Source organism: Ornithorhynchus anatinus, chromosome 20 (assembly GCF_004115215.2).
Source record: "Ornithorhynchus anatinus isolate Pmale09 chromosome 20, mOrnAna1.pri.v4, whole genome shotgun sequence".
NCBI lineage: Eukaryota > Metazoa > Chordata > Mammalia > Monotremata > Ornithorhynchidae > Ornithorhynchus > Ornithorhynchus anatinus.
In genome coordinates this window covers 27,238,341-27,299,288 of record NC_041747.1, presented here as the reverse complement: position 1 = coordinate 27,299,288, position 60,948 = coordinate 27,238,341, and the positions used below count along the sequence as shown (strand labels likewise).

Sequence of the window (60,948 nt, the reverse complement as noted above, 5' to 3'; positions counted from 1 at the left end):
GTACATTGGCTTATAGTCTAGATGGGGAGATGGGCATTAATAAAAAGAAATAAATTACAGATATGAACATAAGTCCTGTGGAACTGGGGGGGGGGAATAAAGGGAGCAAGTCAGGGTGACTCAGAGAGTTGAAGGAAACCAAAAGAGGGTCTTGGGGGAGATGGGCCTTCGATAAGGCTTTGAAGGGGAGCAGGGTAATTTTTTTGTCCAATGTGAGGAGGGAGGGCTTTTCAGGCCAGAGGTAGGACGTGGGCGAGAGGTTGGCGGTGAAATAGACAAAATCGAGGTACAGTGAGAAGGTTGGCATTAGAGGAGAGAAGTGTGGGGGCTGGGTTGGAGTAGGAGAATAGCCAGGCGCGGTAAGAGATGGCAAAGGGATTGAGTGCTTTAAAGGGGTTGGTGTTGTTGATGCTGTTTAAAGACTTGCATTTGGGGAAAGGTGCGCACGTTGCCCGTTTAGTCACCCCTGCTGCTGAAGTTTCCTCAGAAACTAAAGTTTTCTGTTCTAGTACTTGTATCTCTCTCCCTTCTCCATCTGCTCTTGTCACCTTGAAATGCAGTGAATGAAATTGCAGAGGAAAGTTGAGCGGCAAATCAGGATGCTTGTCAGAGAGCTTGACGAGCCAGGATTCTACCCTGCCTACATTTAACTTTTAGACAGAAGCACAAGAATATTCAGGAGCGGCTAATCGTTTCCTAGGAGAAAGGGAGGTGCTTGAGGAGAGGAAGTTTAATTTGCTTTTATGCTCTGGTACTGGGATAGATAGCAAGATATTCTGACGTGACAGTCGCTGCTCGAGATGGGGCTCAAAATCTAAGCAATATGGTACTTTGTCCCCATTTGACAAAGAAGGAAATTGAAGCTCAGAGAGATTAAGTGACTTGTCCAAAGACCCACAGCAGGCCAGTAGTAGAACCAGAGTAGAACCTGGGGGATCGGACTCTCAGGCCCATGCTCTTTTGCCAGTAAGTCGCACTACCTTCCTTTCATTTTTAGGGGTCTTCTTCGTATCCTAAATTCACCCCCATTTCACCTTTGATTTAACCTCTCCAGATGGTGAGGGATTAATGATATTTGTTCAGGGTTTACCAAGTACCAAGCAGCACTACACTAAGCTCTTGGGTAGATACATGATCATCAGGTTGGACCCAGTCCTTGCCCCACATAGGACTCACAGTTTAAATCGGAGGGAGTTGGATTTAATCCCCATTTTACAGCTGAGGTAACTGAGTCATAGAGAAGTTAAGTGACTTGCCCAAGATCACCCAGTAGACAGAAGACAATTGACAGAACCGGGATTTCAACTCTGTTCCTCTGACTCTGAGGCCTGTGCTCTTTCCAGCCGGTCACACTGCTGCTGCTGCTGTTTTTTAAACATTCCTTGTCAGAGGGTTTAGCTTCGCCGTTTCCGTCTCTGAGCTACCGGAACAAACACCGATACCATCTGATCAAAGCCGGTACTGCCTTGAGCAACTCTTTTTTGAGGCAGGCGGCCTTACCGTGGCTTACATCTTATAAGAGGAACTAACGCTCTGGCTGAACATCTGGGAAATAAATTGCAGCAATTCTCCCAAGGTTTCCTTTCCTCATCCCAGCTGGCTAACCTCAGAGGTAAGCGATTTTGCAGGACTTGCTACTACAAGCAAGAAACACCCTTGGCCCAGGAAACCAGTAATAAATTCTTTCTGCTCTGAATAGTTCGGGAAGTTGCCACTGTCTTTCTTAGGGATTGCCAATCTCCCCGCCAGCTTCTTTTCCCTTTCCCGGGCAGTTCGAATAGGAACAGATCTCATGGGGTGTCCTGGAAAAAAAATTCTCTCTCTGATGCCTTTCAGTGATAACTAAGTGAAATAACATGGTGTAGTGGAGAGAGCACGGGCCTGGGAATCAGAAGGACCTGGATTGTCACCCCTGCTTTACCACTTGTCTGTCGTGTGACCGTGGATATGTCATTTCACTGTGCCTCAGTTTCCTCATCTGTAAAATGGGAGTTAAATCCTACTCCCTCCTATTTAGGACCGTGAGCCCCCTGAGGGACAGGGATTGTGTCCAACCTGATTAACTTGTGCCTAGCCCAGTGCTTACTTAGTACACTGCTTGGCACATAGTAAGCACTTAGCAAGTACCATATTATCATTATCACCACTGGTGAGGTGATCATCTGTATTTTGGAGAACAGAGTAGGTCGGATAGGTTGAACGAGCAGCGGTTAAGGAGTTTGGTTCTCCCCTTCCGGTCTGGTTGGGGAGGGGATGATACAGGAAACCTTCAAATCCTAATCTTTTCAGTCCATCGGCAGGAAGGGGCCTGGAGTTTTCTGGCCAGAGACGGCTCTCGTATCCTCTCCCTGCTGAAATAACCGTGTCAGGCGATCTTTGCCTTCTGAGGGACATTGGCAGATTCCAATTTCCTAAAGAGAGGGGACAGGAATCACTTTTACTTGAGGATAAAATTAGGAAATACTTTTGATGAGATTGCATTATAGGGAGATGTGGAAATCTGAACTGAGTTTCTGAAACCTTTTGAAGAGCAATTTAGGAAGGGTGTTCTTTCCCCACCCTGGCTCCCAGTTTCCTAAATCAATTAATCGTATTTATTGAGCGGTTACAGTGTGCAGAGTTCTGTCCCATACGCTTGGGAGAGCGCGATATAACAGAGTTGTTAGATACGTCACCTGCCTACAAGGAGTTTACAATCCAGAGTGTGGGAGACATTTAAGTAAATGACAGATATGTGCATAAACGCTGTGGGATTGAGGGGCTGAATAAAAGGTACAAATCCAAATGTGAGAGTGAGAGAAGGGGAAATGGCCAGGAGCTGGATGAAATCTGTGTACAGTGGCTCCAAGATTCTGTCATGTTCAGTCCAGATTTCCCAGGAAAAGGATTGAAGAATTGGCGCATTCTTTAAGAAAACTTTTTGTGAAAATATGTGGGTCTTTGATCCAGACGTTTCTGTCCTAAGCCTGTTTCAGAATCTTTTCACAATTCAGAGGGATACAAGATGTGGGTTGATGCTATTAGAAGAAAGCAGCTCCCTCCTATGGGTTAGACCCTGGCACTGAACTTTGCTTTTATAGCCTCACTCACTTCAAATGGCACCTTCTTTTTCTCCTTTTTAAAGTTGTGTCAACTGTCTCTCGGGGCCACCATCCTCCAGAGAGAGGCTCACTTCTGAAGAGAGCTTCACCTTACTCGGTCCCTCAGAGAGGACTGTAAAGCAGCCAATCAGTCACTCAGTCGTGCTTTGCACAAAATAAGTGCTCATTAAATACGATTGAATGAATGAATAATAATAATTAATAATGATGGTATTTGTTAAACGCTTACTACGTGCCACTGGGACATAGTGCTGGGATGGATACCAGCAATTTGGGTTGGACACAGTCCCTGTCCCGTGTGGGGCTCACAGTCTCAATTCCTATCTTACAGATGAGGAAACTGAGGCACAGAGAAGTAAAGTGACTTGCCCAAGGGATCCAGGAATAGAACCCATGACCTGCTGACTCCCAGGCTCGTGCTCTATCCACTATGCCAGGTACTGAGCACTTATTGTGTGCATAGCACTGTAAGAAATGCTTGGGAGCGTCCAATATTCATTCATTCATCAATTCAATCGTATTTATTAAGCGTTTACTGTTTGCAATGCACTGTACTAAACTCTTGGGAGAGCACAATATAACAACAAGCAGACACATTCCTGCCCACTACAGGCTCACAATCTAGAGGGGGAGACAGACATTAATATAAATAAATTACAGTTATAATAAATAAATTACAGATGTACAATATAATGATAGACACATTCCCTGTCCACAATGAGCTTCTAGTGTAGCGATGAGTTTACACTGTGGACAGGGAATGTATCTGTAATATTGTTATATTGTACTTCCCCCAAGCGCTTAGTACAGTGCTCTGCAGGCAGTAGGCGCTCAATAAATGCTCAATAAATATGACTGACTCAGAGAGGAGTTTTGGCCTGGACTGCAAATCATGTAGAGAAGCAGCGTGGCTCAGTGGAAGGAGGCCGGGCTTGGGAGTCAGAGGACGTGGGTTCTAATCCCGGCTCCGCCATCTGTCTGCTGTGTGACCTTGGGCAAGACTCTCACTTCTCTTGCCTCAGTTACCTCATCTGTAAAATGGGGATAAAGACTGAGAACCCCATGTGGGATTACCTTGTATCTACCCCAGAGGTTAGCACAGTGCTTGGCACATAGTAAGTGCTTAGCAAATACCATTATTATTATTATTATGATACAAATCAGTGGTACATTCCCCATGATGATTCGGTTTTGTAAAATACCCTCCCTTGCCAGCCCCCAAACCAAGAAAAGGACAGTTTCCTAATGCTCCAAGTAGATTGACTTTTGACCTCGTATGGCTACATTTTCAATTACCTTGGGAGGAATAATGGGAAATTAAGGCACCCATCCCAGAATATCTGTTCAAAGCAAATGTTTAATTGGAAAGAAAAAAAAAAGAAATTTACCGAGCCATCCAACCTCAGGTTCCCTTTAGAAGAACATCAATTGAAAACGAGGACAAAAGATAAGAACAAAGTGATAAAAGATTCCATTTTAATTACTCTCGTTTACTCATTTTAAACAGGGTTTTAAGGAAAAACACTTTATTTGATTTACTTCCATTTATTTCTTTTGTTTAGAAAGAATACACGGTCCACAGAATAAAAATTAACATTTTTTAATCTCAGACCTTCTAAGGATGAATCTTTGCAAAATTGTTTTGTCACTGAAAAGGGCTGGAACAAAAAGAAAAGTCATTGCTCAAAAAGTTACCGGTCTAAAAATAAATTCTGTTATTCTGTTCCTGTCTGAGCGGGGGAAAAAATTGAGATTTTTGGACTTTGACTTCATCATGAAATCCTACAAGAAAAATAGTGAAAGGATTGCAATCTTGTGCTTAAGAGCTGGAGGCTTCTTGGAGTTACTTCTTGTTAAATCCCGCTGTCTGTGTTAATAATAATAATAATAAATAATGGTATCTGTGAAAAGCTTACTATGTGTCAAGCACCGTTCTAAATGCTGGGCACTGTTCCTGCATATTCGATCATTCCTTCAATCATATTTATGGAGCGCTTAATGTGGGCAAAGCACTAAGCCAATGGGGGAGTGCATTCTAACAGTAAACGGACGCCTTCCCTGCCTACAATGAGCTTACAGTCTAGAGGGAGAGATAGGCATTAATATAAATAAATGTGTGGTTTACACCTCCCCATTTTGCACTTTCCACCCCCCTCCAACAGCTCTCCCACCTTCCATCACCACCCCCTCCGGCTGTTCCACCAGCCTGAGACTCCCTTTCCATCTAATGTGACAGACCGTCATTCTCTCCACCTTCAAAACCCTCCCGAATCCCTCCTCCTACAGCTTTGTCATTCTGCAAGAGATTTGGCAACGTGAGAAATGAGCCAGCTGCGGTGTTTGGAACTTCCTTCTTGGGATTAAAGGGAGAGAAGTTGCCAAAGACAATTAAGATGTTAAATTCTTCCTCTGAGCAATTGAATTCTCTCAAGGGTGTGTCCTTCTTTATGATTGTTATTATTATTATTACTGTTGTATATGTTAAACGCTTACTATATGTCAAATACTGTCCTAAGCAGTGGGGTAAGTACAAATTAATCGGGTTGGACACAGTCTCTATTTCACGTGAGGCTCACAGTCTGAATCAGAGGCAGGATGATTGAATCCCCATTTTACAGATGAGAAAACCGAGGCACGGAGAAGTCCTCCCACTCCCAGTCCTTTGTTCTTTCCAGTAGGCCAAGTTGCTGCTCTGCTTTGCCGTGGGGTGAACCTGGAGACCGCAGCAGGGCCCAAAATTTTGGCCTGGCGATCTGGAAGCATCAGTGTCTCCCCCCAACACACACACACACACACACACACACACACACACATACACACAGCACACACTGAACCTGACTGCTGAGGGAATAATCTCAACCACTGGGGATCATCTCCATGGGAAATCATTCCCGGATAAGCCCTGTGCCATTCCCTCGGTGGACTCTTTGGATTGTTTTTATCTGCTCTCTCGCAGAACCCGGGGGGAGAGTAAATTGGCTGCTGCATATCCTTTGCTCCTAACCCGCTGGCTCTCTCCCCAGGTCTGGTCTGTACCTCGACCTACACTCCCTCAAATTCCCAGAGAGACATATTAATGCCTGCCCTGCTTTTTCCAAACCATAATGGCTTGGCTATTTTGCAGCCCTACTCTCTCCGCCAATTTTGAGAAACGAAGTCCAGAATTCCCCCTCCAAGACAGGGGTTTTCTGTCTTTTATTAAAACCCGCCACAAAGCACCTGCACGCTAATACTCAGTGCTTCCCCATCCACCTCCAACTGCCTCCACCAGTTCATCACCAAACATCCTCCCCGTGTACGGATCTTGCCTGCCAATTAAGTCCTGAAAAAAGCCATCACCCAGCACCACCTCAGCTCTTCCTTATTGGCTCCATTTGAACTCAGCCACAAGAAAAATCAAGCTGGCAAAACGAACAAGATTAATAAACAGAAAGCTCAGTTCATGGAAAACGTCTATTTCAGGACCCGCAAGGAGAGGTGGGCATGGGTGTCTATCCATCAGTCACAACTATAAAGCATTCTCAGTGGGTGAAGCAGGTCCTTAAGGAGCTGGGAAAAATGAACAGACATAGATTTTTTTAATGGTATTTGTTAAAAGCATTCTATGTGTCAAGCTCTGTTCTAACCGCTGCGGCAGATACAAGTTAATCAGATCAGACGTAGTCCCATATGGGGCTCACAGTCTAAGTAGGAGGAAGAACATGAATTGAATCTCCATTTTACAGATGAGGAAACTGAAGAACAGAAAGATTAAGTGTTTTGCCCAAGGTCACACAGCAAGCAGGATTAGAAGCCAGGTCCTCTGACTCCAAGGCCCTTGTTCTTTCCACTAGGCTATGCTGCTTCTCCAGTCCAGGTTACGTCCCTGGGTACAGATCCTGAGAGAATTTGGGAGGGTAATATTTTTCTTCTCAGATCGGACATCAGGTCTGCAATGAGTTCTTTCCAATACCATGAGGTTCATTCACGTCCAAGCACCAGGACTCTGTCTTACTTTTCTTGAGCCTCCAAGATGGCAGTCCAGGGCCTCTGCCTTCTAGGGCTGGAATTCTACTTTGGGATATATCTCTGAGCATTTCTGTCCCCAGAGTTTTCTACGAGGAGGCTTAGGGGATCAATCAATCAGTCATATTTATTGAGCGCTTACTGCGAGCAGAGCACTGTAGTGAGCCCTTGGGAGAGTACAATATAGGGATATAATAGAGTTGGTAGACATATTTCCTGCCCACACAATGCGTTTACAGTCTAAAGGATGTGCTTCTTTCCTCTCAGGAGGTGCTCAGTAAATGCCATTACTACTAAAACCAATGGGAAGAATAATAATTGTATTTGTTAAACAATTACTATGTGCTAAGCACTGTACTATGTAATGGGGTGGATAAAATACAATTAGATCAGACACAGGCCCTGTTTATACTCCCTACCTCCTTTCCTCTAAAAGACTACGAAGTCTTTTGCTTGTCCAAACCTGACAAATAACCCGAAAAGTGAGTGAGATTCCAGATCATTTCCTCCTTAGTTCCCTATGGCCTGAATGATTGAAATCAATCAATCAATAGTATTTATTGAGCACTTACTGGCTTTAGGCCTAGGGGAAGTGCAATAGAATTAGTAGACATGGGGAAGCAGCGTGGCTCAGTGGGAAGAGCCTGGGCTTGGGAGTCAGAGGTCATGGGTTTGAATCCCGGCTCTGCCACTTGTCAGCTGTGTGGTTGTGGGCAAGTCACTTCACTTCTCTGGGCCTCAGTTACTTCATCTGTAAAATGGGGATTAAGACTGTGAGCCTCACAGTGGACAACCTGATTACCCTGTATCTACCCCAGCGCTTAGAACAATGCTCTGCACATAGTAAGTGCTTAAATACCAACATTATTATTATTATTATTATTAAGGATCTTAAAATCTAGCTGGGAAGACAGACATCTTAGCAGGGAATTAAAATGGCAGCAGCTCCCATCAAAGGAGAAGAGGATCTCCTATCTTCACTCTACTACTTATTACTAGTACTACTACTAATAATTAAAAATTATAATGATAGCAATTGAGGTATTTGTTAAGTGCTTATTATGTGCTGAGCACTGAACTGAATGCAAGAAAATGAGGTTGGATACAGTTCAACCGTTTCAGTGTCTAACTGTTAATCCAAAACAGGCTGGGACTTTTTCAAATCTTTCATTGACTCTGCCTCTTCCACCTCAGTTGCCCCAAGGTTTATGGGTGAGATAATGTCCGATCTTGTGACTGAAGGAAACCATCCAGCTGCTAAACTTTTTCCATGAGTCAAGTGATGATTTCAGCTAGAGGGAAATGAAGGTTGGCAAAGATGGAGGAGGTGGTTGTTATGAAGGGAGAGTCCAGGTAAGATTCTGAAATATATTTTGGGACTAGTGAGCAGTGTCACTGAGAAGGGGGAGATCAAAGATGGACTAGCAGCCAAGGAAATGAGCCCCCAGGAGATCTGGATTCCTATATTTCGACAAGAATGTAATCTCTTGGGTGGTTTTGTTTTTTGTCTGAACTGTGTGGTTTGGCTGCCAAAAGGGACTGAACTGTTGCTTAAGTTATTCTGTTTCATTAAAGGCAAAATAAGGAGTCCAGTAAAACACCAGTAGGTGGGATGAGGGGAAGTTTTATGGATTAACGTCTACGAGAAATGACAACAGAGAGATGTTTTCATTACCCCATGTGACAAAATGACTGGGAGGTGAAATCAGGGTAAAAACCAGGAAAAGAATCAAGAGGGGAAATCAGAGAGCTATAAAAATACCTGAAAAAAGGAGCCAGTGAATGAAGGTGACTTGGGGAACTCATTCTAAGTCCTATTGAAACCAATGGGGATTGTAATAATTGTGTTTATTAAGCAATTACTTTTGTTATTAAGCAATTGCAATTACTATTAAGCAGCGGGGTAGATAACGTGCAATCAGATATGGCCCCTGTCCCAAATGGGACTTAAAATATTACAGATGAACAAACTGAGGCCCAGAGAAGTTAAGTGACTTGTTAGAGGTCACAAAGCAGCAAACTGGGATTAGAACCCAGGTCCTAAATGTTACTAAATGGAGAATGTTCGGGTTGCTCCTGGGGAACTTAAGCATCCTCATTTACACCCTCTTTCAATCTCCATCATCCCATTAAGATCAACATAGTTAAGTGAGATAGAACAGTTTTCATGGCCCTGGATGAAAAGGTCTGTGTATGTAAAAAGCACTATCATCATGGCTTTCTGATGCTATCTCTAAAAGCACTTACAACTTCATTCATTATTATCCCTTAATATTTCCCAGGCCCTTTATCATAAAGATTGCCAGGCTCTAAACTCAGTTCCCTTAGAGGTGGGGTAGGCAATCCATGAGGCTTTATAGCATGGTGTAGTGGATAGAGCTCGGGTCTGGGAGTCAGAAGTGGATGGATTTGGGCACCAGGGCCTTGAAATGAATTCAGGAAAAGCAATTCCTCCCTGGATATGGAACTTGCTGAAGGATTTTTCCGGGGGGGTGGGGAAGGCTGATAAACTAAATAGACTCAAATGTGTTCTGCTGACGAATGTAGCTGATGTCATAACTCATCCAGGTTAATTCACAGCACTTATGCGTATATCTGGAATTTATTTATATTAATGTCTGCCTCCCCCTCTAGACTGTAATAATAAATACCACTCAGCAAATATCACTGACTGATACAGCGCTATATCCTCTTAGAGACTCCCTGCTTAGAGTAATTTCCTCTTACAGTTCTGCCCTGCGTGAATCAGAACTGCCCAAAGGACGATCACTAATGATTCCAATTTATTCCGATCTTTTTAGGCTTTTGTAATTCCTATAGTTTTTCCTTTTTCAGTGTAGAATTTCATTTGGCCGCTCATTTTCCCCTAAGCTTTATCTCTTGCTTTCTCTAATCGCCAATTTGCTAGTTCCCCCATGTTGTCTGTCTGCTTTCTGGCAGGCCCATCTGCTGCTTATCTGTTCTCAACTCTAACGGTAGCCATTTTCTTGGGGAGGCTTTTGTATGGCCGTCCACACCATTTGTTCCGTCAACTCTTGAATAATCCAGGTAGAATAAACCGTGCCCTCCCTCCTGCTGCCTCTCTCTCTGCCATTTTCAAGCGGGTTTGTTTGTCCTTTAGAGAATGGGCGAGGGAAGGGAGAGGAAATGAATGTATCTAGACTGTTGCTGGTGATATCTCTGGTGAAGATTGTAGAGGGATGTGAAATGTAAGGTTCTTGTGGGCAGGGATCATTTCTTCCAAGTCCACTGTACTGTTCTCTCCCAAGTGCTTAGTACAATGCTCTGCACACAGAGTCCTCAATAAATACCACTGATTGATGGTACAGATGTCATATTCCCTTGGGCCTATCACTTTATGGCAGCTGGATGTGTGGATCATAGTTTCATAAAGGAATTGGATTTTCTTAATATTATTATTAGTAGTAGTAGTAATGATGATGTATTTGTTAAAGGCTCATGTGCCTAGGAGAGATCATAATACAATCATATAATTTATTCAGTCATTCAATTGTATTTATTGAGTGTTTACTGTGTACAGAGCCCTGAACTAAAAACCTGGGAGAGTACAGTATAACAATAAACAGACATTCCCTGCCCACAACAAGCTCAGTCACAGTCCCTGTCCCAGATGGGGTTTAGTACAGTCCTTTGCACACAGTAAGCGCTCAATAATTCGATTGAATGAATCAACGTGAGGTTAACAGTTTAAGGGAGAAAGAGAACACTTTATTGTAAACTCCTTGAGGACAGGGATAAAGCCTAGCAATTCTATTGCACTGCACTCTCCCAAGGGTTAAGCACAATGCTCTGCACGCAGTAAGCACTCAATATATCCAACAAATTGATTGAATCGCTATTTTACAGATGAGGAATCTAAGGCACAGAGTGCCCAAGGTCAGGCAGCAGGGCCAGAATTAGAACCCAGGGCTCCTGACCCTTAGTTGCGTGTTCTTTCCACTGAGCTGTGCTGCTTCTCATTCATTCATTCAATAGTATTTATTGAGCGCTTACTATGTGCAGAGCACTGTACTAAGCGCTTGGAATCTACAAATCGGTAACAGATAGAGACAGTCCCTGCCCTTTGACGGGCTTACAGTCTAATCTTCTCAATATGGTCTTGTTGGCCTCTGAGCTATGAGGTTTATAAACTTTTCCTCTAGCTATGGTATCCTGTAACTTTCATTCTTTACATGTTATTGTTCTGCTCTTTCCATTTTGTTTTTTGTATTTCACCTATTCTTATGTGTCTGAGGCCAACTCCTTCCCCTCGCTTATTTTTAAGTTTACCTATTACCCTATTTATTTTGTTAATAAATTGTACATCGCCTTGATTCTATTTAGTTGCCATTGTTTCTACGAGATGTTCTTCCCCTTGACTCTATTTATTGCCATTGTTCTTGTCTGTCCGCCTCCCCCGATTAGACTGTAAGCCCGTCAAAGGGCAGGGACTGTCTCTATCTGTTGCCGACTTGTTCATTCCAAGCGCTTAGTACAGTGCTCTGCACATAGTAAGCGCTCAATAAATACTATTGAATGAATGAATGAAAGGTTTTTGAGCCCACTGGGGTCTGGGAATCATTTCTAACTCTTACCAGCTTATTTCCCCCCAGCATTTATGGCAGGGCTTTGAATAGAGTAAGTGCCTCATGAATACCACTGTCATTCTGCTTAGCAGCCTGACTTAAGGGGGCTTAGCATTAGACTTTCTCACCCACTGGGAAAAGCAGAAAAACAGGCCCATATGGAAATTCCTCCCATATGGCTCCCATTTGAAATTGAAAAAGGAATTTCTCCATAATGACACAACTGGGGTTTGCACTTGATTGTTTTACTAGTTCCCCGAGGAAACTAAATGGATACCTGCAAAAGTAGACGGGATACTAATCGACTCTCTACCTGGGCATCTTTAGGAGGCTTTGCTCTTTCTGGTTTTTCTAATTGGGATTGTAATATAAAGTAAATCAGCGAGATGCACGCAGTATCTGAGTATCCAGTAGTATCGAGGATAAATCTGGCTTCTGTAGAGTTCTAGGCAAAAAGTGTAGGAGCCACCCAAAGTAGGAAATGTAATAATAATAATGTTGGTATTTGTTAAACGCTTACTATGTGCCGAGCACTGTTCTACTAATGCACCTTGGCTTTAAAGTATTGCATTCATTTTTCGTTATTTCTACTGCTTCTTTCCACCCTGTAATCAGTCACCCAAACAGGCCCCATGTTGAAAAGCAGCATAGACTAGTGAGTAGAGCATGGACCTGGGAAACCAAGGACCTGGGATCTAATCCCGGATCTGTTACCTGTCTATTGTGAGACCTTGGGCAAGTCGCTTCACTTCTCGGTGCCTCAGTTACCTCATCTGTAAAATGGCGAGTAAGACTGTGAGCCTCATGTGGGACAGGGACTGTGTCCAACCTGATTACCTTGATTCTACCCCAGTACTTAGAACAGTGCTTGACACATAGTGAATGATTAACATATACCATCATTATTATTATAAACGGGCCTTTTCCTTTTCTCTTTAGAATGTATTTCTAGGTTTTGGTCTTGCTTACCAAGGGACAAGAGAATGGCAATTAAAATGAAATCATAATATATATGGGGACATTCACAGCTCTTGGAGAAACTCATTAAGTTGCTCTTCTACTTCCTTTTTATCAGATAAAATAATTTCAGCTCCTTTAACCTTTTTTCATAAATCCTATTCCCATTCTATCCTTTCAAATTTCCGCCCATCTCTCTGATAACATGGAGGCTCAAATGCAATTCAGTGCTCAATTGCAGTCCTTTACAGGAGATGAATTACTTCCAAATCCTGCTTGCTTTAATGTACGACGAAGATGGCTTTTTTTAATAATAGTGCTGCATTTCTGATTTGTTTTCAACCTGGGGTCCACTAGGGTCCTATGATCCTTTTCCACCATACCTAAACGTAGCTAGCATTTCCCAAGTTGAATTAGAATGATCAATCTTAGTGAAGAACGGTCTCCTTTTTTTTGACTCTTTATTCACTGGGCAGTAGTTTTTGTCCTCCCTGGATGATTCTCTGAAAAGCATCCCTTCCTATTTGCTCATATTCAGGATGGGGATGAGAGGGTTGGAAAGACAATTACTCTGGCAGTATAAAACTCTATGAATAATGAAATTCTGTCACTTTATCATAGTATCAATAACATACTTTACATCTGGCACAGAGCCTCAACTGGAATTTTCAAAAGGTTGCGCTCATTTGATAGCATAAGATGCTTTGCTAATTAAAGTACATAATAACACTTCTTTGGAGTATAACATTTTTTAAAAAATCAAGCATTTGCAAAAGGCTTCTCTCCAGCCATTGGAAAGAAGGTTCAGTTTTAATAGCAAAGATAATCTGTTCCATCTGAAAGAACTAAAAACCAAGTGCTTTGTTTCCGTTATTACGGATTCCCTGTGTGTGCTGCAAGGATTAAAATGCTGCTTGAGCCCGATGACTCAAAAAAAGAAATAAACTTACACAGGCTAGGAGAGAATTTTCCCGTAAATGTGCAAAAACTCAGGATAAGAAGATTTGAATCTTCCTCAGCCATAGAACTGCCATTTCAGAACTTCTCAACACCTAAGCGCTTGTTACCCACAGTCTCCTGGAGTACTTGTGTATTTTTCTTATATAGCTTATTACTGAAACACTAACTCATGTATTTATTGAGCACTTACTGTGTACAGAGAACTGTAATAAGCGCTTGGGTTTTCCTTCTATTAGTAGTTCATTTTAGTGTCTGTCTCTTTTGATAGATTGGAAGCAATTTGAGGGCAGGGATCATGTACAAATAAAAATTAGAGTATTTTAAAGTGCTTACTATGTGCCAAACCCTCTACTAAGTACTGGGGTAGATATAAGAAAACTGGACCAGACACAGTTCCTTTCCCATGTGGGGCTCTCATTCGAGAAGGAGGAGAGAACAGGTATTTAAATCCCATTTTATAGAGGAGGAAACTAAGGCACAGAGCAGTTAAGTGACTCGTCCAAGGTCACACCGTGGATGAATGGCAGAGCTGCTTTTCTAATGTCTTCTAATTTTACTCTATGCGCCCAAGCGCTTCGTACAGTGCTCTTACACCTAGTATGCACTCAATCAATCATTGGTATTTATTGAGTGCCTACTAGGAGCAAAGCACTGTATTAAGCAGAATTTGCAGACACATTCCCTGCCCATAATGAGTTTACAATGTACTCTTGATTGATTTTTCTTTGGTTTGAGGATGTCACTGTCAATGGTGGCTTGCCCAAGGTCTCACAGCAAATGGCAGAACGAAGATTAAAACCATTTTGACTCCCAGGCCTGTGCTCTATCCACTAGGCCGAGCTGTTTTCTGATTGTTTTTTTAGTACTTGGGAAAGTAGAATACAAAAGTGTTGTTGGATGTGATTTCTGCTCTCAAGGAGCTTGCAGTTTAGTGGATTGTAAATTCTCTTTTGCTCTCTTGTTTCTGTTTTCCTGTGGAGAAAAGCAATTCTGAAAAGCAAATAAAGCCTAGGGGTCAAATCACCTTCCCTGCTCTAATATGTTGGCCCACACCCTAAGTTCCCTAATAAATCTCTCTCTCTGGACCAGTCTGGTTGGCAGTGACCAACCACGCTATTTCCAACAGGACAGATGACTTCTCTTGTGTTTTATTCTCTAGTTGCATCCGTTTCTCCTTCAAGAGGCATGAGAGGATTTTCCCTTTTAAATTTAAGGAGAACAGGGCCCTCCCTCAGGACTCCCATCAGTGCAAACGGCAGCTCTTCCGGGGACTGACTGAACTCTGAGTAGAAGGTGTGGGATTTTCTCAGGATTTTCCACCGCTCCTTTTTAACTCAAACTCCGGCAACGTCTCTTGGAATGGCAGCTTCGGGCAGAGAGCGCTGTCTCCATCCATCCCATCCGGTGACCCCTTCCGGAACCGTGCGGGGGACACAGAACCCACTTCCTCAAATGTTTTATTTTTCAGTTCGGAAACGTGTGCCCTGTTTGTTACAAGAGAATACAAAGCGGCAGCTTTAATTAGACGGAGCTGGTGGAAAGACACCAAGGGGAGGTCAGTTGGTACGGTGGGGTTTTGGTTTCACAAACATTTCGAAAGCCAAAGCAACAAGGGGTGAGTAAAGGGACTGACCAGAGCAGCATTTATCAGCCCCAGATGATTCTGAACACATTTTGGGAAAGCCAGCTGGAACTCCCAGCAGGAGTTGTAGCTAACTCACAGCTCAGGGGTCTAAGGGTAGTGATACAATTTAATCTGACAGACCCAATAAATAGTTTGAGCCTTCCCGAACCATTCTTTCACGTGAACAGAATGTGGCTTAGTGGACAGAGCACGGACCTGGAAGCCAAAAGGATCTAGGTTCTAATCCCAGTTCTGCCTCTCTTCTGCTGTGTGACCTCGGGTAAGTCCCTTCACTTCTCTGTGCCTCAGTTACCTCATCTGTAAAATGGGGATTAAGACTGTGATCCGCACATGGGACACAGACTGTGCAACCTGATTACCTTGTATCTATCCCAGTGCTTAGTAAGGTACCTTGCACATAGTAAGCGCTCAACAAATACCATTAACAACAAGAGCCAAGCAAGGGTCTCCTGTCCTGGGCTTTCATCATGATAATTGCTGGGGCTCTGTTTGTAGCAGGATATTAAAATGGAAGAGATTACCCAAAAAACAAGGTCCTTCTTCCCTTCTCCTTAGCCCAGCACGATACGGATGTCTGCTCAGTGCCTGATTCTACTTGGGGGTGCCTTGGCGATTAGAGCAGGACAAGGGGTTTTTAGAAGAGACTAAACAATAGGAAAACTGTAAACACTGGGCTGGTAGATTTACAATGTTTAACAAAATAGGAAGATTCTTTGGTTTCTCTCTTTCAGGACTCTCTGTGTAAATCCCATTTCCCGTCACCCAGAAGGAATGACCAATATCCTATCCCAAGTCTTGGATCAGTGAGATCTGCGGAGGTCCCCGGATCTAGGATTTGGAGCAGTTGGAACAGCCGATCACTTTGGGAGGCGTCAAGTGTGGTCGTACGACATCCGTCTCTACCGACTGCATTAGGTCGCTCTCGTTGGCGATGATGTGTTTCACTAGGCATCTGGAAGCTTCATCAATATTTATATTTTCCTGGAGAGAGAAAAAGAAACTCACGTTTGCGCAAGTATACTGAAATGGCTATTGGAGCTCAATCCTGAAGGAGGGTGAGGATGTTTGAGGTGTCAAAACTCCCATCCTCCAAATTCCTTTTCTAGACAGATTTCACAGTATTAACAGGCAGCATTTATTGTATTTCTAAAGGTGCAGAACAGTGTGCTGAGCATCATATTGTGGGCAGAGTACTGTACTGAGTACCTACTGAGTGCAGAGCACTATATCTGCTTTTTTTCTGTTTTGGGGGATTTTTTTTTTAAGCCCCCTGCACAGCTTGGTAGAACTGATTTTTTTTTTTTAATGTGGTATTTGTTAAGTGTGCAGTATGTGCCAGGCACTGTTATATGCTTTGGGCCAGGGACTGTGTCCAACCTGAATACCTTATATACCCCAGCACAGTGCTCGACAAATAGAAAGCACTTAATAAATACCATCATTATTATTATTATTATTAGGTTAGACACACTCTATTGCATTGTACTCTCCCAAGCACTTAGTACAGCAGCCTGTACACAATAAAATCTCAATAAATACCATTGATTGTACTCTCCCTAGCACTTACTGTGTTCTTTACACAGTACGTGCTCAGTAAATAGCATCAATTAACTGTTTGTACTCTCCCAAGCACTTAGTTGAAAAGGCACCTCCATCTAGGCCTGACTGATTTCATTTCCGACCTCGGGCCCTACAACCTACGAGAAGCAGTGTGTCTCAGTGGAAAGAGCACGGGCTTTGGAGTCAGAGGTCACGGGTTCGAATCCCACTCTGCCACTTGTCAGCTGTGTGACTGTGGGTGAGTCACTTAACTTCTCGGTGCCTCAGTTATCTCATCTGTAAAATGGGGATTAAGACTGTGAGCCCCACGTGGGACAACCTGATTCCCCTGTGTCTACTCCAGCGCTCAGAACAGTGCTCTGCACACAGTAAGCGCTTAACAAATACCAACATTATTAACCTAACATTCCCTTGCCCGAAACATTCACGTTCCACGTGTGCTGGTCCTGCTCCTCGTTTAGCTCCCCTAGTAAAAGCCAACACCCTACTCATCCCCATGCAGGTTTTGAGAGGGGTATACAACATTCCTCAAAAGCATCAAGACTTTTTCAGGGACCCGTGAAATGCAATTAGGACGGATCACTGGCTAGAAGCCATCCCGTGGCGAGAAGTCAAGCAGAGAGCAACAGCTCCTTCCAAAAACGAACTTCAACCCATCTGTCTGAGCCCCTACCCTGTTGCAGAGCACTGTACTAAGCGCTTGGAGAGTAAAATAGAATTAGTAGACATGATTAAGGGGCTTATCATTAAGCAGGGAAGATAGACACTAAAATAAATGGCCGGTTTAGCTAAACTGGGTAAAATCTCTCGTTTTAAAGATCCAACAAAGGAATGCTTTCATCTTGCCTCCATTCTGAAGCCCATTAATTTGAATGCTTTTGCCCTGACATCACTGAATAGGTTAGCGTTCAACTCCCGATCAAGGAAATGTCCTTGGAAATATTCTCCATTTTTCTTCGGGGTCAGGAGTGGAAGGAGAAAGTCACAGGTAAAGCAACACCTTCCTCAGTCAAACTCAGTGGTCCAAAATAGAATTCTAAAAATAATAATGATAATAATAATAATAATGATAATGATACTCTGGTGATGTTAACATGGTCACACTTTACCTCTGAGATACTTCAGAATCCTGTGCACCGTTATCCTTCTTTTGCAGCACTTACTCTTCTACACTTCCATTATTCCTTTCGTCTGTCCGTAAATTATCTTGCGTCTTCCTCTCCTGCTAGACTCTAAACCCTTTGAGGACGGGGATAGTGCCTTCTGACTCTATTTCACCCCCCGAAACAATCAGCAAGGAGCCCTAAACTGAGCAGAGTGTCCCAGGAAATCCTATTATACAATTAAAAAAATTGCACTGCCGAGTTCGAACTGAAAACTGTACAGAAAATCTGCTGAACAGCTCTGTCTCAGCCTGCAAAGATAGAGCGAAAACCCTAAAGGATAGAGCAAGGGCCTGGGCATCAGAATGACCTGGACCTGAGTTCTAATTCCGGCTCCTTCACTTGCCTGCTGTGTGACCTTGAGCAAGTCACTTCACTTCTCCGTGCCTCATCTACCTCATCTGTTAAAATTTATATGAACCCCCTCCTCTCTCTCTTTCTTTTTCAGACTTCGGGACAGGGAATGTGTCTAATTAGAAAATCCTGTATCTACTGCAGCATTTAGCACAATGTACATAGTAAGCACTTAAAAAATACCATTACTATTATACAGTTGTTATATTACCATATTAACAAATGATAATTATATGATAATAGTATTTAAGTGCTTTTGCATCATAATAAAGTAATAATTGATTCTATTAATGTTAATAATCATCATCATCATCAGGAAGAGATCATGAAACACCAACAAATCAACTCTGAAAGAGTTTGGGGATCGAGAAAAAGTGGAAACTAATGATTCAATTAAGGTTTTGGGATTATCTATGATTTTAATTTTGCAGTTGGCTTCCAACTGCTGAATCCTCCACATCTACCATTGGCTGTGTTGATATCTTTCCTTAGCAGAGAAAGAATCTGAATGTCCTGTGCAAAGTTCACATCAGTCCACGATAAAAGGGTACTGACAGAATTGGGAGGACAAGAGATTTTTCACTGGGGACGCCATCAAGGCAAACAGACTTTGACAGCAAACACATCCTCACAACATGTCTCAGGCCGACGTACTCTACTTAATTCAATGAGAGGGACTCACAGCTCCTTATTTTTCGTCATTTCTTGTTCAGCAGCAGAATTCCGGGCTTAGGTACAGACAAAGTAATTACTCTAAAATACCCTTGAACTCTTTCTCCGGTCTAACCCAATCTCTGGACACTGACCTAGCCTGTTAGGCTGCCGGACAGATCTTTGATGAATTGCTGCTCCCGCTACTCTGTTATGTCTAATGGGATATTGATTTTGTCCCCCAAGTCTGTGCCTCAAGGAAATCAATAGAGCACTCAACAACAGAGCAGATGTAGACGAAAACGAGGAAGGGGATTCTCTAAATCAGGGTCGTCATCCACAGTTGGCCAGGCCCGGAAAACAGACGACAAGATGCCCCGAGGAAGGAGGAGAATTACACTGGGGGGAGGAAGGGAAGCGAGAAAGGAAATCGATAGAGAAGATGAGCAAAAAGCAAGGGAGAAATCAACTAACTTGTCTTGATGATGACCGGCTTTCAAAACAAGGAATCCATTCTCCGAACAACAGAGACAAGATTCATTGACCCTGACGGGAAATGAACGTGGGTCTGAAAACTAGATCGTTACCACGGCAACATGGTTGCCACCGAAACTGGTTGTACAGAGGTTCCCTGCCTTCATCAAGCTCAAAATCTAAAAGGGGAAAAAGATAAAAATGACTTACAGATAGTGAAAGAGGAAGGAAGAACAAGGTCCAAGAAATGATATCCATAATTATTTATCTTAATGACACTCTTCCCCATCTGGACTGTAAACTCACTGTGAGCAGGGAATGTGTCTAACAACTCTGTTATATTGTATGTTCACAAGCACAACATCAGAATCCCTGGGGCGATCTTAGATTGAGTGGCCACCAATCCAATTTTATACTGGGCAGGCCAGTTTTTAGCTTTTTTTTTTTTTTACACATATATGTATAAATATTTTTGTGGGTCAAGGTGATGGTGGTGGGGAATTTAGAAGTGGGTGTCCTGGATTCCTGAATAACCACTATGCCCCCTCCCCCACGCCGATATTGAATAAGAACTAGCGTAGTGCTGATTCTGAAAGGTCTTGTCTCTATAGCCAAACCCCACTAATTTCACATAGGTGTGTCACATGCCATTACCTTCCTCTGGGCCAAGTCCCTGGATTCCATCCTTAATTCTCCTTCTTAGCCCTAAAGCCTAAAAACTTTGCCAGAACAAGAAAATCATCAAGCAAGCACCTGCAGCTGGGAATACAGTGGATTTAAAGACAGGGCAGAGCTGCTTGAATCCACAGCCACAAGTTTCAGAATTAAATAGCAGATTCTAAGCACACACCCAAAATCCTCTGGAGAGTTCATTAGGCCAGGATATAAAAGAAATAAATTATTACTTATTTGAACTGCTCGACCCGCTAGCTATCATGGATTTTCCGTCTGTATTTTTTGATTTCAATAAGCAGTCTCCGTTTCGGGGCAGGCCGGGGGATGTTTATGTCTCCCATCTGAATTATTCAAGTTCCTCAAAGACCAAAAAGGTGCTGCAGACAGACTAATAATGTGAGAAATGATTTCAAATGTCAGTCTAGCTCCTTTTGTAAATGATACCCCAGATACAAGTTCAACTCTAAGAACAAGCAAAGCAGAAATTCAAAAGCCAAGAACGAGACACTCCGGCGAGAATGCCGGTGAGGAATTAGGGACCATCCTTCCCATACTATGCATCTCTCTGGAGAGAACGTGGCATGGTGTAGGAAGGCAGGGCGGTGCGTACTGTGACTCGCAATTTCCTAAAGATAGGCCAGGGATGTAACACCAGAGGCTGAGGAGAACTGAGTGTATGTTCAAGTTTGATCGATTGTGATCAAGAGAAAGCAAGGCAAGAACTCACGATATCTCCTGAGGTCTAGTGAGGCTTGGTGAGGTCTGGTGGCATCAGGCTGCTTGGAGTATTTGGGGCTGAACTGTACTTTCCAAGCGCTTAGTACAGTGCTCTGCACACAGTAAGCGCTCAATAAATACTTTTGAATGAATGAATGGAGGAACTGTGAGGTGCTTGCCCTCCTGGAAATCCATCCTAATGCTTAGGGAAAGGACCAGCCAACACTCAAAAAACTTCCCCCGCAGTAATCTATTCTGGACTTTCTGTCTGTGAATTTCTCAAAAACCCTCTTGAACCTACTGATACTTTCTGCCTGCACAACTTCCTCTGAGGACAGTGATCTCGTCTACCCGCTCTATCTTATTACGCTCCCCTGATCACTTAGCCTAACTATCTACATGCAATAAGTGCTCAATAAATGCCACTGATTGATTGAATTTTCAAACAAAATAATACAGAAGGGTCAGGAAATACTTGACTGATTTGATATATACAGAATAAGGATTAAGATAATGATCAAGTACCACTCACCACAGGGGAAAAAGAAACTCCATTAGGTTTTTTGCTCGTTGCATAAAACAACAGAGTGGAAATGCTACTCGCATTCACACACAATACCTAAGGGACATTTTTCCCCAAATTAGTGATGCTTTCCCAGTTTGCATGAATTCATTAGCTTTTCTTACTGCTGGCAAATGGAAAGAAATTGTTGTGATAATGCTCTTTAAGGGGTTTGCAGCTAGCCAGGTGGTCCTTTCTTCCCGTACATTATTCATGCATTCCTGTCCGGTTTAATACCTCAAAATGTTCATTTTCCTAAGGAATTCTAGGAAAAAAGAGGCTTTTCACCTAGATGGATTTGTGCGCGGTCAGGGAATTTCAGGAGATCGGAAGGAAACCCTCTTGGGTCTTTGTTTTTTAATAAATTTTTAAATTCATTTTTGATAAATGCTATGCATTTATTAAACACTTACTGGATGTCAAGTATTCATTCAGTGCGAATGCTTTCTCTACACGTTTTGACTCGAACCCCACAGTAGAACAAGGGGAGAGGGTCGTTTCCTAGGTTGTAACCAATGTTCCCTGACCACCGGGAGCTTACGGTCTAGAAGGGAAGCTTTCACATTCCTGTTTTGGGCCTGGCCCCAGGATTAGTGAAATGTTTTTCTGTTAAAGGCTTCAGTTGTTGTTCAGTACCCACACACCTCCATAATTCCTTAACCATCTGGGGTGAGGTTTTCCAAGTTTGAGGTTTTCCAAGGAAGGTGGCCTTCCCATTCTGCTATATCGTACTCTCCCAAGTGCTGAGTACAGTGCTTTGCCTAGAGTAAGCACCCATTAAAGAGAAGCAACATGGCTTAGTGGATAAAGCACGGGCTTGGGAGTCAGAAGGAGCTGGATCCTAACTCTGGCCCTGCCACATGTCTGCTGTGTGACTTTACTTCTCTAGACTTCCCTAAAATGGAGTTTAAGAGTGTGAACCCCATGTCGGACAGGGACTGTGTCCAAGCTGATTAACTTGTATCTACCCCAGAGCTCAGAATAGCGCTTGGCACATAGTAAGCACTTAACAAGTATTATTATTATTAGTAGTAGTAGGAAATATTACTTATTACCACAAGAACCTTATTGTAGGGCGGCCGTGTATAAGCTTCCCCTTCTAGACTGTTAGCTCCTTGTGGGCAGGGAAGATTAAACCAAATTTCTTATATTGTACTCTCCCAATCGCTTAGTAAATCAATTTAAAAGTCGGGGCCTGGGAGATTTGAGTTCAGGTCCCTGCTTGGCCTGCTGTGTGGCCTTGGACAAGTCACTTAACCTCTCTGGTCTCGGTTTCCTCATCCATAAAGGGGGTGAATTTATTCTGTACCTCCAAGGGATGTTGTAAGGATGAAAAATAAGGTCAGTAACGTGAAATCAATCAATGGTATTTATTGAGTGCTTAGTGTGTGCAGAGTACTGTTCTAAGTGCTTGCGAAAGCACTTTGGAAAATCAAAGCACTATATGCAATTCAAGTTATTACTTATCATTATTAATCCCATGGAATCTTAGCACTTTTCAAGTGGCAGTAACTTTCAATCGATCAATCAAATTCAATGAGCGCTTACTGTGTGCAGAACACTGTACTAAACATTTGGAAAAGTACAATATAATAAAGTTGGCAGATATGATTCTTATTCACAAGGAGCGCACAGTCTCAATCACACCCGATCACAACACCACACCTCGTCACCGTTGTCATGAGCACTGATCGACCATTAATGGCGAGCAGAGGACGGTCCCAGGCTTTGGAAACACACAACAGAGACGTGTCATGACCTAGTGGCCTAGTGGAAAGAGCACGGGTCTGGAAGTCAGAAGACCTGGATTTGAATCCCGGCTCGCCACCGGCCTGCTGAGTGACCTTGGGCAACTCATTTAACTTTTCTGTGCCTCAGTTACCTCGTCTATAAAATGGGAACGGAAAATGAGGATGATAATGGCATTTGTAAAGTGCTTACAGACTCAAGTGGAACAGTGACTGTGTCCAATCTGATTATCTCGTATCTACCCAAGCACCGAAGACAATGCCTGGCACATAGTAAGCGCTTAATGAATACCATAAAAAAAATACAATCCTTGGTCCCTGCCTTCAAGGAACTCACCCGGGAAACAGGGGAATGAAAGTTGTCATTTATATCAACTAGCGCGTATGAGGAAGGAATTTCATGGTAAATCTGCCTTGTTTGTGAAACATTTGATGAGTTGAGACCCCACGACATTCTGAGGCACCTTACATTTGGGATAATGTCTGCAATCACTGCTTACAAATCCATCACTCTGTGTGACCCTGAGACCCTTCGCTTTTATTATAATGATTTATCTATAAGTGCACTCTAAATTTCCATGAAATTGCTAGCTTCTAAAAAGGCATCTGAAACCACAGTCGGCTTATTAGTTTCCTTCCCTCTGGTGCTGAACTTCGGCTATCTTTTTTTCCGGGGGAAATTACCTTCGCTGACGTTTCGAACCAGCCCACAAAGCCGTTCTCCTTGCAGAACTGATCCATCTTGAGGCCGTTGTTAACGAGCACATCTCTCCCCTGGTCACATTTGTTGGCCAACAGGACCGCGGACACCGGTTTGCCACTGGGAAGAGTCAACTTTGAGTCCAAGTCACTTTTCCACTTGGTCACCGCGTCGAACGTCGCCGGCCTGGTCACGTCGAAGACGATGAATGCCCCCAGGGCTTCGCGGTAATAGACCCTCGTCATGTTCCCAAATCTTTCCTGTCCTGGAACAACAAAGAGGAAAAGCACCTGCTTCTAGCATCACTGTAAACATCGCTCCCTAGATGAAGGAGGATTCCAAAGCAGCGTCGCCTAATGGAAAAAGCACAGGCCTGGAAGTCAGATGACCTGGGTTCTAATCCGGGCTCTGTCACTTGTCTGCTGTATGACGTTGGGCAAGTCACTTCACTTATCTGTGCCTCAGTTTCTTCATCTGTAAAATAAGGCTAAGATACCTGTTCTCCCTCTCCCTTAGATTTTTAGCCCCCTGGGCGACAGGGTTGTGTCCTATATGCTTTATTGTATCTATCTGTTTATTGTTGTTTTGTATTCTCCCAAGCAATCAGTACAGTGCTCTGCACATAGTAAGTGCTCGATAAATACCGTTGAATGAATATGTCACTGTTTGGCATACACAAGTGCTTAACAGATACTATCTGTTACTGCTACTTACATCCCCTGGATTCTATTTATCGCTATTGTTTTTATCTGTCCGTCTCCCCCGATTAGACTGTAAGCCCGTCAATGGGCAGGGATTGTCTCTATCTGTTGCCGAATTGTACATTCCAAGCGCTTAGTACAGTGCTCTGCACATAGTAAGCGCTCAATAAATACTATTGAATGAATGAATGTTGTTATTACTATTTCACGCTCCAGGAGGATTTCAATGGGAGTTTCACGGGAAATAAATTAACATGATGGTGATAATGAATTTGTTAAGCACTTACTATGTCCCAAGCACTGTCCTGAGTGCTGGGGTAGATAAAAGATTATCAGGTCGGGCACAGACCCCATCCCAGAAGGAGTTCACAGTTTAAGGGGGAGAGAGAATAGGTATTTAATCCCCATTTTACAGTTGAGAAAACTGAAGCACAGAACAGTTAAGTGACTTGGCCAAGATCACCCAGCAGACAAGTGGCAGAGCTAGGATTAGCAGTACATTTGATCCTCCGAGAGACCATTTTAACAGACTGAAATAGTACTCGGTGCTTCTTGCCAATTCCATACTCAGCTCTCTAATAATTATATTTGTTAAAGATTTACTATGCGGTGAGCACTGTTCTAAGCCCTGGGGTTGATACGAGGTAATCAGGTTGGACACAGCCCGTCTCCCATGTGGGGCTCACAGTCTTCAACCCCAATTTACAGCTGAGGTAACTGAGGCACAGAGAAATAAGCGACTTGCCCGAGGTCACACATTGTGAGACAGCTGCTAAGAACTGGTTCAGTCTGTGGTCAAAGGACTAAATATCTCTGAGATCTCAGCAGCAATAGACTACGCTCCTGTGCCCTCACCCTCTCGATAAGCCATCTCGGCATAAGATAGAGTGGCTTAGTAAGAGTTGGGAGGATTAATAATTGAACTTTTTCAATAACCATATGGTAAGGGAGTAAAATGCTTTTAAAGTTTAACCACAATTTTTCAAGAGCAAAGAAAGGGTCTGATTATAATTTGGGATGTGGAACCCAACAAAATGCTAATCCAAAAGTCCCCTCATCTGATTACAATTTGAACTTTGGGAGAAGTTAGAGTTTTCAATAATGGACACATATGAGATTCCAGAAAATACTCACGCCGTGATCTGCCGCCCAGAAACCTTTTCCTGCCATTCTACTTAGGAGGAAACCATTCAGGGTTAGAAGGAGAAAAAAAAATCACATGACCCAAAACCTCATGGGTGAACTTCCATCCTTCCCAAATTCGACTTGGTTTTTTTCTACCTGAAGCAAACACTACTGCTCTTTGATAGAATCTCAGGGAGGAGCTGGCATTTCTGGAAAATGCTACAATCATTCACAACTGCCTCCGCTCCTAGGCTTGATAATACTGTCTTATGATCTGTTTCGGGGAACTAATCAGACGAAGGGCTAAATCATGTGTTTTTCAATACTTGCCTTGTTTGAGTTTTCCTTACATAGTGAGTTGCCCTTCAAAAAAAAAAAAACGACTTCGCTTTTGTTACCTATGGCACAGGTCCAGCCTTAAGGTTGTACAAATAAACCACTGACACACGTATACGAGTACGTGCATGTATGTTATATGTGACTGTGTGTGTTGTTTTGGGAGATTAAGTTATATTAGGAGTCTAGACAAGGAGTCCTGAGAAAAACAAGACCAGTGATATAGGAGGGGAAGGGGCAGCCCTTCACCTGAAAGGTAAAATTAAAATGGTGACTCTGGTGTCTTCTGAGGTTGGTTGTAAAGTCTCTGGGATGCCCTGACAGCCATTTTCGTTTAAGCTTTCCTAGTCTGGCATTCAATGTGGGTGGAATCCAAAGTTCCCTCCTTGGATTATATAGCGGGGCCTTCAAGCAAGCAATCAATCAATCGAATGCATTTATTGAGTGCTTACTGTGCGCAGATCACTATATTAAGTGCTTGGGAGAGTACAATACAGTAGAGTTGGTTGGGAATTCTATCGGTCGGGCCTGATTTGCTACCCACAATAATAATAACTGTGATATTAAGTGCTTACTATGTGCCAAACACTTTGCTAAGCACTGAAGTACATCCAAGACAATTAGCTTGGATCAGAAAAAGTCACTTTTTTGGCCAGATTCAGGCTGCGGTGGTGGTGTTGGAAGAGGTCTGTGAAGAGGTCTGTGAGATATTTTGTGTGAAGGCCCACAAACTCAGCAGCGTGGCCTAGTGGAACGTTCAGGCCCGGAGTCGGACAGTCTAGGTCCTAATTCTGGCACCACTATTGATCTGCCGCGTGATCTTGGGCAAGTCACTTAATTTTTCTGTGTCTCAGTTTCCTCATCTGTAAAATAAGGCGTTAAATCCTACTCTCTCTTACTTAGACTGTGAGCCTCATGTGGGACAGGGACTTTGCCCAATCTGATGATCTTGTATCAACCCCAGTGCTTGGCACATAGTGAGGACTTAACAAGTTCCATAAAAAAGGCCCAGGATTAATACCAATCAACCCAGTGAACTGTGGTACCTCCACCACCTTAAAAGTCAAGACCAACGTCGCCTTAAACCTAAAACTGCCTTCTGAGATGCCCATGCCAGGATTGGACTGGCAATTTTCCAACAATGCAGACTCTACTCTGAAGAGAGAGACTGGTCCTGTCCCACTTCATCCCAGAGCGGCAGTGTGGCCTAGTGGAAAGATCTCAGGCCCAATCACAGTTCTGCCAGTGCGGTATTGAAAACTCTGATCATATAAAAGGCCCTGAGTTCACCGGGGTCTGCATATCTGCTGTTTGATAAACTCACTGGCAATCGGAAGTCCCTATATTTTCACTTTAGCACAAACTCACTTAGGAGCTAAGTGCTTCCAGGTGCGTGACGGAACTTTCCCATTGAATGTAACCTCCTTCTGGAGACCCGAGGATGGGGAAGTTGTGGGAAGGAATGGATTTTGGCACCAGGGCCTAGAATGGTTCCAGAAGGGAGAACTCTGTCACTGGCCTGCTGACAAACCTTGAACAAAGAACTTAATCTCTCTGGGCCTCATTTTCCTCACCTGTATAACAGGGATAAGACATCTGCTCTCCCTGTTTCTTAGATGGTGAGTCCCGTGTGGGACAGCGACTATGTATCTACATATCTCGTGTCTACCACAGCGCTTGGCAAATAGTAGGTACCTAATAAACACCATCATTATCATTAATGATGGCAGAATGGCTTTAAACTCTACTTCTGATAATAATAATAATAACTGTGGTGTTTCTAAACATTGGGATGGAGCTGTGGATTCTGCCAGTGTTGGTGAAATGTTAATATCCAGGAACTCGTACATCATGTCCTAGGTTGCCCTTTGCTCTGTTCAAATTTATCACGCAGACTTGTCGTCTGGATCAATCTATCAATCATATTTAATGAGCACTTACTGTGTGCAGAGCCCTGTACTAAGCTCTTGTACACTATAATACTAAACATACTATACACAATACACTATTCATATTTAGTAGACGTGTTCCCTGCCCGGAAGGGGCTGGCAGTCTAGAAGGGGCTACTGGAGAAGCAGCGTGGCTCAGTGGAAAGAGCATGGGCTTTGGAGTCAGGGCTTATGAGTTCGAATCCCAGCTCTGCCACTTGTCGGCTGTGTGACTGTGGACAAGTCACTTCACTTCTCTGTGCCTCAGTTCTCTCATCTGTAAAATGGGGATTAAGACTGTGAGCCCCACGTGGGACAACCTGATTCCCCTATGTCTACCCCAGCGCTTAGAACAGTGCTCGGCACATAGTAAGTGCTTAACAAATACCAACATTATTATTATTATTATTATTATTACTGTTTATTTAGACATAGGGTATTACTGCTCTTTCTTCTGAAAATCGCCCTTGCTAAACTAGTACTTTTATGAAAGAACTGAAAGGGAGAAGGAGGTGGAAGAAGGTCAGGGGATGAGGATGAGACAGGAGGGAGAAAAAAGTGAACGCATTACTCTATTCAAGATTAAACTACATGGCTGCGTAAGTGTTCTTAAGGGAAGTGGGTGGTTGATCCCTGGCTTATCATTGATAGTAATAATAATAATTGTGGTATTTGTTAAGCACTATTTGCTAAGCATTCTATTAAGCATTAGGGTTGGTACTAGATAATCAGGTTGGGGACAGTCCCTGACCCATATGGGGTTCACAGTCTAAGTAGGAGGGAGCACTGGTATTGAAGCCCCATTTTAAGGATGAGGCACAGGGAAGGCAAATGACTTGTCCGAGACCATACAGCAGGCAAGTAGAGGAGCTGGGATTAAAACCCCGATTTTCTGACTCCCAGGCCCACGGTCTTTCCGCTAGGCTATGCCGCTCATAATAGTTACAACTTCTTTCTCTAAATCCTGAAGTGAGGGGTTTTAACTAAGAGGGGTGTAGATTTAAATTTCTGTTCTTTCCTTTCACCTGATATCCACCCAGGGAAAACTTCTGAAGTCTAGCCTGGGAATCGACCCAAAATCAATCATATTTACTGAGTGCTTACCGAGCACAGAGCACCAAACTCTGTGCCTGGGAGAGTATAACAATATAACAGACATATTTCCTGCCCACAACAAACTTACAGTCTGGAGGGGGAGACAGATATCAAATAAATAAATTACAGATATGTACATAAGTGCTGTGGTGCTAGGATGAGGGATGAATGAAGGGAGCATGTCAGGGCAACACAAAAGGGAGAGAGAGAAGAAGAAATGAGGGCTTAGTCAGTGAAGGCCTCTTGGAGGGGCCTTTGAAGTGGGAGAGAGTAGTTTTCTGTTGGATTTGAGGAGGGAGGGCATCCGGGCCAGAGGCAGGACGTGGGCGAGAGGCCGGCGGATTTCCAACTAAAAGTCAGAAGAGAAACTTGAATAGAGTATGGGCCTGGGAATCAAAAGGTCATGGATTCTAATCCCGGCTGCTGTATGACCTTGGGGAAGTCACTTCACTTCTCTGTGTCTCAGGTACCTCAACTGTAAAATGTGGATTGAGACTATGAGTCCCACATGTGACTGTGTCCAACCCTATTTGTTTGTATCCACCCCAGTGCTTGGCCCATAGTAAACACTTGACAAATACCATTATCATTATTATATCAGAGAGGTGGAACTGAACAGCGAGGGCCCTACTCACATTTCAGCTGGAAATAGAGTTTGAAGGGAGCGTGAGCGACGAGACACAGCTTAAACACTTATCTGATCGATCAGGCCAATTTCAAATCTGCTTCCCGCTGACTGCAACTAAGCTGGACTCCTTCCTGTCACGGTAACTGCTAGGGTAAGAGCTGTGGGCACAGATGCCTGCCGATCAAGTCTCTGCCTGCAAAAGCTTTATCGTGTGATCTGCTAGCACATGACCAACGCCTTTCTGAATTGGAAATTCCTCTACTAACCCCTCCCGGGCCTCAACAAAAACCAAAAAAAGTCGGGAGACTTGCTTTTGTAATAAGCCATGTTTAAGTGTTTCAAATGTAAATTTACTCATACTCGATGTGCTGACTTTTCTAAACTGAGGGCTGGTTCTGGGTAAACAGGCCCGAACATTCCAATTTTACCCTCGCGATGGCCCACATCGGGTCAGATCAAAGAAACACACAATTTAAACTGGTGTGGTGTGCTACTTTTTAAAACCCCCTACCAGACTCAACCTACTGCTTGCAGTTCCTCCCTCACTGTGCAAGACCAAAGGCCCACAACAAAGACTCCGAGACCTGCGTCGCATCTCTAAGGAATGAAAAGAATCTGATTCCTTTTCTGATCTCTGAACGTGAGGCTCGGGCTAAGTTAATAAAACCACACTGAGGCCGTCAGGGGCTCTGCCCGGACCTGCACTTCTGGGCACTGTTGGGATTCTTGTAAACTACTCCGCTCCCTGGTGCCAACGAGAAGCAGCGTGGCTCAGTGGAAAGAGCCTGGGCTTGGGAGTCAGAGGTCGCGGGTTCTAATCCCGGCTCTGCCACTTATCAGCTGTGTGACTTTGGGCCAGTCACTTCACTTCTCTGTGCCTCAGTTACCTCACCTGGAAAATAGGGATTAAGACTGTGAGCCCTACGTGGGACAACCTAACTACCTCGTATCTACCCAGCACTTAGAACAGTGCTTGGCTCATAGTAAGCCCTTAACAAATACCAAATTATCATTAATACCCAAGGGCGCTCGAGGCCGTAAGAGAAGAAAATTTGCTCCCTTGCCCTGCTCCCAGGGAAATGTCATGGGGCAATCCTGGGAATGAGCACTGTGGCCTTTGGAAAGCCCTCTGGAGAAACAGCGGGGGGCTAGCGGATAGAGCACAGGCCCGGGAGTCAGAAGGACATGGGTTCTAATCCCAGCTCTGCCATTTGTCCACTGTGGGACCTCGAGCACGGCACTTTACTTCTCTGTGCCACGGTTTTCACATCCGTAAAATGAGGATTATGACCGTGAGCCCTACGTGGGACAGGGACTGTGTCCAACCTGATTTTCTTGTATCTACCCCAGCAGTTAGTACAGTACCTGGCACACAGTAAGCACTTAAACGCCATTAAAAAGAATGAAGGTGATTGAAATGATCCTAAAGATACAGATGGGGAAAAGAAAGGCAGGGGCTTTTATCATCACTGTGCAAAAGATAAGCAAAGGTGTTTGACCTGAAGCTCAGGATGTACAATAATGTGGGACTCTGCCCCCCAGCAAGGGGGAAGGAGGAGGTAGAAAGCCTAGGGAAACAAAGAGGGAATGGGATCTGGAATTGGGAAGGGATGAGGGGCAGGGAGATCAAGAGGGAAGTGGTGTGTGGGGGCGGGGGAGAGAGCTGAGGGAGAAGGGGAGAGAATTGAAGGAAATACAGTGGAGAGAGAGAACTGGGGGAGAATTACATTAATGTCTGTCTTCCTCTCTAGACTGTAAGCTCGTTGTGGGCAGGGAATGTGTCCCTTATATTGTACTCTCCCAACAGCTTAGTAGAGTGCTCTGCACATGGTAAGTGCCCAATACATGGATGACTGATTGATCGATTGATTGATTGGAGAGAGAGAGCGCTCTGGGAGGAGGGGAGAAAGCTGGGGGAGGAAGGGGGAGAGAGACGAAGGGGATACGGTGGAGAAAGAGAGCTGGGGGAGAGGAGAGAGAGAGAGAAAGAGAGAGCCAGCCCTGGGGGAGGAGGGGAGAGAGAGCTGGGGGAGGATTCATTCATACAATCGTATTTATTGAGCGCTTACTGTGTGCAGAGCACTGTACTAAGCGCTTAGAAGACGATAAGAAGGGGAGAGAGAACTGGGGGGAGGATTCATTCGGTCATATTTATTGAGCGCTTTCTGTGTGCACACTGTACTAAGCGCTTAGGAGAGGACGCTATGAAGGGGAGGGAGCTGGGGGAGGATTCATTCAGTCGTATTTATTGAGCGCTTACTGTGTGCAGAGCACTGTACTAAGCGCTCGGGAGGGGACGATATGCAGGGGAGAGACCTGAGGGAGGATTCATTCAGTCGTCTTTTATTTATTGAGCGCTTACTGTGCGCGGAGCACTGTCCTAAGCGCTTGGGAGAGGACGCTAGGAAGGGGAGGGAGGGCTGGGGGAGGAGAGGGCGGCACTACGAGAGGCGGAAAGGGCTGGAGGGCGGGGAGAAGCACGCATTTTCAAGCAACGGTTCCAGAAAGTTGGCCGCAACGAGCGCAGAAAAGCCCAGGGCAAGTCCAAGAGGGGGTGGGAAACTCAGGGGCCAGATCTGCCCCATCCAAAGCCCGGAGAGGAAGCCCCAAATTTCCGTGCGCCCTCGTCCCCTTCCCCGGATCCCTCGGCATCCCCCCGGCCTCTCACCTGCAATATCCCAGAGCTGCAGCCGCACCACCGTCTCGGCATCCCAGTGCAGGACTTTCAGCGCAAAGTCCACCCCGATGGTGGCGCGGTAATGCGAGGAAAAGTTCTGGTGGACATAGCGCTTGATGATGCTCGTCTTGCCTACGCCCAGGTCCCCGATGACCAGCAGCTTGTAGAGATGCTCCTTCTGCGGGCTCTGCATCTTCGGAGCCCTGCTCCCTGCCCTCCGATGCTCCTCGGCCACCAAGGAGAGGAGGGAGAAGAGGAGCCGGAGAGGAGAGGTAAAGGGGCCCCGCCTCCTCCAGCTCGGCCCTGCAGCCCCTCCCCGAAGGGGTTGACCCCTCTGCTACACGTATGACCCGCCCCTTTGGGGCAGAAGTTCATTCATCCGTTTATTCAGTGGTATTTATTGAGCGCTCGTACGTGCTCGGGGCACCGTACCAAGCGCTTGGGTGAGGACGAGGTACCGGTAAAAAGTTACATTCCCTACCCACAGAGAGATTCATTCGGTAGTATTTATTGAGCGCTCACTGTGTGCAGAGCACCGTACTAAGCGCTTGGAATGGACAAATCGGCAACAGACACAGTCCCTGCCCTTTGACGGGCTCACAGTCCAATCGGGGGAGACGGGCGGACAAGGACAATGGCAATAAATGGAGTCGAGGGGAAGAACGGCTCACGAAAACAGTGGCAAATAAATAGAATCAGGGTGATGCCCATCTCATTAAACGAAATAGATAGGGTCATGAAGATCTATACGGTCGAGCGGACGAGTACGGTGCCGAGGGGGTGGGACGGGAGAGGGGGAGGAGGAGAGGGAAAGGGGGGAGAAGAGGGTTTGGGTGCGGAGAGGTGAAGTCGGGGGGGTAGAGGGAGCAGAGGGAAAAAAGTCAGTCGAGGTAGGGAGATGAACTTTCCATTCAGTCCCTTCACCCCCATCTTCCCTATTTGGGGGCCTCCCAGAAGCCAGGGAAGGGTGGGGTTCAAAGAGGGTGGGCAGATCCAAGGGGTGGGGGTGGGGGGCATCAACCACAAGCAGGCCCTGACGGCCCGTTTCCCATCACCGTACCAGGGGGGGTGTTGGGGGAGTCATTCGTTACTGATGGGGGCCCTCAGAGGCAGGCGGTTCCACCTCCAGCGGGCTTCAGGGAGTCTCTGCGGGACCCCTGCCTGGAAAACCAGAGGAAATCGACTCCCATTTAGGGAGACTTCAAGAAGCTGAGGATACCCGATCCTCTCAGAGCAGGTCTGGCCCCCGGGGTTAGAGGGCGGACGGGGAGAAGAAGATAATAATGTTGGTATTTGTTAAGCGCTTACTATGTGCCGAGCACTGTTCTAAGCGCTGGGGGAGATACAGGGTCATCAGGTCGTCCCACGTGAGGCTCACGGTTAATCCCCATTTGACAGATGAGGTAACCGAGGCACGGAGAAGTTAAGGGACCCGCCCACAGTCACACAGCTGACAAGTGGCAGAGCCGGGAGTCGAACCCATGACCTCTGACTCCGAAGCCCGGGCTCTTTCCACGGAGAAGATTCTAGGCCCGTGCCCAGATTCGAACTCTGGGACAGGGCAGAGGTGGCACTAGACTCAAGGGGGTCTAGCACCGGATGGCAAGGAGCGGAACCACTGCGCCGTCACTCCCGGAGTTGGAATTCCAGGCCGGAGGGTCTGTTTGCAAAGGGTCCTATTGCAAAAGGCAAAGCAGCCGCTGGTGGCAGGGGAAAATGTCACCATGATGAGTGGGTGAAGAATGGCCCGAAAAAATAGCTCAAGTAGGCACTAAGATGAATAACTCCTTTACCTTTTGGAGGCGAAGAAGGCCAAGCAGATTAAGCGTATCAGTAAACTCTGATAGGATGCCCCTCTTCCACCCTCCAAGACTAGAAAGGAGTGGATGATCTTTGGACTTGCTAAGCACAGGGATTTCGTGCTGAAGGAGAATGGGCTTGGTGAAAACCCCCTCTTCCCAGGAGGAAGCCATCCCTCCCCTCCTTCCCCCACCTCCGAGGATCAGAGTCTAGGTCTGCAAACCCACCCGAGGTTGCACGTTCTAATCCTGCCCCATCTGGTTCCCTCGGGCCCAAGCAGTCACTGCACCCATAAAATGGAGTCGACGCTCCGACCTATTTTACGGGTCGGTTCTCAGCATTGATGTCAGAAGAGAGCTGGGGGAATCAACAGGATCAAAACGAGTTTCGGAGGAAGCAGGGCTTTTCATCTCTAGGAGCAGACCGGGTGGTGCTCTGGGCCCCTAATGGGGCAGGTTAAAAGCACAGAAATAATGATGCACAGTAAGCGCTAAGCACTTACTATGTGCAAATGCTCTATTAACCACTGGGTAGATACAAGATAATCAAGCCAGTCTCAGTTCCTGTCCCACCTGGGGATCACAGAGTCTAAGATGGAGGGAGAACAGGTATTTCATGCTCATTTTATAGACGAGGAAACTGAGGCAAAGGAAAGTTAAGTGACTTACCCAAGGTCACACAGCAGGCGAGTGGCAGAACCCAGGGCTTCTGATTCCCAGACCACGCTCTTTCCACTGGGCCGTGTCACCTGCCTTATAAAGTGAGAACTTGTTGGCTGTCGACAGTCAGTGGCAGTAGGGCGAACACTTAGGCTAGGGAGAAAGTCAGAAAGCTTGTTTTTGGAGCTCTACCTTGGTCCTGCACCCAACAAATTGAGCTCTTCAGCATCCCTAGTTCCTGCCTCAGTAAAAACAGTTTTCATTGGAGCCTTCTGGGTTCAGAGCACTTGAATGGGTGCCATCCCTGTCCCCAGGGAGCTTACAGTCTAATGAGGGACTCCCAAATCCTCTGATACTGATCTTAAAAGACTCAGACCGAGAGACTGACGGTTCTGGAATCTTTTCTGGCAGGAAAATTGGAGTAAAAATAGTGATAGCATTAGCAGAGGCAGGAGAACTAGCAGAAGTCTTTACTGAGTACCCACTGGTTGTACCAAGCACTTGAAAAGGTAAAACAAAGAGGAAGAGACACGCTCCGCTCCCACAAGGAGTTTACACTCTAACGGGGAAGACAGACATAAAAGTATTTACAGAGTATTAGGCACGCGGAACACAGCGGGGTAGTGCCTAGGCCCAAAATACGGGCTTTAGCCTTGCCTCAGCTGAGCCGAGGAGTGCTCGACTGTCTCCGACCTGGCCAAACATACTTTGGAGATGGGCGAGGGAAGAAGGGAAAAGAAATGGAGGGAGAAGCAATCCAGTGACTGGGCGTTTGGCCCTCTGGGTTGCTGGGACTAGCAGGCCCGCTAGGCATGGAGCTACTATGACAGATTTTGGGGAGGGAGCAAGGGATTTGCTTCCTGGTTCTCGCAACTTCTTGCTTTTGCAGTAGCGTGAGAGGTTAAAATGGAATGGCAGAGACTGAGTTGCCCCAAAGACACTCTCCACTAGGTGCTTTCCACTAGGCCGTGCTGCCTGCCTCGGAAAGTAAACAAAATGTTTGACAAGAGCCCGTCCTCCCATCTCCTTAAATGGGAATTGGAGTGAGAGGTGCCTCAGTCAAACAGTTCCCTACTTTTACTCCACAGATCCCAATCAACTCTAACTTTAGAAAGGTAATGTGGCCAACTGGAAGGAGTACAGGAGTCAGAAGACCCAGATTCTAATCCCAGCTCCGCTTCTTGCCTACTAGGTGTCCTTGGGTAATTCATTTAACCGCTCTGGGCCTCAGCTTCCTCATCTCCAAAATGGAGATAAGATATTTGGTCTTATATTTTGAGCCCCGTCGGACAGGGACTCTGATTATCTTGTATTTACTCGGGGACTCGGCCCATAATAGGCACGTAATAGAAGGCAGCTCGGCTTAGTGGAAGGAGAGCTGAACTGGGAATCGGTGGAATTGGATTCTAGTCTATTTATGGCGATTGCTAAAGCGCTAGTTGTCTCAAGGGAATGTCATTTTTAGGACGACAGCTCGGACTTGCTCAGAAAAAGAATCCATCACTCATTTTTTAAAACTGAAATCAGTTGAAATGAAAACGAGCCCGTCAGCATCTCCTTGTGTTTTTCCTTAGTCTTCAGAGATTCCCGCAAAAGTGCCATTTTAATAAAAGTCGACCTGCTTTCTGAAAAGTCTATAATACGTGCTAACTTATTATGACTAATTATACCTTTCACTTGTTTAACACTTTTCTCCTGAATCTTTCAAAGCGCTTTACACATTTTAATTAATTAAACCACCGACTTTTTTTTAAAGCAATTTTGCTGGGACTCCATGCAAATAGAAAATGCTAAAAAAATCAGTTCAATTTTCCCGTGAGGCCCTGAGAACACTGGTTCCCCTCTTCCCAGTGTATTCTCTTGGGCTGTTACACCCCAGCTTGAGCTCCTGTCAGGCAAACCTCCACGCTGATAGTCAGTCAGTCACTCAATCATATTTACTGAACTCTTACTGTGTGCAGAGCACTGAATTAAGAGTTTAGGGCAGTACAATATACCAATATGACGGACACCTTCCCTACTCACAACGAGCTTAGAGTCTAGAGGGACAGACAGTAATATCAATAAATAAAATTATAGATAAGTATGTAAGTGCTGTGTGGCTGGGAGGGGGGATAGTTCTCGTCCCAGAGTCGGTGCCTTTCCACCAGTTGGAGCTGCCTAATCCGTCCTATCCCCTCTTTGCCTTTGGCAAATCCTGAATGTGGATTTAGGTCCACGAGAAGCAGCGTGGCTCAGTGGAAAGAGCACGGGCTTTGGAGTCGGAGGTCATGAGTTCGAATCCCAGCTCTGCCACTTGTCAGCTGTGTGACTGGGGGCAAGTCGCTTAACTTCTCGGTGCCTCAGTTCCCTCATCTGTAAAAGGGGGATGAAGACTGTGAGCCCCGCGTGGGACAACCTGATTCCCCTGTGTCTACCCCAGCGCTTAGAACAGTGCTCTGCACATAGTAAGCGCTTACAAATACCAACATTATTATTATTATTATCCAAAGTTAAGACCCCTGGCTGGTCATCAGAGGCAGAATGCCTTCATTCAAACCCTAAATAACACTTGCATTCCCCTGTCTGGGCCAGAGCAATCATTACATCACTCAATTAATCAATAGCTCTTAGCGAGTACTAGTTAGGGTAATGGTGATATTTGTTAAACACTTCCTATGTGTCAGGCACTGTACAAAGCTATGGGGTAGATTCAGGTAAATTGGGTTGGACACAGTTCTATCCCTAATCGTGAGGATGATGGTTTGGAAGGGCAATCATCACCCAGTTCGTCCATGCATCCCACTGACTCTGTTAGAGAGAGAATCTTGAACTGGACAGGCCCTGGGTCTGACCCAATAATAGCCTCACACATGGTCTCTATTCCTCAGCATGAGCATGGCGATTAATTAATATAGCTATCAAGTCAGGTGGGCTCATCACGGCTAGTAGCTGCCACCTAATGCTAACATACAGAAGGAATTATCCTCATTTCATTAGATCACTTACAATCGGCAGGTTGAAAATTTCTACCGCATATTATTCTAAGCCGCCAGCACCCCAAACTGTAAAGGAAGCTGCCCTCCGGAGATATCATTTACTAGGAAAAACCATAATCTTCGACAGTCCCCCCGACCGGAAGACTTTCAAGAACGGACGTCTTTACTCATAAAAGCACGGTTTATTTTCCCCGAAATGACTCTGCAGGGGCAAATCCTCAGTATTACTTATTCCCGGGGCTGCCAGTCTCCCAGTGGTTCAGTACACAGGACTGACTCCCACGTTAATGATCGTGGCATTAATTCTAATTACATTGTTCTAATAATAACTGTGGAATTTGTTAAGAGCGATGTGCCGAGCACTGTACTAAGCCCTGCAGTTTAGACAAGATAATCAGGTCCCACATGGGGCTCACGGTCTAAGTAGGAAGGAAAACAGGCGAAGCGGCATGGCCTAGTGGGTAGAGCCTGGACCTGATAATCAGAAGGATCTGAGTTCTAATCCAACCTTTACCGCTTGTCTGCTAGGTGATCTTGGGTAAGTCACTTAACTTCTCTGTGCCTTGGTGAGTAAGACGGTAAGCCCCATGTGGGACATGGATCGTGTCCAACCTGAGTATCTTTTATCTACCCCAGGGTTTAGTACAGTGCCTGGCACATAGTAAATGCTTAACAAAGACCTTTTTTTTTTTAAAAAGTAGCAAACGGATATTGAATTCCCATTTTGCAGTTGAAGGAACTGAGGGCCTGAGAAGTTTAGTTGACTTGCCCAAGGTTACACAGCAGGCAGAGCCAGGATTACAACTCAGGTCCTTCCAGTAGCTCTTTCCACTAGGCTACACTGTTCTAAAGCCCATGGGAAAGAGCAACTCAAAGAAGCGACATATGCCCTGGCTACCAAGGGGGGATGGGGGCACCTTCTTAAAGTCCCACAAATGTTGCTTTTAATTATCTTTATTCCTCTCGGTGGCCTCAAGGCACACCAGGCAGACTGGAACTGCCTCGACATTTGGCAACTTTTCAGTACTTCATGTGTCCAACACCGAAACCAGTTTGATTGGCTTGTGGAGCTCAGCTCAGGAAATACTGTCGCTTGCTTCCTTTAATGAAATTCAGGAAGTCTTGACCTTCGCTCCTCAGATGTGAATTTCCAGATCTTCCTTATGCTGAGAGAATTTCCCTCCCAGATGCTCCTCAGGAAAATACATTCGTTTAGAACCCAGTACTATCCTGCCAGTAATTGGAGTTATAAACAGGAAGACTCTTATTCCAGCCATATATTGCTTTTCAGCTTTACCGGAGGTCTATTAAAATCATCTAATCGGAGATCCAGGGCAGCCAAAGTGAAACTTACACTATTTCTCGGACACTTAATCAAGGATTCTTATAGGCACGTGTTTGCCAAAAGACTTTCAGAGCTGTTACTCTTATGAGAGGTTCAAAGCCCCTAATTTTTGTCACTATTTATGGAGCGTCTACCCAGGTTTTGTTCCAGAACTTACAGATAAATGCTTCAGTACCATCAAATGTTCAGATCGCAAGCGTTGGTGAGGAGGAAGAACAGATTGAAAATTGTTAGGAGAAGGTCAGGGCAGGGAAGTCTTAATAATAACAATAATAATAATAACTGTGGCATTCATTAAGCACTTACTATGTTCCAGATACTGTATCAAGTGCTGGGGTAGACACAAGATAATCAGGTCCGTCACGACACTCACATTCTAAGTAGGAGGGAATTCAATCCCCATTTTGCAGATGAGGGAACTGAGGCACAGAGAAGTTAGGTGACTTGCCCAGCGTCACACAGTAGGTAAGAGGCAGAGCCAGGATCAGAACCCAGGTCCTCTGCCTGCCAGGCCTGTGCTCTTTTCACTAGGATATGCTGCTTCCAGTAGAGAAGTCAGATAAACAGCAAATCAGTCAATCTATCAGTGGTATTCACTGAGTGCTTGCTGTGTGTGCAGAACATTGTAATGTTGGTACTTGTTAAGCGTTTACTATGTGCCGAGCACTGTTCTAAGCACTGGGGTAGATACAGGGTAATCAGGTTGCCCCATGTGAGGCTCACAGTTAATCCCCATTTTACAGATGAGGTAACTGAGGCCCAGAGAAGTTAAGTGACTTGCCCACAGTCACACAGCTGACAAGTGGTAGAGCCGGGATTCGAACTCATGACCTCTGACTCCCAAGCCCGGGCTCTTTCCACTGAGCGCGCTTGGGGAGGTAAAATACAACAGAGATGGTGAACACCATTACCCACCCACAGCTAGCTTATAGTCTAGCACTACTAGCAGAGTCTAATTGCAAATATCCCAGAAAACAAAATACAGTGCTCTACACAAAGTAAATGCTCAATAAATACCGCTGATCGATTGATTGGTTACTGTCTGGGTGCAGAGCAACGTACTAAGAGTTTGGGAGAATGTAATACACTAAGCGGACAGTTCTATCTCGAATTATTTCAATCACAGCATGGAAAAAAGTTCACTTTCACTGAGGAAAATGTCCTAGCAATTCACATAATAATAATAATAATGCTGGTATTTGTTAAGCGCTTACTATGTGCAGAGCACTGTTCTAAGCACTGGGGAAGATACAGGGTCATCAGGTTGTCCCACGTGGGGCTCACAGTCTTCATCCCCATTTTATAATAATAATAATAATGTTGGTATTTGTTAAGCGCTTACTATGTGCCGAGCACTGTTCTAAGCGCTGGGGTAGACACAGGGGAATCAGGTTGTCCCACGTGGGGCTCACAGTCTTCATCCCCATTTTACAGATGAGGGAACTGAGGCACCGAGAAGTGAAGTGACTTGCCCACAGTCACACAGCTGGCAAGTGGCCGAGCCGGGATTCGAACCCATGACCTCTGACTCCAAAGCCCGGGCTCGGTTATAGATGAGGGAACTCCTGTCTTCGCGTTCCCAGAGACTGGTTTGCAGGGGAGAAAACAAAAATAGTTTCTACCCAGAATACGGTCCCCTAAATAATAATAATGATGATATTTGTTAAGCGCTTACTATGTAAAAATGGTATAGTAATATGGTACCATAGTAACGGTACTCTGTGCCAAGCACTGTTCTAAGCGCTGGGGGTAGAAACCAGGTAATCGGTTTGTCCCACGTGGGGCTCACGGTCTTAATCCCCATTTTACAGATGAGGTCACTGAGGCCCAGGGAGGTTAAGTGACTTGTTCTAAGTCACCCAGCTGATACTCTGCACATAGTAAGCGCTCAATAAATACCACTGATAGAGGAAGCAAAAACTCTTACTGTCTCATGACTAGGAGAAGATGTGAAAGACTAGGGGAATTCTCTAGGCTCCAATTCTGCCCGCTGTGGGAAGGGAATGTCAGTGTTTATCGTTGTACTTTCCCAAGCGGTTAGTACAGTGCTCTGTAAACAATAAGTGCTCAGTAAATACGATCGAAGGAATAAGTGCTCAATAAATACGTTTCAACAGTTGAACGAGTGCTCCTTTCCAACAGGCTAAGGGAAAAGGGTTTCTAAATATAAGTATCGGGCTCTTTCCCTCTGTGTAGGTCTTTGGATCAAAGTTGGAAGTGGCATAGGGGCTGACCTGTTCTTACAGATGCACAGAGGTGGGAGGAGGATTGTAAATCTGCGGGGAGTGAGTGGGTGTTAGCACGCAGGTCCTTCCCAGAAACCCCCTTAATCCTGCTACGACCGCCGCCTTGCCCTCCGTCTAGAAAGGTCAGACAGTGCCATTCCCCGGAATCGCAAAGCCGCCCCAACTCTGTTGCAGTCGAGCATAAGAAATTTTTATTCTTTATAATCCTGGGCCTCACTGCCAGTCTGATATATTACGACTAAGTGACCTTTTCTCTTCAGTTCCTGATGGAGGAGTGACATTCATATGCTCTGGTAATGACCAGCATGATTAGGTTTAATTATTCTTGGCTTTATTTAGTCAAATGTATGCATCGATTGAAATTCACCGAGGCCCCGTAACGTAAGAGTGGGAGTTCTAAGAACGCAGGGGGCGACTTCTGAAATACAATTTTGAATAAAAAACTCTGGAGCAGAGTAGATGTATGTAAGGCCACTTTCATCTTTTGAAAATTCAAAGACATGTATGTACCCGTCACTTGAATCGGGACTCTTGGAGATAAATGAAAACCATTTTTCTAGACTCCTGATTTGACAAAGCAAACATTTCTGGAAGATTCTTGGGGTGAAATGCTGCTGTCGTGGATACGCAGATACGTTCAAACTTTTTACTTTTCCCTATGTTTATCGGCTCTCCTAAAGTCATTTCATGAAGAGATGTCCTCGCCCACGGATTAGAAACTCACTGCCCAGTGGAAAGAGAATGGGTTCTGGGAGACAGTAGACCTGAGTTCTAATCCCAGCTCTGACATTGGCCTGCAGTGACCTTAGGCATGTCACTTAACCTCTCTGAGCCTCGGACTCCTCACCTGTAAAATGGGGATAATAATGATAATAACGAGGTTGGTATTTGTTAAGCTCTTACTATGTGCCAGGCACTGTTCTGAGCGCTGGGGTAGACACAGGGGAATCAGGTTGTCCTACGTGGGGCTCACAGTCTTAATCCCCTTTTTACAGATGAGGTAACTGAGGCACCGAGAAGTTAAGTGACTTGCCCAAAGTCACACGGCTGACAAGTGGCCGAGCTGGGATTTGAACCCACGTCCTCTGACTCCAAAGCCCGTGCTTTTTCCACTGAGCCCGAGATACCTGCTCTCCCTACTAAGCCTCATGTGGGAGGGGGACTGGTTCCCGTTCTAAATCCTCTTGGATCAGTCCCAGTTCTTAGCTCGGTGTTCAGCGCCTACTTAGCTCTTAATAAATGCTTTTAAATCATTTTAAAGATGGAGATCTGCCCGGTGAAATAGTGGGTTCTGCTCCTTGAGGGATGAGGCTGGCCTGAGGGAAGGTAAGAGGCTGAATATTTCTCCTCCCCGTTTTCCAGTTTTCCATTATTATTAAAATGGGGATTAAGACTGTGAACCCCACGTGGGACATGGACTGTGACCGAACCGATGAGCTTGTATCTGCCCCAGTACTCAGTACAGTGCTCCGCACACAGTAACTCTCAGTAAATACCATCGGTCGATTGATCATGGCTGTGGCGATTCCCTTGATTAAAAGGTACGAGACTACAATGCCCTCCCACCCCCCCCCCCGCCCAGAGGGGAGAATAAAATTCAGAGGTTTTTTAATTTCCCCAGCAGAATTAGGGAATTGTCAGTTGGGTTGAGCAGGCAGAACCATTTCCAGCACTTTGAAGTCTGACCTCTGGCAGCTGGGCCTCATTCTACGCGGCAAGAGCCCGTGCGCAGTGTCTTAAGGTCACTGAAGGAAGTGATCACTTGATTTCTTGGCCTCAGCTAAAACTGAGCTAATTAGAATCATGAGTTTGAAATGTTTCATGCTGAGTGTTCTCTCTTCCTCCTCCCTCTCTTTATCTGTCCCCCCTCCCCTCTCTGTTTCTCTCCTCTCTCTCTCTCTCCGCTTCCCTCTCCTCTCTGTGTGGCCCGTCTCGGGGATACTCAAATCTCCATCCTTTCTACAAGTAAAAATGAAGTAGGGGTCTCGGCCAGAGGTCTCTGAGAGAAAGATCTGGAACCCTGTTGGAGTAGGGCAGCATTAAATGTGTATACATCCACACATTCCCCCCCAAGCCAGCCTAACTCCCTGGACCTCCTTCTCATCTCTTTAAGCCACTGACCACTGGCTCCTACTTCACCTCCTGCCTCAAACTCTATTCCCCCTTCCTATCCAGCAGAACGCAACTCCCCACGTTCCAGGTCGCGTCTCCTCCAGGCCTACCCTGATTAATTCCACAACTTCCCACCTTATATTCCAAACCGATCCAACAGCAGGTCTGTGCCATCTAAGTACTTAAGCCTTCACAACTTCCCAAAATATTTCTTTACGTTTTATGCACTCTTACTCCTATCTGTAATTTAATAATAATAATGATGTTGGTATCTGTTGAGCGCTTACTATGTGCCGAGCACTGTTCTAAGCGCTGGGGGAGATACAGGGTAATCAGGTCGTCCCACGTGAGGCTCACAGTTAATCCCCATTTTACAGATGAGGTAACTGAGGCACAGAGAAGTGAAGTGACTCGCCCACAGTCACACAGCTGACAAGTGGCAGAGCCGGGAGACGAACCCATGACCTCTGACTCTGAAGCCCAGGCTCTTTCCACTGAGCCATGCTGCTTCCCCAATTTATTTATTTTCATTATATTATATCAATTTATAATACATCAATTATATCAATATATAACATATCAGTTATATCAATAAGTAATCGATTATATCAATTAAATGATATCAATTTATTTTCACGTCTGACTCCCCGATGGGCTATAAGTTTCTTGAGGAGAGGGACCATATCTACTGATTCTTCTGCACTCATGAGTACTTAGTACTGTGCTCGGCACATAGTAAGAGCTCTATAAATACAACCGATTGCTGAAATGATCGATCGTGAGACCGTTCCACAGTAACAGAGGACAGTACAAATTGACAGATTTGAGAAGCCTTGAGAAGCGGTGTTAGTGGTTAGAGGACAGACCTGGGAGTCAGAAGGACCCGGGTTCTAATTCCAGCTCCACCTCTTGTCTCCTGGAAGATCTTGGGCAAGTCACTTCACTTCTCTGAGCCTCAGTTACCTCAGTTGTAAAATGGGGATTAAGATTGTGAGCTCTATGTGGAATATGGGTTGTGTCCAACCTGGTTACCTTGTATCTGCCCCAGCACTTAGAACAATGACTGGTGAGCCCCACATGGGACAGGGACTGTGACCAACTTAATTTGCTTATATTCACCCCAGTGCTTAGTATAGTGTCTGGCACATAGAAAGTGCTTAACAAATACCATTATTATTAGTAGTAGCAGTAGAAGCGCTTAACAAAAGCCATATTAAAAATAAAAGGGAGAATATCCTTTTCCACAAAAAATAACGGCTAGACCATTCTTATTCCACTTTCCATTTCATCATCTTTCTCATTTTTCCCCTCAAAATCACCATCCCATCGCTAGTCTGACTGAAAAATTCAAAGACAGTAAATTACAAAGGGTGAAATTGAGATGATCTTCTTTCCCTTTGTCCAGGGTCCACAACATAAATTTATGACACTCAATGAGAGACAACTCCCTGCTTGTGTTTCGCTTCCCTCTAATGGCTTTCACTGCTTTCGGTCTAACCTTTCGGGCCAATTCTCCCCTCTTAAAAATTTTCGGCAAATTGGATGTAATTTTCCATAATTGTCATCCTGTTTGAAATTTACACATGTAGGCAATATTCCGAAGTTTCTCCAGGCTCTAAAGGGAAATTGTAATTGATCTACATAATCCATTGCCTCTGCGCCCTGCTAGACTTGAAAAAACTCCTTGTACGACGTAATGAGAACACAAGGCCAACTCGATCAAGAAAAAAGGGCTAATTCAGGTTCTTGCAATGTATTTACTATAGGCTTTTCAAGATTTGTGTCAAAGATTGTTATCTGTTAAATATATTAAGACTTTATCCGGTGACATAACACCGCAGCAAGAACCTAGTGCTCACACATTTACTCAAGGACATCACTTGTTTCCGTGAACTCTGCTGAGGAATCCTTAATGGACTTATTAAACGGAGGTGAGCGCTTGTTTTATTTTTTTTTTTAAGGTCTCTTGCACATTTAGAAAACAGCACGTGGAGACATTGATTTGCTGAGCAAGAAGGATCGAATCTCCTGCCGCTAGGACTTTGATCTATAATCCTTCAGTGTCTACGTACTATATTTTAACCTAGCTGTCGGATACGAGACATACCCTGTTTTGGGGGCATTAAGAAATGCCAGACTCATTGTCCTTTCTGCCTAAAATGCCGTCTCCAACAGGGGCACCAAAATATGCTCAGAGGATAGTTGCCGCCTTCCTGGATGTCAGCCTTCAATTCCCAGAAATCGATCAACCAGTAGAGATCCAAGAGAGAAGGGACCAAGTTGGGAGGAAGGAGAGTATTGACCTGAGAAGTCAAGGATCAAAAAGGGAGGGAAAGAATAAGATTGCAAGTTCCTTGAGGAGAAGGATCATGCCTATTAACACTATAGGTCTATTGCACTGTGTTAAGTGTAGTTTAAAGAGACTCAGAGACAAACCAAATCCCCAATAAATAAGGTAGCATTAAGTATTGACGTTCAAAGCTTTTAGAATGTGCTTCCCCGCTCCTACTCATGTGGGGTAGGGACTGTGTTTAATTCCCATCTGTGAATTTTCTCCTCAGTCAATTGTATTTATTGAGTGCTTACTGTATGTAGAGCACTGTACTAATCATTTAGGAAAATAAAACAATATATCAGACACATTCTCTGGCCATGATAAGCTTGCAGTCTAAAAGGGGAGACAGGCATTAATATAAATAAATGTCACTCAGTACAGTGCTCTGCATACAAAAAGCACTTAAATACTATTCCACCGCAGCAAATACTTAGCCCACTAAATTCTAATCCCAGCTTCTTCACTTGCCTGCTGTGTGACCTTGGGCAAGTCACTTAACATCTCTGTCGCATCAATTACTTCATCTGTAAAATGGGGATTAAGACCGTGAGGACTTTGTGGGCCACGGACTGTTTGCAACCTGATTAGCTTGTATCTAACCGAGTGCTTAGTACGGTGCCTAGCACATAGTAAGAGCTTAACAAATACCATTTTTTAAAAAAGTGCACTTTGAAGGTGGGACAGGGACTGTGTCCACCTTGATTTTCTCATAGCTACCCAATCAATCATATTTATTAAGCGTTAACTGTGCAGAGCTCTATACTAAGCACTTGGGAAAGTACAACAGTGCTGGTTGCCACGTTCCCTGTCCACAACGGGCTTACAGTTTATAGGATGTTTATAGGATAGAAGACTGTGACCCCGGCGCTTAGTACAGCACTAGGAACAAAGTTAGGTCCTTTAACAAATTCCATCATTAAGGAAATACTTCCCCCACCCAGCGAGTGCTAAAAAGACAGAGTTTGTCAACCCAGTAGGTTGGGTGGGTCTAAACTATCTGTAGGTTCAAGGGGATCTTGGGCCCACATGAAAATGGATGTTCAATGACCATTACATTGTTTCTGCAAGCATCCTGTTACCACTAAATGCTCAGTACAGTGGTCTGCACACAGTAAGTGCTCTATAATACTACTGATTAATTGATCAATTGCTGAAGAAAGAATGCTGAGCTGGATGCAACATCAATTGGCCTGGCAATGGATTTGCGCCCTGTCTTATGTAAAGGGCAAGAAACAATCCTGCTACCGTTTAGCTGCCTAAATCAAGTTAAGTGCTTGCCTCATTCATTTTCACTATCCTCTTACATCTCTGAGTTAATTCACTCTTTGATTTACTGCATTAATTGATGCGTGGTGTAAGGTCCCTATTAACATTTACTGTAATTGCTTTCTCTGATTCCCCAGACATTCATAAGACTTACCACAGTCCTTCCTGCTAGTCAGCATCAAAGCCTTGGTTGAAGTCAATTTAACTCACAATAAAGGCCGTAGTGTTTTCTGCTTGTAGACAGTTGGTGTGACCTCTTTCGGAGAAACAGTGTGGCCTAGTGGAAAAACCATGGACCTGGGAGCCTGGGGACCTGGGTTCTAATCCCTGCTCTGCCACCTGCCTGCTCTGTGAATGTTGGCAGGTTACTTCAGTTCTCCAGGCCTCCATTTCCTCATCTGTAAAATGGAGAATCAATACCTGTTCTCCATCCTGTTTAGAGTGGGAGTCCCAAGTGGGACAAGTACCGTGTCTGAATTCATTATCCCGTATCTACCCCAGTGCTTAGTTTAGCGACTGGCCCCTAGAAAGTGCTTAACAAATACCACAATTATTATTTCAGGCTCCAATTTCCATTTGTATTTAGCAGACTGAGAACTCATTTTCTACGCAGTGGGGATTTCTGCATCTCTTTCCTCCTCTTCCTGTCCAAATTCCTTCCTCTCTATCAACTGTCTCCCATCTCCAGCAACATGGCTTGTACCCTCTTTCGCTATACTAAGACCATATTCCCTGAGGTCTACAACGATCTTAGCCATGTCTGAAGAAGGTTAGCAGCCCAAGGATCCTTCTATCTTTGAGCCAATGTACAAGTCCCCATCCCAACAGTCATCAGAGAACCTAGTGGGTGTTCAGTAAATACAGAGAAGCAGCATGGCCTAGTGGACAGAACACGGGCCTGGAAGTCGGAAGGACCTGGATTTTAATCCCGGCTCTGCCACTCGTCTGCCGTGTGACCTTCGGCAAGTCACTTCTCTTCTCCGGGCCTAAATTACCTCATCTGTAAAATGGGGATTAAGACTGTGAGCCCTTTGTGGGACAGAGACTGTGTCCAACCTGATTAAGTTATAACTACCCCAGTGCTTCGTACACTGCCTGGCACACAGTAAGAGCTTAATGAAAACCATAAATAAAATACAGATGGTGATAATCTCATTCTAAACGTTGTTTAGGAGCTCCTACCTGTCCTGGGCTCCTGTGGAGGGTGGGGCTTCTCTACCACAATGACTGGTGGCCGGGACAAAGAATAAGAGAATGGCTTGACCTGGTGGAAAAAACACAGTCCCGAAAGGCAGAGGTATCCATGAACTTGGGCCTGGGATTCAGATGGCCCAGTGGTTAGAGCATGGGCCTGGCAGCCAGAAAGTCATGGGTTTTAATCCCAGCTCCCCACTGTTTTCTGTGTGACCTTGTTCAAGTCACTTTGCCTCTCTGTGCCTCAGTTACCTTGTCTGTAAAATGGGGATTGAGACTGTGAGCCCCACATGGGACCGAGATTGTGTCCAACTTGATTTGCTTAGATCCACCCTAGCGCTTTCTACAATGCCTTGGCACAGAGTAAGCACTTAATAAACACCATCATCGTCTTCATCAAACACCTAGTATAGTAGTCCGTGGGACTCAATCAATCGTATTTATTGAGCGCATACTGGGGGCAGAGCACTGTATTAAACTCTTGGAAGAGTAAAATAAAGAGATGCTGAGGCATTCTTAGAGGCAATGCTTAGGCAATTCTTGTGATGCCGTTACCGACGTCCTCTTCCTCTGGACCAGAAGACTAGTGTGGGCCAGGAATGCGTCTATTATATCGTTATATCGTAGTCTCCCAAGGGTTTAGTACAGTGCTCCGTGCACAGTAAGCGCTCAATAAATACAATCGACTGACTGATTGACTGTTACAGGAAGCAGTGGAGGGGGATGCATAAGTTAGCTCTCCCTGGGCCTGGATCATCTCAGTCCTTGGATCAGCTCCTTTTGAGGGGAACCGCTTCCCCACAATGACTCTTTGGAGTATCCTGCTGCCCAGGACCCAGTGAATTCAGAGCCTGATTGGAGTCTCCAGAAGACACTTCCAGCGCCAGCTTCAGGAGAGCAGGAGGGATAATAATGATAATAATCATTGTGGTTTTTGTTAAGCATTTACAATATTCAAGCACTCTACTAAGCCCTAGGGTAGGTACAAGTTAATCAGGTGGGACAGAGTCCCTGTCCCTTTTGGGACTAGGGAGAAGAGGTACTGAATCCCCATGTTGACAGTGAGGAAAATGAGGCCAAGAGAAGTCAATTGTCTTGCCTAAGGTCACTCAGCCTGCAAGTGGCAGAGCCAGGATTACAACCCAGGTTCCCTGACTGCTAGAGATTACAATGGACACCTCTTTTCCTCCCCTCTGTGACCACTATCCTCCTACCGGGCTACTAAACCACTTGGAGTACCCATGATATGTAAGACAAATGCCTAAGGATAGACCATTTTTCCTTTTTGGGGAGGACCAGTCCTAAGGGACCTCTTGCTGTTTCTAGCAGGCCTCCTGGGTGGAAATTTTATTGCCCCGGAAGATTATTTCAACCTCTTTCCCCGATGCCAAGCTACCAGAAAGAGTGTCCCCAGGAAAGAAAGGTAGAAAATAAAAATCACAATCCAACCATTTCAGGGAGCTAAATAAGTTCCCATCTGCCTAAACTGTTTTCTTTTTGTCCTTGGGAAACACAGATCACCCGCACATACCTTGTTCAGAGCTGGGAGCAGTTAATCTGGGCCCAATGTGTGGTTCCTCCTAGGCAGAGTTAATAGAGATAATTGGTTCTTTTACAGTCTTCAGAAAAGTCGCTTTCATTAGTGACCCTGCGATCAATATCAGACTGGGAGGGCATCAGCAAGAATCCACGCTGGAAAGGTGTAAAAATCCCCGATCGATGGATGAGTTGGTTCGTACTCTGCCGGGAGGGACTCTGCGAGGAAAGCAAATAGAAAATTCAGGTGGTTACCTAGGTAAATTCAAAAATAAATAAAGAAGCCATTTCTGACAGATTTCCAGAATGAGTACAATTGGCCTGAATGATGATACCGATAATTGACTTAATTCTCTGCTTTAACCAGACAGAAGATAAAAGCATCACAGCTTTTATTTTTTTTCCTGCGGGCAACCTGCCCTGCCTAGATTGCTTCTGACCTTTTCCAACCAGAAGAGGACCAGGATCTATCCACATGAATCTATTAGTCCGTAACCTCCCCAGGGGAAGAAGCAGCTTGGCCTTGGGGGAAGAGCACAGGCCTGGGAGCCTGAGGGCCTGGGTTCTGATCTCGGTTCTGCCACTTGCCTGCTGTGGAATCTTGGATAAATCACTTCTCTGTCTCAGCTTCCTCACCTGTAAAATTGGGATTCAATACCTGTTCGTCCCCCTACTTAGACTGTAAGCTTCATGTGTGTCTGATCTGATTGTAATATATCTAACCCAGCGCTTACTTCAGTGCTTGAAATCTAGAAAGTGCCTAACAAATGCTATAATGTTAATTATACATTATAATATTTTACACTGCTCTGCCCACAGGAATTATTCAGTAAATACAAATCCCCTTATTTGAATTTGCTCTTCCAAGTGTTTTGTCCAGTGCTCTGTATACACAGTGGGATCTCAATAGTAATGTTGGTATTTGTTAAGCGCTTACTATGTGCAGAGCACTGTTCTAAGCACTGGGGTAGACACAGAGTAATCAGGTTGTCCCATGTGAGGCTCACAGTCTTCATCCCCATTTGACAGATGACGTAACTGAGGCACAGAGAAGTGAAGTGACTTGCCCCCAGTCACACAGCTGACAAGTGGCAGAGCCGGGATTCGAACCCATGACCTCTGACTCCCAAGGCGGGGCACTTTCCACTGAACCACGCTGCTTCTCATTATATACTACTTATTGATGGACTGATTGAATGAATCATTTGAGCATTTTGTCTCACAGGGAAAGTTCAAATGCTACCTCAGCGTGAATTTCTGTCCTCTTGTCTCCGAAAACTCAGCCGTGCTCAGTCATCCTGAAACGTGTGCATCACAGACAGCTTGGTTAGCTATTATGGCATGGAACTAGAGTGGAAAATAGAAAGAAGGCACTGATATGCAGAGAGCAAGCTCTCTGTGGCCAGGAAACACATCATCGCTTTGCTTTGCACTGTCCCAAATGCTTTAGTACAGTGCGTAGACCCCCAGGCTCTCGAAAAGTACCAAAACCATGACTACTGAAGGGATAAAGTCAACATGGGTGTCTTCCAGAACAATCTTGATTCATCCAATCAAATTTATTCAATCATTTTTATTGAGAGCTTACTGTTTTAAGAGCATCATACTAAGCACCTGGGAAAGTACAATACAACAATTAAGCAGACACATTCCCTGCCCACAATGAGCTTAGGGTCTAGGGGATCTCCTGGATCACATCAACTGATCTTAGTAAAATGATGGAGAAAGAGGTGGTGTGGTTGAGTGGAAAGAACAAGGGACCGGGAGCCAGAAGACCTGAGTTTTAATCAGAGCTCTGCCACTGACCTGCTGTGACAAGTCACTGAATATTTTTGGACCTCAATTTTCACATCTGTAAAATTGGGGTAAGATACCAGCTCTCCCTTATTCTAAGACTTGAAACCTCATGTGGGGCAGGGACTGATCCCGGTGGAATAATCGTCTATCTACCCTAGTGCTTGGCACAGTGCTTGACACTTAATAAATAATCTTACTCACCAGGGCATTTTGGGAAAAACAGACCTGTGGTCACTGGGAAAGGCTTCCAAGGAGCAGGTGCTGCAAGAATGTTTCTTATTTCTCTTTCAATCCATTGACTTCAGTTCCACTTTCAAAAGAGGGCTAATCAATCAATCAATCAGTGGTATTTATTGAGCACTTACTGGGTGGAGAACACTGCTTTAAGTGCTTAGGAAAGTAAAATACAATAGAGTTAGCAGATGAGGTCCCTGCCCACGGGGAAGTTACGGTCTGTCCTCTTTAGAGACGTAACATGATTTAGTGGATGGAACACGGGCCTGGGCCCCAGAAGGACCTGGGTTCTAATCCCGGCTCCGCCACGTGTCTGCTGGGTGAACTTGGGTAAGTCGCTTCACTTCTCTGTGCCTCAGTTACTTCATCTGTAAAAAGGGGATTAAAGACTGTGAGCTCTCTGTGGGAGAGGGACCGCGTCCAAACTGATAAACTTGTATCCATCCCAGTGCTTAGAACAGTGCTTGGCACAAAGTAAGTTCTTAACAAATACCATAATTATTATTATTATCGGGGGAGACAGATTTTAAAATAAATTACAGATAGGGGAAATCCTTCGGGGCTGCTTTGAGGGAAATTGCTCCCCCCAACTACAAACACACACTCACACACGGCAGATTGGTCCTCTGCTATAATTAGTGCTGACAACCCCAGGGAGCTTTTTTCAGAGGTACAAAATAAATAGAATTTCTAACATTGCCTCTGTGCCTGTTAATTGGTACCCCCAAGGATACAGATGCCAAAAAGACACACCTGGCATCTGTTGAATCAAAGTCTCGTGACCGCCTCCCCAAACCTCAAAGAAAAAGCAACCCCTTCGATGGAAATGAAAATCTCCCTGGTGCCAAGATATAAGCGGAATACAGTTTTAATGAAATAGCTAGACCAAAAGTTGCTCTTTTAAGATTAATGGGCCATCTATTAAAACCAGGGAGCACGGACGGAAAGCCATTAAAAGGGAATAAAAGGAAAAGAGGGAAGGAGCTGGTTGTGCCCTACCTTCAGCTAACTTCTAAATACATTTACTTTTTAATCCATCAAGCCATTGAACTTGGCATTCTCTATTTTTACGGAAGCATGTTCCTATTACCCAGGGCGGGTGGTGAGTTAATGGAGTTTGGAGCTTGGATCAGCTCTGCCCGCTCTCGCGCACTCAATCAATCAATCTATCAATCAGTGGTATTTATTGAGTACTTACTGTTTGCAGAGCGCTATACCAGGGGCTCTGCACACTATACTGAGCCCTACACTAAGGAGAGTACAATACAAAAGAATAGGTATAGATGATCCCTGCCCACAGTGAATTTACAATCTAAAGGGGAAGCAGACATTATTATAAATAGATAATTTGTAATATAAAATTCACCATAACTGTCAGATTATTTCAAATGAAAAAATTCAGGAGATGCAGTACCCAATACTCAGGATTGATAAATCAGTCAATCATATGTATGGAGTTTTTACTGTATGCAGAGCACTGTACTAAGACTTGGGAGAGTACAGTATAATAAAATTGATAGACATGTTCCCTGCCCTCAGTGAGCTTGCAATCTAGAGGGGGATACAGATACTAACATAAATAAACAAATTAAGGATCTGTATGTAAGTGCAGTGGGGTCGAGGGAGGGGTGAATCCAAGTGGAAGGATGATACAGAAACGAGTGGGAGAAGAAGAAATGAGGACTTAATCGGGGAAGGCCTCTTGGAAGAGATGTGGTTTTAATGAGGCAGTGAAGGTGGGTAGAGTGATCATTTGTCAGATATAAAGGGAGGGGCACGTTCCAGGCCAAAGGCAGGATATGGGCAAAAGGTCGGCGGCGAGATAAACGAGATAAAGGTTCAGTAAGTAGGTTGGCATCAGAGGAGCAAAGTGTGCGGGTTGGGTTGTGGTAGGAAATCAGGAAGATAAAGTTGGAGGGCTTTAAAGTCTAGGGTAAAGAGTTTCTGTTCGATGCGGACATGGATGGGCAACCGGTGGAGGTTCTTGAGGAGTGGGGAAAACTGGACTCGGTTGTTTTATAGAAAAATGATCTGTGATGTTTTTCCTCCAAAAAGAAGTCTGGAATGATCCTGAGAGGGGGACGGGGAGCAGGGCCGAGGGGTGGGGGTGAGGCATGGGAGAGAGAGAACTGGAGGGAGAGGCGTGGGAGAGAGAGGATTCGATATTGACCCCAAAACCTGGAGCTGGAAGTCTCTGGATAGAGGTTAGCAGGGGTGGAGGTAGGAGACATTTTGACATCGCCTCCCTCCACCTACTTTTCCTCACCTAGGGTTTTGCTCTCTGGATGTTGATATTAATAGAACTTCCATGTGTTGTTCACTCCTCCTGGCCGAGAATAGTAGACCTTAGGAAATCTGATGGACGGAAAGAAGCAAGGGCTCTGTGACATCTGTGCTCCGTCACCAGATCGATATTATTAGCCTTCCCCTTTTATCTGGGCACAGCGGAATTTGGAAACAAACTCTACCAGTACTACGCTTACCTAATATTCTCAGAGGAGAACCCTCAACCTGGTCTCGTTTCTTGGCATGAAATTCTGAAACACTTGGTTGGGTAGAGGGACGCGTTTGCAGGGAATATTAATAGGACGGGAAGGCGATGCCTAGGAAACCATGGGAAATCACTCATAATTACGAGGCTATAAACAGATCCTGAAAGGGAGAGGGCTCTTATTAGTCGGGTCAGAGTGGGGAGCTTGGAGTCTGTGTTCTCAGGCCACCTCTCGAAACCCACCTGACGTTAATGACTTTACCCACCTCTGCCTCGATGTCCTTTCGACATCCTGCCACTCAAGTACTGATAATTCTGGGTGGTGGGGGGAGGGTCCTTCAGTTACCCCACTGTCCTCACTTTTGGGACACCCTGGATCTGCTATTCAACTTCCCTGGGAAGAAAGATGAGAGCTCCTTTTGGGCAGAGAACATGTCACTGTTACTCTGTACACCCCGGGCGTCTAGTACAGTGCACTGCCGAGAAGCAGCGTGGCCTAATGGATAGAGCATGGGCCTGGGAGTCAGAAGGGATTCGAATCATTTGCAAAATGGGGATTAATACTGTGAGCCCCATGTGGGACGTGGATTGTGTCCAACCTGATTAGCTTGCCTCTAACCCAGCGTTCAGTACGGTGCCTGGTACATAGTGGGCCTTTAACATATACCATAAAAAAGTGGACACTCAATAAATATTACTGCTCCGTCTATTATTAGCACTACTGCTGTTCCTTTGCAGTCTCATCTCTGAAAATCTCTCTTGCACCTCTCTGAGCTGTAAGAGAACTGGAATGTTTTGCACATCTGTTGTACCTTCCTACTGATTGAGCACAGTGCAACCGACTCAGCGGGTGTTCATTAAATACCTATATACGGATCCCAGGTCTTTGAGGCAAATGCCCTCCTTGGGCTCTTCCAAAGCCTCTGGGGGTGGAAGCTGATGTCCCTAAATAAGCAGACTTCTGGGAGTCCCTAATCGGGCTGAAATTCTCCTAATGTCTCCAGTTCCCAAGCCATACTGGACTCAGAATAACTGTGGCATTTGGTAAACACTTACTATGCACCAGGCACTGTACTTAGAGCTGGAATGGATACAAGCAAATCGGGCTGGACACGGTCCCCGTCCCGCATGGGGCTCAACGTCTTAAACCCCATTTTCCAGATGAGGTAACTGAGGCACAGAGAAGTTAAGCGACTTGCCCGAGGACACACAGTAGGCGAGTGGCGGATTTGGGGTTAGAACCCACGACTTTCTGACTCCCAGACCCGTGCTGTATGGTATCCACTACGCCGTGCTGCTTTCCTCCTAGGTCAGTCAGCCAACAACAGGCAGATGGGTGGAAGATCTAACAATGCCCACAGCTGGATTTTGGACCAACAGTTCCAAGTGCTACTTCTACCGAGTCAAAAGAAGTCTGCATCGCCAGGACTTAACAAGGATTCTCCCCTTGAACAGGGCCCGCGTGGGACCTGAGCGGAGAAATCCGGAGGAAACCCGAGGTGAAGTTTCTCCCCACTGTCGCAGGGCACGCGGGCAGAACGGGGTTGGTGCCATTCAACTTGATATCTTTTCCTCGATGCGTCTGACGACCACAGGTGCACGTCAGTGACGAATCATGTCCCACGCAAAGGGATTTTAATAGCTTGTGTGATTATCAGAATATCCGTGCTGCTTCTCTTTTTTAGCCTTCCATATAGGAGGAAGCTGGGAAGAGCATCTGCCAGGGCTATTTTTATCTAGGAAAAGAAATACCAGGCTGAAAGGTTTCCAGTGGATTTAAAATCAAGGCTGATGCTGTAACAGCATCTTTGCTACTGAATTCCGTCTTCGTGTTTTCCCCTTCTTCCTTGCGGGGTTGCAGACGAAAAGCAAACCGACCCATCATGCCGTTCCCGTCATGCTCTCTGATTTTAGCCAATTTCTGCTGGAGGAAAAAGAGGACTTGGGGAGAATTTCCCCTTAGATCGCAAACTTCTTGAAGGTAAGGATCATGTTTTTTTCCTAAACCGTACTCTCCCAAGTGCTTTGCACATTGCTCGGCACACAGTAGATACTCAGTGAATGTGATGGATCGACTGACTGATCGAAATCGCTTCAGGCGAGTCGATCAGAGAAAAGAGCAAACTTTTGGAGTCTTTGAGATTCACTTTCACAGAGAGACTGAGGTCTGTAGTCTTTTTCCCAGAGCTTGTGATAGGCATATGGAGTTCATTAAGAGTTGTGCAGGCCAAAAATAACAGCTGGCTGAAAAAAGTTTGGATACATTCTTGGACATGAAAGTCATGATGGATTATTAAAGGGGAAGGTAGGGGTGAAGAGGGGAAATTGGGAGGTTTTGATGGTTCGTACTTTTCCAGGAGAATGGCTACCTATGAGGACCAGAGCTCCTCCAAATATCTCGGTGCCCCTTTTGGAGACAGAATGGACCACTGCATCAACAATTCCTTTTTAAATGGTGATTACGATGATGACGACAAAGGTATCTGGTAAGCACACAGTGTGTGTCAAGCCCTGATCTAAGCACTGGGGTAGATACCAGTGAACCAGATCAGAGCCTGTCTCACATGGTGCTTCCAATCTAAACGGGAGGGGGAGCAGATATTGAATCCCCATTTTACAGATGAGGAAACTGAGGCACAGAGAAGTGAGTTACTGAGGTCACAGAGCAGAAGAGTGGCAGAGCTGGGGCTAGAACCCAGGACCATGCTTTTTCAACTAGACCACGCCGTTCTTGTCTGTTTCATGTTCTTCAATTGATCGATCAGTCATAGGCATTTATTGAGCATTTACTATTAATCTATTGCATCTGTTAAGCGCTTATTGTGTGCAGGGCACTGTACTAAGCGCTTGGGAGAGTACAACACACAAAACTTTGGGGAAAATAGCAGCTACAGCTCACTCACTCTCAGGGTTCTTTCTGAGGAGATACACATTTCCTAGAGAGATGAAAAAAAGGTGAAGTACCCAGAGGCTGGGTATTTTGGGGTCAGAATTATCTGGGAAATTCGCAGGTCTAGAAGCAACCTGTGGAGACCTAGCCTTCTTCTCAGAGAGACAGATGTTTGGAGGCCGTTTTGACTATCAGACCCCTCAGAGATGGGTTTTGCGTAACCTTCTCCCTCTCTTCTCCAACCCTAACCTAAACTCCCATGTGACCGGCAGCCTATGTTCTCATTGTGAAGCGGCGTGGCTCGATGGAGAGAGCCCGGGCTTGGGAGTCAGAGGTCATGGGTTCGGATCCCGGCTCTGCCACTTGTCGGCTGTGGGACTGTGGGCAAGTCACTTCACTTCTCTGTGCCTCAGTTACCTCATCTGGAAAATGGGGATGAAGACTGTGAGCCCCATGTGGGACAGCCCGATTCCCCTATGTCTACCCCAGCGCTTAGAACAGTGCTCTGCACATAGTAAACGCTTAACAAATACCAACATTATTATTATTATTGCCAAAAAGATGCTCTTTATGGGCAGGGAGAGTGCCTACCAAATCTGTTGCATTGTACTCTTCCAAGCGCCAAATACAATATTCTGTACGCGGTAAGCACTCAATAAATACCACTGAATGAATATTATGGATACGGTGCCGACACACACACGCAAATTTGTACTGGTGGAATCTCTCTGCCTGTAACATTCCAATATAAAGGACAGCTGCGCAACCACATATTACATACATACAAGTAAAAGTTTTACCATCTGATAAATTATATACTTTAAATTATTTACATTATCTTCTAGACTATAAGCTTACTGTGGGCAGAGAATTTGTCTATCAACTCTGTTGCACTGTACTCTCCCAAAAGCTTATTACAATAATAATGTTGGTATTTGTTAAGCGCTTCCTATGTGCCAAGCACCGTTCTAAGTGCTGGCAGTGCTCTGAACTCTGTAAGTGCTCAATAAATAAATCTGCTCACACTTCTCAGCCTTAGGTCTTTCATTTTTCCACTCCCCTTCCAAAATCAATCAACCATTCAATCACAGCACGCTTAGAAGTCTAGAAGAAGGGACAGATATTAATATAAATTATGGGTATGTATATAAGTGCTGTGGGCCTCAGGGAGGGATGAACAACGGGTACAAATCCCAGTGTGAGGGGGATGCAGAAGGGAACGGGAGGAGAGGAAATGAGGGCCTGGTCTGGGAAGGCCTCTCGGAGGAGGTGAAGTTTCAAATGAGGCTTGGAAGGTGGGATACGAAGAGGGAGGGTGTTTCTGACCAGAGGATATGGGTGAGAGATCGGCAACAGGACACGAGGTCAAGTAAGTAGGTTGGCGTTAGAGGAATGAAGTGTGAGGGCTGGGCCGTAGTAGGAAAGCATCAAGCTAAGGTAGGGGAGGGCAAGGTGTCTGCTTGATTGACGGTGAGGAGTTTCTGTTTAATACGGAGGTGGACGGGAAACCACTGGAGGTTCTTGAGGAGGGGGGAAACGAGGCTTTAACCTTCTGTAGAAAAATCATCCAGGCAGCAGAATGAAACATGGACCGGAGTGGGGAGACACCAGAGGCGGGGAAGTCAGCAAGGGATCCTTCTCGGCTGGGGTCCAGAAAGCCCCAGGCTGAAATATTTGAATGGAGCATTTGTATCATACCGTGAGATTCCGGTCTGAGCCCTGCTCTCCTTTACCCCAAGCTTCTCTGCCTCGTCTGTTCTCGGAGCCACCAAGGCCTTTGAGAAGTCCCAGGAAAATGTTTCCCGTCCCTGTGCTAAACACCAGGGGGAGAGCTGACTCTTCTGGCTGAGTTTCTCCCAGGCTAAGAAGGATGAAGTTTGCTCCCCTGCGGGGCAGAAACTCAAGTTCCAGATTCAGTCACCCCCTTCGCAGGAACTCTCTTTCAGAGTAGCAGAAAGGATGGTATTTATTCAGCATGCACTGGGTACAGTACACTATATTAAGCACTTGGGAAGTACAAAACGAGCGACGTTCCCCCTTTGCACTCTCCTAGGGAAACCTACAGAAATATACAGAGGCAGAGCGGCCCAGTGGAAAGAGCGTGGGTCTGAGAGTCAGAGGGTTTGGGTTCTAATCCCGGCTTCGCCACGTTCCCGCTGTGTGACCTTGGACGAGTCACTTCATTCATTCATTCGATAGCATTTATTGAGCGCTTACTATGTGCAGAGCACTGTGCTAAGTGCTTGGAATGTACAAATCGGTAACAGAACTTCACTTTTCTGAGTTTCAGTTTCCTCAGCTATAAAACGGGAATTCAATACCTACCTGTGCTTCCTCCTACTTAGACACGGACCTTATCCAACCTGATTTGTATCTACCCCGGCATTAAAGCAGTGCTGGACACATAATAACCACTTAGCATACACCATTTAAAAAAAAATAAATAAACATACGTACCAAAGGACAGAGGACGAGTCAAAATAACCATATAGATGCTGGACTCTCTCGGCTACCAGTCTTGCTTCCGGGGATCAACTCTAGAAGAGTTTTCCAGAGGTGTTTGGGCGGCCCAACGTTCCCTGTTGCTGGCAGTTTCTTGTCGCCATCTTCTCCCTGGCCTCTCCACTCCGGAACCTCCTGCAAAGTGGGGCTCCTCTCCCTCCCTAGGGAAAAGAAGTCACAGGTCTGGATCTCACTCCCCATGCTGGCCTGGAGTTAGCGTGCTCCTCCCTCCAATTAAGATCTGTTTTTCCCAACTTTCAGCATTTTTTTCCAGAAACCTCTGCTGGGGGTTTCTATTTTTGAAATTTATTCGCCTGCACAGAAAGCTGGGGATGTAATCACAAACAAACTCCCGGCTGAAATTCAAAATTCAGGCCCGGGGGTGGGATGACAGGGGGCGGGGAGTCTGGGGTGGGGGAATGTGGGGGTGGGAGCGAGCGTAAGGGAGAGGACCTTGATGTCATTAGGGCCGAAATATTTAGGGACAAGACAATTCTGTTGAAACTTAAGGGCTCACACAGGAAAGGAGTTGGGACCTCTTCAAAGAGTATGAATAATCCAAGCCAGTTGCAGAACTGGGAAGGGGAAGCGGGATGGGAGGGGTTGGAGAGCGGGGAGAAGACAGTGGGAAAATCCACGGAGGGCGGAGAGCACCAGAGATCTTATTCCAGTTTATCTGAAGCACTTTTGAAGAATTGGCCAAGAAAATGAAATCACAGATTGAACCATGACATTTGAATGTTTCTGAGACGAATGACACTATAGTGTCTGTCTAAGGCTCCCTCGCATGTGGCTTAAAAAAATGACCAAAAATGAAGTGCAGATCTGAGATCTCGGAGCTGACCAGTTCCTTTGTTATTTGGACACTGGCTTTTTTGTATAGTGTTCGTTGGTCAGCAACTAGTTTTGGGATTTTTCTAAGTTGAATTTCCATTGTCCTTGGCCTTCTCACTCTGGGGGCTTGGTTGGATGAATTTAAAGGCTGGACTGTGGGTGAAATCCAAGACCGCAGTAGACAGATGGGGTAGGAAGCTATTCCGGCAACCCCTTCCGGTAATCCCAGTCCAGTGGTGCCTAGCCCAGTGACCTGTCCGTTAAGAGTCACGACAAAGGAACGGGAGGTGGTTGTCCCCTGAACATCCCTTCTTGTGATTAGAGACGACGTGGTGAGGGAGACCGTTTCCCAGAATTCCTCAGGGGTTCACGACCTCCAAA

General features: G+C 45.2%; 1 protein-coding gene across 1 annotated transcript; it reads right to left on the bottom strand.

Annotated features, from left to right (window-relative positions):
- Nucleotides 1–15,608: 15,608 nt before the first annotated feature.
- RAB38 (RAB38, member RAS oncogene family) lies at nt 15,609–32,802 on the bottom strand. Its single transcript, XM_029048481.2, has 3 exons — nt 32,340–32,802; nt 23,843–24,123; nt 15,609–16,235 (listed from the first exon to the last, which is right to left on the bottom strand). The coding sequence occupies exons 1-3, from the start codon at nt 32,539–32,541 to the stop codon at nt 16,083–16,085; spliced, it is 636 nt and encodes a 211-aa protein (XP_028904314.1). The 5' UTR covers nt 32,542–32,802; the 3' UTR covers nt 15,609–16,082.
- Between the last annotated feature and the right edge of the window lie 28,146 nt (nt 32,803–60,948).

Excerpts from the sequence above, each read along its gene's own strand:
- RAB38 (XM_029048481.2), bottom strand. The coding sequence starts at position 32,541 with ATGCAGAGCCCGCAGAAGGAGCATCTCTACAAGCTGCTGGTCATCGGG. Across the intron at positions 24,124-32,339 it reads GCAGCTCTGGGATATTGCAG|GACAGGAAAGATTTGGGAAC; the intron begins GTGAGAGGCCGG and ends TTGTTGTTCCAG. Across the intron at positions 16,236-23,842 it reads GGTTCGAAACGTCAGCGAAG|GAAAATATAAATATTGATGA; the intron begins GTAATTTCCCCC and ends TTCTCTCTCCAG.